Source organism: Athalia rosae, chromosome 2 (assembly GCF_917208135.1).
Source record: "Athalia rosae chromosome 2, iyAthRosa1.1, whole genome shotgun sequence".
Taxonomy (NCBI): Eukaryota; Metazoa; Arthropoda; class Insecta; order Hymenoptera; family Athaliidae; genus Athalia; species Athalia rosae.
This window is the reverse complement of record NC_064027.1, coordinates 14,074,175-14,143,630: the sequence shown is the minus strand read 5'-3', so window position 1 is coordinate 14,143,630 and position 69,456 is coordinate 14,074,175. Positions and strand designations below refer to the sequence as shown.

The following is a 69,456-nucleotide window of genomic DNA, read 5'->3' as shown; positions in this document are numbered from 1 at the left end:
ATTACAGGGGTCTGCGTGTCTTAGGGTGATTGGAAGTTACGAGTCCTAAACTGTGCGCGAGCTGAGGGTGGTTAGGAGTTGAGGGGGGGGTGGGGGGGTGGGGGGTGGGGATTTGACACCGGTCAGATACCGCCTCGTAAAATGTTATGAGAAATAATGTCCCTTCCCCGTTCCTCTGTTTCTCTCGCTCCACTCTCCCTCCCCCTCCCCCCCCTCCATCCCTCCTCCGTTTTGCCGCCCCTCGTCTCTCTCGTCGTACCAACCAACGACCAATTTTGCCGTTACGGTACCCGCAACCTTTGTGGCTAATGGAAAAGTCGATGGCTGATTGCGGAGGTGCCGTACCTAACGTGGACGTTTGAATGTTCCGCAGTTCAGCGGTTCGACGGTTTCGGAGATTTTAACTTCTCTCGATCCAACTATTGTTCGTTGCAATTATCGCACAAGACGACGGACTCGTGAGTCGGTCAACCGTGAAATAAAACTCTCAGACCTATACGTTCGTCGTACGATAATATCGACGAAGGCAAATGATCGCGTGGGGATTGTTATTCGAAAGGTGGAATTCTCGGTTAGAATTCGTGGATGGAGGGAGGGAGAGGGTATTCGAACGGTATCATGCATATAATGGCTATGAAAACATCTCGCGGTAGATGAATGATAAGTGTTTGTCATGTGTGTACGCATGTAGGTTCGTGTCAGAGGTTCATAAAGATGCCATACATCGGCAATCGCTGGATGAGTGGCCTCTTCCGGTCGCCCACTATACATACACGCTTATGGAACCTGCGATGCGTACTGTCGTAGCCGTCAGTTTAGACGATGATTTAGTGTATGCATTGATTGGGTCGATCAGAGGCCACATCATCTCGTTTGCTGCGTTTCATCATCGGCCCTATTTATAGACTCTTACCGAGGATGATCGAATCAATTTGATTCGCTCTTCCTTCTGTTCCAACGACGACTGGCTCCGCGCTAAGGTAACGATCATTGGAAGATTGCGCATAATATTTCAACCGACAACTTTTGATGCCTCGTCATTTGTACGAATCGCGGGGCGATAAATTTTCTATCAATTTTCCGACTCCCTTGAGGTTGGGAAATATTTATACGATGACGACAGAATCGACGACAACGAAACGCGAGTGAAATAAATTTTTGGGGAGAGGTAAAAATATTATTTCGGTTGAAACTAGGAAGATTGAGTCGTGCGGCGTATAGGTGACGCTCGAGCACATACACGTAAATTGAGAAATGAATTGGAAGTAAACGCGACGTTGGCTGGTTTGGAGCTGCCTCGCGGGGGACGAAATAAGATTGTATCAATATAGTGAAATTGAATGGCGTCAAAAAGTAACGGTTTGAATGGGATAGCGGCGAGGCAAGAAGAACACGGCGAGGGTTAATACGGCAGAAGTGTGCAAAACGTGTTTCGAAAGCCCCGAAGAAATTTCCTACGTCGGTCCCTCCTACCCTCCGAAGAGAGAAAACCGGGAGCCAAAGATTGCTTCCGGAAAAACGGAGAGACGGTTGATTCGGTAACGTCGCTTCATTTGTTTCTCGGAAATTGGCGCGGAAGCAGAAACCTGCTTCAAAAACACGATACTTGAATGGCGACAAAAAAAAAAAAAAAAAAACAAAAACAAAAAAAATAAGGCCGCGATCCAATTGTGAATTGCAAGAATATCCTACACCTCGCGAGATGAGACGGAATTTGGATGCGGAATACTCTTATTTCAGACGAAGAGGAAAAATTCATCGGGACGACAGCTGTGTCGCATCACGCGATTTCAAATTTTGACAATAATTGAAGAAACGGTCACGAAACCGAATTCCGCTTCGGCAGAAACTCCGAAAAGCTCGGTCTACGTGGGATCCCGCAAAAATCATACGATACCCGATACTTCCGGCGGTAGGTACAGGAGACTGTTTTCATCTTCCCGTATAATTAAGAGGACGACGATCGAGTGAGGCGACCAGAGACCCAATCAACTGATATCGCGACTAAAGCCCTTAAGACCCGCAACTCCTGATACCGCGGCAGTTCGGCTTCGGTCCAGCGGCGGTCCAACGGTGGTTAAGCGGTCTGATCACAAGTTAGTGTTTTCGCGGTATACGATATGTGGCAAACGAGGGCGAAAGCACCGAAGGAAGGAAGAAGGAAGAGGTACGGAAGGGGGCAAGGGGAAGCCGGTTTATGGGTCCGGCTTAAGCCAGTTATAGGTACTGCCGATGTTATTTGATGGGCGAATGCACTTCGCCACCGCCGGACTTTCCCTCATCTCCGTTAGAGTTGGTGTATCGAAATATCAATACCGTACGATTTTATACGCCGCACGGACGTCGAATCGGATACAGCCGGAGTGCGAGAAGCTCGGAAAAGTTGGATAAAGAATTCCGCGAACATTGGCTCCAAAACTCGGAGGGAATTTCCTGCGGAGAAAAGCGCTTAAACGGGGTCATACCTGTATACGATACGCGGGGGATATCGGAAATCCATCGGAAGTTCCACAAAGGTTGTAATTAAAACAATTGAAGTCGAGAGCGTTTTCATCAGTACTTCGGACAACGAGGACCCTCGAGGGAGTTCAATTCAACCCATTTTCCACTCTTGTTCGCGTTATTCCCTTGCGACGTGTGTGCGTTACGAATGAATATATACATATATATATATATATAAGCGAGAATAATTTTACACGCGTATTTGCACCCGCCTTTGGATAAGACCTCGTGTACGAATGTTACGCACGGTGTGCCGTGGTACAGGTTTCGCAGGTATATAATACATCGGATCGGTTAACCCCGCGAGTTCCGAGGCTCGACGATCGCGTAGTAATTCGAGGACGATTCGCGTTACGGTACTAATTGGATGCACTTGTGCCCGAACCTCTCGCCCCGTTCTATGGAACGGCACATTTCTCATTAGGCCTCGTCCGAGGCCTTTTATCATCAATGTCGGCGACGGCGACGGCGAAGGATGCGGAAGACGTGCGCGGGATGTGACGTCGGCGATGGGACGGGCGCCAATAACTCGCCAATATCGGTATTAGTGGAGCACTGAGCGCAATATAAACGTTTATGACCCAAATATGTGTGTACCCCATACCCACTCGACTTCCCTACTACCCGAGCAGACGAGTCCCAAACCGCGCCATCATCCGAGCTTTTCTCTTCCTTTCCCCATTTTATCTCCGATAGTGGTTGTCACCCCTGGAGCGTCGCGCCGCGTCAATATTCTAGTCGGATGGACGTCGTTCGATTCTTCCGGATCACGAGACCGGACGTCGATCTCGATTAGCGCGGAACCGCCTATCTGCCGATGAGACGAAGAAACGAATCGCGGATATTGTTTGTACGGATCAAACTTCGATCTGTGAGCTCAGATTGAGAACTACTGAGAGGATAACGGCGTCTGTGAGAGACGAAATGAAAGAAGGGTGGCCATCGGTAGCCGATGTGGTTACAACGCGAATGTCTACGGGTGTCCGTGTGTGGCGAGGAGGAGGAAGAGGATAAAGAGGAAGAGGGACGGGGGAGGGGGGGTGGGCACTTAATGTTTCTCTATCTATACCCGGCAGCGCGGCAGCACCGGAGGGATATTGTTATATACGATGTTACGAGGACGACACGGGGAGATGTCGGGGGTGGCGAGAGGGAGGGAAAAGGAATGAGGAAAGGGAGGTATAGAACTGGGGGAATATCGCTGCCCACCAATTACCAGAGACCGAGAGTTATTGAAAAACTCCCCGAGGACGGAAGCCCATTCGAGCCGAACTTCCATGTAGCTATCAAATCGCTAATTAACACTGATTACCACGTGTTCTATCGTCGACTATGATTTATGAAGGTGGTCATCGAGTTCGGCGAAAGTTTGCGCGAAGCGAATAAAAATCACCGTTGGGTCACTCGTGAATTCGGATCCCGCGATATCGCAGTGTGCGATATTCGCAGCTGAAATTCGCCGAAACAATTTATTACAGACAAACTTTAATGGACGAAATTGATCGTTTGACGAATATACTAACGATACGATATAGGACGGCTCGATATTACCGTGAAGAAATCACAGCGAAATATTGTACGAGTAGGAAAATCCGACGTCAAAGCAGACGTCGCTGTATATCGCTGTAAGCATTTTCCCCAAAGACCTGAAAGTCAAAGCTCAGACTGATCCCGATAACCAATAAGATTACTTAATCGAGACACATGCTATACGTGTACATTATTTATATATATATCTATATATCTATATACACCTGTATATACATTATGTAAGGAACCTTGAGCGCCTTTATAGCTGCGATCGCATCATCCATCTCCTCTCTTCGTTCTCCGTCACGTCGTTGCGCCCGCGCCATCCCAGCCTCTATCCGATAAACGACATAATTCGCTAACGCCTTTAACTTCTGATATAACGGCGTATTAGTTTTGATGCTCCTCTCAGGGTAGGCGAGTTGCGAGTTCCGAGCTCAAGACTCTCTTTGCCAATTTTCCTTCTCAAAGCTCCATCGTCTTTGATCAGCTCCGGCAACGCCCCTATAATGTCCCCGGTCCTTCGACGACAACCCCCCTAATGCCACCCGTCACCTCGAGATCTCGTGCATCTTCGCGCTACTTACATTCAGCCATTGGCGCCGAGTTTCCACTATTTTTAATTACCCTGAGAAAAAGAATCGTCTCAATGGGGTAAATCTGGATGAGAAACTAACTCCCCGTGAATTATTTTTCAATCATGCGGATACGGCTGTGTCTTCAAGGGTGAAATTCGGAGCGCCTTCTTTTTTCCTTCGAATCTCCGTCCGTTCCGTTCGTGTGTCTTTCAACGAGTTTTTCTCGCTGTTTTTTTCACAGGTAGCGCGGGAGACATAGAGAAGCCACCGAAAAATATTTTAATCTCGAGCCAATCAACGCCTCTACGCCACTGCGATCCGCATTAATTATTCCCTTTAGATTACGCGTTGCACGAACCGCCTTCCCCTCCCCTCCCACCCCATCGCCGAAACACCTTCCGCCATCAATTTCACCTCTGCTACACTATCGCGAAGAAATCTGCTTTGCCGCTTCATCGATGGTAATGCTTCTTTTTATGATTATCATATTTATAAATGCCCCGCCTCCGCCTCTCTAGCCCCTGCAGTCTCCTATCTCCGGACCCTCTCGTTTTCTTCCGTTCGTTCCCGCTCACTTTCTCTCCCAATTCGCTCGGATCTCAGCTGATGAAAGGATCTCGTTAATTGGGAATACTGACGACAGCCGAAAAGCGTATTGGCTCAATCTTACCAGGGCCGTAACGTACCCCGTCTCATCTCGTACCACCCCACCCCCTCCCCCCACCCCACTACGCGGATCTCTTCGTCAAAGGGATCTTATTTATGAGACTTTCTGCAAACAAATGGATAAATCTAATATCTCGATCTTTCTTCGAAATACCTTCCTTCGAGATCACCTAACGACGTTCCCTCCTACCGATTGAATCTCGGATTGAATCGTCGCTAATTTCGTGGAAAAAATTCTGCATAATCGTCGAATGCTTCTTGTCCGGTCCGTCGTACCCTACCAACTCGCCGGCTCTGATTCTGGACGAGCGGTCGACAATCTTTAGGAATCCTATCGATGCATCGACGGATAAGGGCTTCGGAATAAGAAGGACCTGCACGAGTCGAAAGGGTGGCTGGCGGGATGACATGGCTTCCTTGGTTACTACGTTGCACACGCGAGGCACGTGTATAGAACTATCGGTGACTCTTATCCCATTCAAATCTGGCTCGTGGCCGTTGCCCTAACAAGAGCTTAAATGGTTCCCAGTGGTTCTCAGATCGCGCGACCCGCGGCTACGCCGCGAGCTAAATCTACAAAAGCGGATGTTCAGTTAAAGCGCGAATCTAACGGTGAAATCGGCATCCGGAATCATTTCGGTTCGGCCATTCCGAGGGATGCGGATGCCCGAAGCGTGCAGTCAAACGGAGATCTTGAATCATCGGTACTTTCGAGCGTAAAGGAACCGGCCGCACCCGTAACCCTGATCGCATAAATAGTCGATTCGAAACGGAACGGTATCGCTTTTTTCATCGCATAGTATACAACCCGCGAGTACACGTACCTATTTCAATTCATGTATTAATGACGCCCGAATTATACGCCAATTAAGACGGGGCTGCAGCTGTATAGCTGCGGACAGATGATCGAAAAGCCCTTCATCATTCCAGTGACAGTTGGTTTCTTCAATCTCATTAGCCACGCGTAAAATACAACCCCTATAGGAGACCGGTACTCATTTCATTCCGACGAACGAAAATTAATCGTACCAATTTTTGACGACCAATATTTTTCTTCCGCCCAATGGAAATTTATCGGATCGTAGACCCCGGTACGCGGTGAGATGAATAACGTACAGAGACTGAATTTCGTGGAATACGCGACGGAGGAAAATTTCGTTTGAGTTCCACTTGTTCGTTCGTTCGGTCGTTTCGTTTCATCTTTCGAGTTGACAACATCGATGTCTTCGGGGCAGGAGACGAGGCGTCACGACGCGGTGAACGAGATACGGTTACACGCACGCCCCACCCGCATCCGTTATGAAATATCAGATCGGTGAACGTGGTTCGGACGCGTGGACGTTTTCTCCACATATTATAAGCGTGTATGCCTACACAGGCGCGCGTATACGTCGACATCGGTTTATTGTACGAATAGATGATGCAGCTAAATGCACAAGTTGAACCGATTGCGCGTGGGTATCTCGCGCGGATACGAGTAGAAAATCTATCTCGAGTTGGGATCAGTCTGGCCGGTTCGCCGTTAGTGCCGTTTACAACACGTCGTTATTATTTGAGTTGATTTGAAACACGCGTGGTACGTGTCTCCTCCTTTTGCCCCGTACCCCCCTCGCCCCTCGCCCCTCTCGGTTTCCCTCTTCCCCGCGCCCTCCGACACCCGGGCCCTCGTCGCCCTGTATGCGCCGATGAGTGGACAGATATTGGCAGCTGCTGCCGCAGCCTCCACTCGGCTTCTATTCCTATCGGAGTCGTTCCGAAATCAAAAATGAATACACAGAAATACGGTTGTTCGGTTCGGCGATGTCCGCGTCGTTTCTTCGACACCACGTCCATAGAGGGGTGGATCCACGTTCCGGTATCTTCGGTGCTTTCCTGAGGACCTTCGTTGAGAAAAATGATTCGCGATCGTTCGAATCCCGTGGAATGTATCAGGGGACTCGAAAGACCACCAACGAAGGTCACCGGTTTCCGATTCTCCGGAGATCTTTGAGGAACGGGTGCGCACATTTTACTACCGAAAGAGCTCCCTCGCGGCGAGCTTTGCGCGTGTGATGGAGCGATGCTAACAGCGGCACAGACCCAAAGCGAAGTATCTTACAAAAAAAAAAAAAAAACAGAACGGTAAAGGCAAAAGCGGGTCTGTCGATACAAGGAGCCGATTGTAACGCGAGATGAACAGCGAGGAACGGCGAAGGGAATACGGACCAAAGAGACAGAGCTCGCCTGTGTCCAATAGATTCCGATGCTCAGATACCCAACATCGCGAATCCCATCTGAAATAGCGGGAGAGCTATTAGCTCTAGCTTTGATTGGGTTCGTTTAATGGGCCGGCCGACGTGCATATAAATTGCTGTTTGCTTTGAGGATATTTTTGCTATTTCGAGATGCGACAAAATATACTCGTACACATATAGCCCTCGGTACAACGGAACTTTATTACAGGTGATGTAGCAAAGGGTCAGCGATGTTTTTACGTGGGCTTCATCGAGTGTTTCGCTTTTGTTCCGGTACGATGTGAGTGAAACGTTTGATTTTTTGATTCTATTTGTGAGAGGCCGCTGATTTCTTGAAATCTTTTCACCCTCGCTCTCCCCCCGAATCTCCGAACGGTTAAAGTTTCAGGCTTTAGGCTTCGGTTCGCTCGTCTTCTCTACTCGCAGCCGTTAAAGGAGCTATAAAAGAAGTGGCTACCGACGCGGTAAGGTGAGGGAATTTGTCAGTATTAAATAAATATCCCATAAAAGGTCGGCATCAATCCCCGTAGAAACATTAACGCCCGATACAGCCGAGACTGGGCTGTTATTTTTCATACCGTTGCGTCTTACGACTTCCAAGGCCGTTCCACGAGAGATACTCTTCGAGCTTTTTATGGTCTATAAGTCAGGTAGCATCGTATACGGGGCCACAGTAGATCAAAAGTGATGTCTCCGTTATAACGTAAATACTTAACGTCTACAAGCCTCCCATACAACGAGCCTATGGCTGTCGAGTTACTTTTCAACGCCATCTCGTACTTTGGAATTGAGAAATGAGAGGAGAAAAAATTTGTTCGAAAGATGGATGATCGCCCTCTCTGGACGATCATCCACTTCTATTTACGCGGATCGCATGTTTCATTGTTGCCGAAAATAGCGGAACGTGACTATCAGGGTAACGATGGAATGTCGCCTACGTTCATAACCTGAACTATATACATTGACATTTGTCATTATACGCGTTACCCACGGTCCTAGGCGATAACTTTTTCCAGTAATATGTGACGCTCAGCCCAAAATTGAATCAAAATTCATCCGAAGAACTTCGGGAGAACTGATCCCGAATAGTTATTAATACATAGAGTGATTCCTTTGTCGATTGTCAACAAATCAGTGAATTGAGAAATCAGATCATAATATTCTAACAAATAATGAACGTGCTCATTACTCGTCAGTGATTTCAAAGCAGTGTATTGAAGTTTCAAAAAATTGTGGCCTACGAAAGGGAAACAAAGAAAAAAAAAGGTAAAAAATACAGATTTTCATACATACTCACCCGTGCGATACCTGATCAGTCAACATGAAAGTCGAAGAGGTGAGCTCGGTTACAACGAGTCAAAAAAGGGAAAACGATTCCCAGGACCGAATCGACGAATCTTCACTTCCCACCGACCCCGATCCGGATACAATTCTGCCGGATGTAAAACACGAGGTCGAATACGCTGCGTCTGAAAAAAATTCCGCGCGGACGTTTACTTCGGTGTCGGTATCACCGTTACAGACGATGAAAGTCTACCTTAGATTAAAACCCTTTCCATCCAACATCGACCTGACAAGGGAACAAGAGTGTGCTTACACGATAGTGAATTCTACGACACTAATGACAAAATTACCTCCGACTGATACGACAACCAGATCCCCGAAGTTCCTCAAGACCAGCGAAGCTGTCTGCAGAACGTTTACTTTCACGAATACTTTCGGACCGGATACCTCACAAATTGATTTGTTCAACGAAGCCATCGTGCATCAAATCCAAGATTTCTTGGCGGGGCAAAGCTCGACTGTGATGAGCTACGGAACTTCCAATGCCGGGAAATCCTACACCTTACACGGAGAGCCGGTAGCACTGGGAATCATTCCCTTGAGCATAAACTTTATATTTCGAAAGGTGAATTCGACACTGACGGTACCTTGGTTCAAACCAATTTACCAAAATAACGTTATCAGTCTGAGCTCTAAGGAACGATTACGCGAATTGGAGATAAGAGACAAGCTGATGAGCTCGTTTGAATCTACGGAAAATACGGAATTTCTCAATGCTTTCAGAAAAATGCGAGAAGACGGACCACAAGATTCCGTATCAGGTGAAAAAATGGATGACGTTATTTATACAGTTTGGATTTCATTTGCCGAGATATACAACGACGCTATATACGATTTGCTATCGACGGAATGCCACAAGAAAAGGGTACCGTTAAAAATGGTGACGGACAAACGAGGCAAGATATTTATCAAAGACTTGAGAATGGTCTACGTCAGCTCGGAGGATGAGGCGTATCAGGTTTTATTGGCTGGACAGTACAGATCGAGAATCGCTGCAACGACGCTCAATTCCCGAAGCTCTCGTTCCCACTGTATTTTTACGATTAAACTACTCAAGTATTACGCAGAGACCGCACCCGATGAAGTTGAGGTGAGTTCGTTATCTTTCTGCGATCTGGCAGGCTCCGGACGTTTGAAGACGATGGCGAATATCGGAGATCGACTCAAAGAGACGCAGAATATAAACACCAGCTTATTGGTACTGGGCAGATGTTTGAAGTCCATCTGGGAAGGTCAAAGCATAAGACATCAGAAATCAGAACCGGTCGGTCCATTCCGGGAATCGAAATTGACGCGTTTATTTCAAAAGGCTCTTTCCGGAAAGGAACAGATGACTCTGATCGTCAACGTGAATCCGGTTCCGATTCTTTACGCCGAGACGCAAAACGTGCTTAACTCTTCGGCGATCGCCAAAAGAATCTTCGTCGAACCTCTCAGAGACGTGAGAAATAAAAAGTTCATGTCCAGATTTTCGAGGGTCGTTTCGCGAAGCGTGGAAACGGTCACCGATTGGGATCGTGCGGCTGCAGAGGATTTATCGCATGAAATCGACCACGAAAAGCTGAAAAAATCCGACTACGTATTGCGCGAGTGTTACGACGAATTGTTCGCAGAGTATGAAAAATTGACGGAAGATCACGCGAAACTGGAGGGGTCCGTGATGCAGAAGGACCTTGAAATTCGCGAAGAGATGGCCAATACCTACACCGGGTTGATAAACGATTTGGAGGCGAGCTGGAGGAGCCGTTCGAAGGACGCGGAGGAACAACAAGAACACCTTCTCGCCTGGTCGGTGAGCCAAGTAGAAAATTTCTACAAAGAAAAACTGAATCGCCTGAATAGCAGAAAGCGCAGGCGTTGGGATGACGGAGATGCCGTTGACGACAGGGAAGCCGATATCCGGAAAATGGAAGATGAAAATTCGAATTTGACTGCGAGAATTGTTGTAGCTAAGGAGACGATCAAAGAGCTGAGATCGGCGAGGGAGAATGCGATTGCAGAGAAGAATAAAGCTGTCTTCGAACTGTCACTTGTGAAGGAGGAAATGATAGGCGTTAAAAAAATGTTGGAGGCGGCTGAAACTGATTTTCGTTCGAAGGAGAACGGAGCGCATTTCACGGAGGAATTGAAAAGGCAACTAACTAGCCGGGAAGAACGCATTAAAAACCTCAAAGAATTTTTGAATGAAGCTAAAGAGGAGTACATCAGGATTACTTCGGACGCTGGACAGATGGAGGAGCAATTGAAAGAAGCTAATGCAACTTTGATAGAAAACGCGGAGAAAATCGAAGACCTCGAAGAGCAGCTCGACCAGTCTAGCATATGCTTGGCGGAACAAGCAAAGGAGATTGAACAATTGACCGAGAAGTTGGAACGGCAAAGTAAGCAATTAGTTGAGTTCGAAAAGAGAGCAGAAACTGCTGAGGCGGAATTAAAGGAATCTGAATTTATCAGGCTCAACTTGATGGGTGCGGTGGAAGATTTGAATAAATTGCATGAAATTCGTTGCACTCGTGCCCGTTACGATTCAAATGATCATTACCATCACCACGAAAACGTGAGTAAAAATGCTGCTCCAGAAATAACGAATGTCGAATCGGAGAATTCGCCGATTAAAGGTGAATCCCCGTTCGAAAATCGACGCGAAAATAGCGATTCGCAAAATCGCAGCAGTGTCCAAGTGCAAGACGCGACAAATGTGTTCGAAACCGAGCGATCCGTCAACGAAATTGATCACACTAGCATCAAAACCAATGACTCAAGTGCGATTAACGATTCGGGTATCGCTCTTACCGTCACTAGTCAAAATCAATCTTCGGATAATAATGGAGACTCGTTAAATCAAGGACCGGAAAATGAAAGTAAAAATTTCCTCACAAGTTCCAACGATGAACAGTTGGTGAATTCGGAGCCTGAGAATGAAAAATTGATGACTCGTAGTCTCTGTAAAAATATTCGTTATCAGCAACTCTTCACAGAAATGGAGAACGCCGAATCAGAAATCGCAGACGTTGCTGCTGATGATAGCGATGGTGACAGTGAGGTCCGGAATAAAAAATGCAACAGGGATCTCGAATCAACAGAAGCAGAACCTCGTTCAGCAGGTATGAACGAATTCGAAGGTGAGTCGCAATTTCCAAAAATTATCATGGACTCAAAGGTTGACGAGTACGATGGAAATTCAAAGACTTCACATGAAGCGTCAAAGATCAGGAATGACGACGAAAAGTTTGATTTGAAATCGTTGAGCGACAAAGTGTCGAGTCTCGAAAAGCAGTTGACAGATCCAAATCTAGCAGCAGTTATGAAATGGTTGATGGAGCACGAAATGGAGATTGAAAAATTGGAAACGGAAGTTTCCGAATCAAAGGAACAAAGTGACGAGTCTCAATGCGGAAAAACGAACGTGGGCAACACGCTGAAAATGCAGATGGAATCGTTGAACGAGTTGAAACTGAAAATAACCGACTTCGAAAAGACTTGGACGAAATGGCAGGAAAAAGAAGATAGTCATCATAGACAATTAAATGAGAACGTCGAAGAAATTTCTATCCTGGGGAGCCAAATAGAAAATTGGCCGATTAGAGAGCGAGAGAATATGAATTCGACTTCTAGTCCAAATGACAATTTAGGGGATGAATCAAAAATAGCTGCACTTGATAAAAGTCAGTCACTGATTGCCTTGGAATCCGATGACCAGAGTATGGAAAAATTAGAAAATCTACTTCGAGAAATTCATGATGAAGAAAAACTCGAAGATCATTCAGGATTTAGTGCTTCTCTGAATGCGCGATTGGAAAGCATTCACTCCCTAAGTGAAGTTACCTCGCCTTCGACGATTGATCTCCTCGCAGCATCGACTCCAACCTTACAAGAAGGAGACAAAAACTCGGACACCAAATCGACCCCACTAGGACCCCCTTGTCCAGATCCTACGTCTTCCTCTGACTCCCCGATTGCGAACAAAAAATCTCTGATGTCTAAAAAAAAATTGTTCGCCAATCCGGGCGGGGGTTGCGCGAATTCAGAGCCCGTACGTGAGGTACATAGTATTTTGAGTCCACATGAAATTTTGTTGATAATTTTTGTTGCCATTGCTTATGCGATTGGAAAAGTTTAGCGGCGTTACCAGTATGTTGAAGTGATTGTAAGTTATGTTATACAATTTGTTGCAATTTAAATAAACCAATTTGTGATTCATGTTCGATAATTTGTGAGCAGGCTTCAGATTTCGAAAACTTTCCAACGACAAAATGCAGCGATAATCTGGAGCTTGTTTGACTGTAAATGAAGTGGGAAACCGAGCAATACAGTTTTCTTTCTTCTTTGGAACACCATGCCACTTTTTTATTCGATCCGTTCATGCCGGAATCGTTGATGCAATCGAAAACGGCGTTAAGAAACACGAGATCACTGATCTGGAAAAACAAAGTCTGAATCGACGCGAAGCCGAAGAAAGAGACCGTAGTATGTAGCAAGAAACCCGTCAGCCTCTTAATCTCCTCCCCGTTCCAACGTCCACATTGAGTGTTTGAATTGTGACACTTGATATTCTTCAATCGGCTAAATTCCGGTGATAATAGAAACGAGAAACGATTCTTCATCGGTTTCAAATTCAAATCTAAAATTGCCATTCAATTTGTTAATTACCACAACTCCAAGTTGTATACCAAAATCTCATGATAAGCTTTCAATTATCGTTCACTTTCGACTGTGAAACACTTGTATTATTTTAAACTTGTCCCATTGATTCAAGTGTTTTATCGACAGTTTTTTGACAAAAAAAAAAAATCTTTTCTTTGTGTAAAAATAAATTGCAATCCCTACAAAATATTGCACGCTGCCGCGCTTGGATTCGTCGATTCTCCGACTACTCGATGTATCTATGTGTGATAAAATATCGCAGAGACATCTCCGTGGCAATACACTCAGCAGTAATTTTCGATCAGAAGTCATAAAGAGAGGGCCATGCACTCGTGTGCCGAAGATCACGTAGGACCATCGCGACGTAATGAGACTAAGAGCGTCACCGACCTCTAATATCAGAAATGATAGCATATTGCCAATAAAATCCCATCCCTGTTCGGCCCCCGCATCAGCTATCCGGTTAGCGAGGGGGTGCTACGAGCTGTTATTATAACAAACATCGAAACCACATTCGGCCTTGCAGTTATACGATCAGTGTCAGGAGGGGTAGTGGTCGGAAAACCAATAATATCGGTAATCGATAGGGGGAACTTCGTGTGCTGCAATCTAATACTCGCATTCGATGAAACCGTAGAAAAAAAAAAAAAAAAAAGGCAAGACAACAATTTGCTCGCCGACTGCAGCCGGAAACATTGTTTTCGGAATCGATGTAAAAACTACAATTCGGGGGGCTGTTAACGTCAGTCGGTAGATACAACGACAGTTTCTTTGGACCACCTTCGGACGCAATCAGCTTCTACTACGTGGATTCTTAGGTCAGTTGCAATTTCCTCGGTTTGTTTTTCTTCGCCATTCAATCGAGCAGCGCCACATGCTCATTATTGGGGTGGTAGCTAGCGGCTAGCGGTTTTCTCAAGGGTGGATCTCGAAGGGCATTTTCGCCGACTCACCTCTGGAGGCTGGTGATTCCGCGCGGCAAATGTACCGCGAACTTTCCTCTTTCAATTGGCAATAAGATTTGATCGTTGCGGGAAATATCATCCAATTTCCTTGCCTCACTTCCCGGCCAGAACTCCCGGGTATCGCCGGTTTCTGTGTGCGGCAGGGCGGCTGTTTTACCTCAATCGCCCACCGATGCCAGAAACCCATCCGCTGGGTGACCTTCGAGCCCCGGCTCGCCGCGTCAAGGCCGACGAAAGTTATCGCCGAGACACGGTTGACGAACCTTTACTTATTACGACGCGCGTCCGCTTCGTCGACGGATACGTCAATTGGACGCGAACATCGCGTTGCTCGTTTCACTACTACCGTGGAACGCGTTATATACGTGTAAACCACGCGAAGGGAGGGACCGCTTTCGGATTTTCCATCGCCGAATTATAATTTGACAGACATTGCGAAGTTGAGGACAACTAATAAGAGAAAGACGCTGAAGAGATATTCCGTTTTCCGGGCTATTCTATTAGAAGCGATTCGTCCCTAGGTTTCATAAGTGTTCTCCAGGTTTGAAGAGCGAAGGCCGTAAGAGAGTCGGGGCGATGGCGCGAGAAGGCAGGAAGGGGTGGCAGGGGTTCCATTCGGCAAAGTTTGCGCGAGACATTAGTTTATAATTTGGCAATCCCGGATCAGTATTTGTCACGATTAGCTGCTCCTCCCGCGACAATGGTGGAATCTACGTGGGGAGGCCCTCAGCCTTCAGTTCTCTCCGGCTTTCATTAATTCCTCCAATTCGACCGAACTATTGTCATAGTTACGCACAATTTGAACGCGACAAAGACGGGGGGTCCGTGAGATTGACGTAGACGGAGAGAACGTAAGGAGTTATATTATCAGAATAAAGGGGTCCAATGTACATTCAGGAGTTTGGGCGAAGCTATGGATTATATTTCGCGTGTCATTTACCCCCTGATTTAGACCGGTGGCATTTTCTTGAAATTTCCCCTGGAATCTTCACGTCAAGTCAAATATTCTAGCCCTGTCTTTCCCCGATGCCGTTACCTATCCACTCAAACTCCGAATCTTCCCGTATTCCGTACACCCGCATTTTCCTCATTTGATACACCATTGGTAACTGATATTAGTTTTACCAGAAATTATCCCAATTATCATGAAATATAAATTTTCTTTACAGGCTAATGGTGTACGAGCTTACACTCGATTCGCAAAACGTTCGAGCGATGTGATTTCGTCACAAATACCGTTTAGCTTTAAGATCGATTTTGAATAGGTTGAAGGTTATTTTCTTCAGACTCAAATATATCTGAGAACCATATTCCATCGCGGAACTAGGATAGGTCAGTTGCAATTCCTGTTCCATTTTGCTGGAAGGGCTAGAAAATTAAGGTGACGTAATATAACGTCGCAGTGACGCTCAAGTTGGTTCGGTACGTATAAGATTATTTATCCTGAACCTCGTTCTGAACCGAGTCGCAAAAGAGTTCAATGACTCGGGAAAGATTGAGTAAAAATTCGTCTCCAATGAACGGAGATAACCTCGAGTTCCGATTTTCCTAATCCGTTATATCGAGAGCGTTATTGAAAGTGTGAGTGTCGCAGAGATATCGGATGAAAGTGACTCGGATTTGGCAACCACTGTGTAAATATCTGCAAGAATTAGCGAACAAGTTGCATTCGCTTGGAAAAGGGGATGGCGCGGTGGTGGAAAGTACGGCTGTAGATTGGGGTGCAACAGCCGAGCGACTGGCGAACAATAAGCAATAATACGTAATGCGATTCAAACGGAGATGCTGGCAGTATCTCCGAATCGCTCCGCAGTCTGGGTAAGGGATTCGCAAAGGACCGGAGGTCCCGCTGCACTACGGAATCTGACGGGATGCTGCATGTATTTCTTGTACGAGTGAGAAAACTGAAACAATCTCGGATTCAGACCGTTCATTCGGTCTATTCGGTCTTTGTGACTGTTCTCCGTTCTACAATCGTACCATTGCAACGGCGTTGACGTTATTCCACGAAACAATAAGAATCGTTACAGCTCGCAGTTGAGTAAACGAGATATCGGTTGCATTTGCCGATCGTATCGATTTCCATCGATTTTTTTTTTCCACGCTTCCGCATCCGTCGAATTTCAGAATTTGTTGATTCAGAAAATTCTAGGGGTGTAGTCGGACTGGCGTCAGGCCAGGTAAATAATCATCCCATAGTTTCGAACTGACGCAGTTTCAGGTGATTCGAAACGTGACGGAACGAACTTTTCGCAGAATTAAACTAATTCCGGTAACTTCGAGCAGATACGTTCGTCTCGAGTTACAGACGCGTCATAAACCGTAGGTAATAATTTCCAAGAACGGAGAGCGTATCATTTCAAATGGGATTCTGAAAGCTAGACCAACGGGGTGGGTGAAAATAAGTAGAAATCCCGGTCAATAAAATGGTACGGAAGGAAGCTAGGCGCGCGCTGCCGCTCGAGGCTACTTATTTCGCATATCAGTCGCATACGTGAAATCCCTATAGTTGATATTCCCAGCCGGGAAGAGCAGCTGGCCAACACCTCAAGGCATAACGGTCGTATAAAAAGGTAAAATATCGCGGGTATTTTCTTATCGTATTCCGTGCCATACGTAAAAACGAATAAAATCGTAGTAAGTTGTGTCGAGGGAACGCGCGTTGGTCGCCCGGGGCCACCGCGGATACCTATACCTATATATGTATAACCGTACGTCCTGCACACCTCCCCGCGGTCGGGAAATCCGTTTCTTTAACGGAGTATGCGGGATCGACCCTTGCACGGTCCGAGAAGTCTTTCCATTCGCTATTTGTTTCCTTTTATTTTTTCGGAAATATGAATCATTCCCCGCCACAAATTTCCCGATCGATAGATTAGGAAGGCGTAAGCTTTTACCGCACTTATCTCCCTACATTCGACTGTAAAAATAAGTACATACATGTACGTATTATATCCTCGTGTAACGAATGATATCCAGAGTCAAAGAACCGCGAAGAGGGGCGCCAGGATATGCAACCATCAAACTCATCGTATAACGAGTGTATGTATATGTATAGGTATGTACAGGGGTAGGTGGTTTTTTATTCGGTTGACAAGCTGTGGGCCAGAAAGCTTGTCTCGTTTGTAAATTGGGATCAGTGACGTCACGGGGAACCGTAGGGGTGGTTCGTAATAATTTTATAGGATTCTATAACAACGGAACATCGGGGATATCGGGCGGCTTGGAGTGGAGTCGTCTTGTTAAAAGTGGCCCGCCTCATTGCCTCCAATATCTATGCCGCACGCCGAGCTTCAGGGCTGAGCATCTCAATAGCCACTCAACGAGAAGCCACTTCGCGGCGTCGTGTGTCTTGTTATGCACACGTTTTCCCGGTAGACGAACCATCCGTGCAACATCCACCTTCTACGTTTCTAAATATACATATATATATATACATACGTATCTATGTAGATTATCGTACGTAGGTATATGCGAGGAGAAACCAAGAATCCGGCCTCGTCTTCATAAGTGAGCGATTTTCAATAGCCTTCGTTTGATTCACCGACATTTCTTCGGCTGCCTGCGAAAAGCCCGAGGGAGTTTTTCCCGACCTTCTCGAGTTAACCTCGTCGATGGCCGTTTCCTTCTCCTCTTTGTAGCCAAAAAAAAAAAAAAAAAAGAAAAGAGGAAAACTTCAACCTTTTTGTTCTGAAATTTATTCTTTTACAAGCATCGAATGACGTTTTAGCATTTTCTCGATAGCCTTTTTTTTCCTTTTTTTTTTCCTTCTTCTTTCAAACATTTCACGTTTGATTTCGTCAGGTCAATTTGCTCGATCGAATGAATAATTTCAATCAGGTGGCGTCGCGGTATAATATTAATAAAAGTATTCCGGGACGTCGTGCTTATAGATTTCCATAAAATCGCGCGAGCTTCATAACCGTGACATTTACGATTCAGGTAATAAAAATGGTTGCATCGAAGGATAAAAACTTCATGAATTATTCACCGAAGAACCGCAGCTGGCGTGGTTAATAACGAGCAAGTGACGACGAGCGAGTAAACTAGCCCGTAAAAATGGTTGAAAATTGGTAGAAATAAGTATCGATGTGTTACACTCGGTTGGGGAAATACAAACACATTTGTAAGAGACTCGCGAATCTGCGTGACTAATTATTCACTTCCCACTGTTCGTCGCTCCGGTTGGCTAGCGGCGAAGTGTATATTATATCTCAGTCGCAAGCCGCATCAATTGCACTTCTTCTGAGTTTAACCGCCTTACCGGGATAAAGTACGATAAAGTAAAAAACAGTTGAAGAAATGAGGAGAAAAATAAGAAAAAAAAAAAAGTATTGCTCACGATCTTACGATTGTGAGGGCATAAAGCGCCGACAGGCTCGTAATAAGTTCCCGGTGCAACGAAGCGGCAATGTAGAATATGCGAACGAAAATACCGAATGATCCGTCCCGTACAAAAACCGACTCGCACTCGTTTTATTCGCTTCAAACTATTTCCCATGCAGCCTGCCGTGCCCGTAGCTCCGAAGCGATTTTCGTGCACAGTTTTCAAGACTCGACTCCGATGCCCGATCGCGTCTCGGAATTACGAGGAGAAAAATAAAGAGGGAAATAATCCACCGAACGAAGAGTCGAGTCGAATCGACTTCGTACCGCGCTTACTCGCTGATATCGCGCACGCGATCGTACGCACCAGTCCGGAAATGAATAGCACGGAGTGCAATGACAGGAGTATAAAAGAGTGAGGGATGAGCGTTACGAGTGAACGAGATGTGCATCGGAGGGCGACAGGCTCGACGTGTTTAGAAATCCGCTGGAAAACGTCGATTAATTTCACCGGTATTACGCGTGGGACGCGGCGTTGAATTGCTACCGTCCATAATTACGACGGAATTTCCTGGCCAATTGTTAAATTGATCGACGATTTTCATTCCACGAATTGAAATCTTTCATCTTAATCGCGGTACGCGGGTCGTTGTCCGGTGGTCTCAAGCGAGACAATTTAGTGAACAAAAAAGGGAATTATTATTGGTAATATAATCTGACATGTTATTACAGACGCGACGTTCGGTCGTTAAATGTACTTTAGATCGCTTGAGATACACGACGCATCCGATAGCTGGAACCCGTCATGAAACCAGAGGGTTTATCGCGCACACCAATTGATAAATTAATTGATTTCGTGAAAAGAAAGGTTTCAAGTTGACGTAAAGTAGCCAACAATTGGCGGTTCGCGACGTAGGTAGAAATCTGCGGTGTTTGGCGTGGGAATCGTACGGCGAACGATACGGTGTTGATAGAAGAGATGAGGAGGGGCGGGGGGGGTTCGGGTGATAGACACGGCGCGGCATGGATGGTACCAAATTAGAGGGAGTTTCGGATAAGTGGGACGAGGAGGAGGAAGAGCGGGGCGAGAGATGGGGTGGTAGGGGGTAAAATTCGAGGGATGAACAAATGAAATGAAACTTCGTTGCCGTTGAGAGAGAAATTGTTTGTCGTTATGCCCTTTCCTGCACCCCACTTTCCATTCCGACGGAGCATCCTTTCCGTTTCTATTCCGTTGGCCTGCTTATTTGCCTAATTGCGAGCAGCGGCTGATAAATTTCAACAAATCGTCGATTCAAACGCGCCTTTGCTTTGTTTTGCGAATAAATTCGCTACTCCTCTTCTCTTATCCTTGATTAGCTGAAAATCCGAATATCTCATCGCGAGATACGCCGAAGGTTCGGTGCAGACGAACGTCGAATGCGCGATTTCTATTCGCGTCGATCCTACGGAATCAAATCTTTGAAACTCCGTCGATCGAATGATTCGTTGAAAAGGTTCTTCTCTCGAGTTCCGTCGATCCTCTTTCCGTCGATCCTTCACGCCTGGAATTCCACACCGAGAGTCAAAAATTTTTGGCCCCATCTGTACAAGCCTCCGGAGTGCACGCAAATTTGTTTGGTGTCACTTGCCGGCTCGCGGGTTAGCCGAGTGCCTCGATTCGGTTGTCTCGCTTACTCCGGTGTCAACGGGATCGTCGACCCTCTCGCTCATTCGCCGTCAGCTCGTTCTCCGCATGCGGGTTCGCTATGTTCAAATTCACTCGAAATATTATGATACCGGTGGCAGCGGTGTTTACACGTTGTTGTCCGTTCCGAACCTGCTATTGGCAGTTCCGAGGCCGGGGGTTATTTATTTATTCGTCCCTTGTTTCCTCGTTCATTTGCGTCCCGCGCTCACAATCGCTAGGTGGATAAAGCTTCCTCATAAAAAATTAGTACCGAATAAAAAGTGCCCGAATTATCGTTCGGTTATTTATTCAGTCGCTTCGTTTTTTCGATCGAATCCACCCACCGGGTTCTGTATACGCGATCTCATTTCGGTCCTCGTTACCGTTGCGTCTTGCAGATGTGTATAATACGCCGAACAATCGCGTCGTCCCGAATCCTGGAATAGAAATTCGAATACATTTATGACGGAGAATTATCACGTGGAAAATAACAGCAAGGGAATTTATGCGACCGGTGTAGAGGTATAGTGGAGGACGATGGTCCTTGTCGAGTGAAATTATTTAGTAGTAATTACAGCCGACACCTAACGCACGATGTGCACCGTTGTTCAGTCGGTACGACTAGAAATGGTATGAAATTCAAGGGGTATCCAGATCCGCCGCTCCAGGTTTCGGATACAACGAGACGCGAGGAATGATTGAAAACGACTAAAGACCAGTGAATAGCGTGAAAAGAAGAAAAACAAGACGCGTGATCAGCTTCATCCCGGATTCCGAGGGTGTGAGAGAAATTCGGATACACCGTGTCACCTGTGCGTTGGGAGTTTGGACGGGAGCGCTGCCCGCGGTCCTCTGGATTTTTGTTCGAAAATTATAATGCGGCGGTGCAGAGAGGGTGGCGCGAACGAGCGTAATGTGACCGAGTGTTATGATAACATCGGCACTTATGATGCAAATTACCTGGTGACACTCGTAACGGTATAACGGAGCGATGTAACGTGCGAATAAATAGCAACAACTGGTCACCGCGGCGCTGTCAAACCCGCCCCGAAATATCATAAAGCATCGTCGCGGGTATCGTGGGCGTAACCGTGGACGAGTCCTAGGTATGCTTCTGATGGAAATATCGACTATTACGCTACCGTGAATACTGTGTATCGCTGAATTGTTGAGCATAAATATGCCAAAATTGTGTCCCGTGCACTTTATACTTTTGATTTATCTGTCACGTCTCCCGGCGAGGATATGGGATATTAAAAAATTTGAATAAAACAAACCGTTCAACACCTGTACGGGAGAGTACGCTGAGCGCCGATCATTCGGTATGGCGACCGCGAATTAAACTCGCGAATCTCCATCAAAACTCGCTCTTTTTTATTAACTTTACGATAACCCGGGCGGGACCGCGTCGCCTCGCCAACTCTTCGTCGCGTGGGACGGATTTTGACCCGCGGTTACGAACCCCCCTTGCACATAAATACGTATACCTATATATATATATATATATATAGAAATAAAAAAAAGAGTATAGGAGAAAAAAAAAAAAAATTCACAATAGCCGAAATAAAACTTATTTACAGAGGTACGTGCACCGTTGTGCGCATATTTTCTTCTTCGTCTATGCACACCGGAGTGCAATCACCTATTATTTCTAGGTAGGTAGGTAATATTTTCCCTATTGAAACATCGTTTCATTATGCGGACGTTGAATGCGTCAACGCTCGGTTGATAGAGTAAATTTTAATGAACCACGGTCGCATACACAGGACGAGGACTCAAAACGGTAAATACATCATTAGTCACGACGGCGGGTGGTGGCAAGCTGTTTTGTATTTAATAATTCAGGCATAGGATTGAACGTATCATTTATATGGCTGGTGAATCGGTAATGCTCGCGACTCACCGCTCACTGAAACTTGAAACGCGGAGGGGTGGGTGGGTGGGTGGGTATAGGTATGCGGCGACGTTCAGGGTGCTGCTCCGATTCGATATACGTTGATGCGAACGCGTGTTTTTCACCGGTGTTAAGCGTCGCGACGTCCGCGAGATGATCGTTGCCGCCGCGGCGTTGGCGCACCCACCGCTTCAAAACCGTTGCGGTACACATACGGGGAGCGTCGAGTGACTAACCCGTCGGTTGTCAGGAGTACCTATATGTGCCTTTGCAGTGCCAATGTGTCATCACTGACACCGTCGAATGCAATTAAAAGGGGGCTCTAGAGCCTCGACTAATTGGTAACAGATTAATTCGCAACGATTTACCCGCGGCAATAACTGAAAATGCAACCCCGACTGAAAACCGCATTTGTATCTTTCACGAATGAACGTATTCATCGTATTATTCGCGCACTCCCCGTCGTATTGCCCGATGGAAAAACAGCGCCGAACGCCGCCCGATGAGAAATTGATCCGACAAAAAGGATTTTTCAACCGCGGAGAGAGCGAGAGAGTGAGAGAGAGACGGAGAGTTCGCGTTCTATGACGCGCGAGAATTATTCACAATAATTGCGGTATAACAGCCATAATTTAGTCGATCCTCAAAAACAACAAGCTACACGGGTACAACACGCTATACGTGTATACAGGTATATAGGTATATATAGGTGGACCGATAATTTATGTTACTGCAGCGGGATGGCAACGATGCGAATTGCATCGATCGAGTATGAAGAGGGGGGAACTGAGGGTGCGGAGAGCGGAGTCGCTACGGCTTCCTCTCGCGCTCTCCACCGGTGACATGTGCCACGCGATCAATTACGCTCCGCTACGCCGAGTGATATCGGGATTTGTCCGATATAATTCGAGCTCACGGAGCCGTCGATGATTTCATCCGGTCGATTATTACTTCACACCTCACGGAGTGGCAAGCGAATCCAGAACGGCGAAAACTAATTATAATTTTCTACCCGTTCGTACGATATTCACGGCCCGCGTATATGAACAAGTTTTTATACTTTCGTACGCGTAGAAGTAGTTACCGTTGCCCGCGTGCGGCGGATATTCGTTTCATTTCACGAAAGATACTCGCGTACTCCTCGACCCGATTATACGAGACCGAAAAAATAACCAGAACTCGAGGGAGCGGGGCTCGAGTGCAGCGCGCATACCAACCGGGATAAAATACAATGGGAAAGACGCGAGGTGCACATGGCGCGCTTGGCCTACCCCAACTTAAACGCGCGTACGTACGCACGTAGGTATACATACGTATATGTATATCTCCGCTGCGTACGTACGCTGCTAGTTTTATCCAGCGGGAAGCGGCGGCTCTGTACCGGCGTATATTAGCCGAGTGGTCCAGTGGCCTACTGTCCCCGTAGCGGCGCCCCAAACCCAATTTCCCGTGGCAACCAGACTGGCAAGCAGACTGGCGCCCAGACTCCGACGCCCTTCCCTTTCGTCTCTCGTCTTCCTCCTCCTCCTCCTCCTCCTCCCATCTACCGTTCGCGTAGATGTCTACCGGCTCCGTAGAACGCCGTATAGTTAAGCCGGCTTTCCCTCCGTATACGCTATACCCCGTTCGAACTGTGTAGAACAACTGTACAGCCATCAAGTGCACCCCTCCGAGTTCCTCGGAAACGCTGGATGGATGACGACAATGAGTCTATTGACCGCGGCGTCAAACCCGATACGTAACCAACGCTCTCGGTTTAGCTGCCGTCTTCCACGTTTCGTTCTCGAAGACCCCGCGGAACGCCATGGGAACCGTGTGAGGGAAATACGGGACACGTCGACGTCGACGCATGCGATCCCACTTCTACGCGCTATCCCTTTCACCTTGTCATTTACAGTACAACTCGTATGGCAGAAGGTTTGACAGAGCTTTGAGTGTGGATTCAAAATTTCTATGTATTATAGGTGAATCCGTAGGTGGGACACCTCCACCTCCAAGCCCGAGAACGACGACCCTGGGGTGTACGGTGTGACTAATTTACAAGGTAGCGCGTAAACACTACTCGAATCTCCTCGTCAGCCATCAACTCGAGTTTTGGGGAGTTCTAACGAGTTTAAACAAATCCCGTATAATTTTCTCGTGCGTGTCGCGGACCACCGCCACTTCTCCTCTAGCCGGTGGAGCGCAGACGACATCGAAAGCAACAGCAACAGCAGCAGCAGCAGCAACGCGATTGCTGACAATGCGTAAACATTGTGTTACGAGGAAAGGACGGGACACTTGAAACCCCTGAAGGGCCGACCGTCCAGGAGCCCTGCAGCCCACACGACAGACAGTTCCTCGAGATATTTTACGTTTCAAAGACCGAAATTGTTCGTTTGAGTCAGGTTAGGGACCCACTTGACATTGATTTATCCTGTGCCGCGCACCGATCTTTTCTCTAGCATTTTCACTACGGTGCGTCGTCTAGACGTCCCCTTTCCCTTGTACTCTCACGATGTACTTGATACGGCCCACCAACGCCAAGGAAAACAATCCCAGGATCTCAAGGGGCGCTGAAACAATAAAAATATTCGTTTCGTCCCGCCTCCGAAATATCGAGTACGAATCGATCCGTCTACGGTCGATCGAACGGTATTTCGAAGTATGCTGGATCTCAAATTTTTCAGCGTTTCAATACGTAACGTGGATCTGCTGAAAGCGCTCGCGAAATGAGAATCAATTTTTTCAGCGCTATCGCAAAGCCCAGTTTCCGCTACAGAGAGAACTTGCACACGAGGCCACAAAACAATATCCTGTAATTCGGTGGTGTTTATACTACTTGTGCTCGAACGGGCGGCGCATAGGAGATCGTGTGGGCGGCTCGGATCGTTGGAGGTCCGGTTGTAGAAAAAAACAAAAGAAAAAAAAGATTCCGGATAATAAACTAAACACGGCATCGGAAACGGCACCACATATTATTTATATATATATACACACGCGTTAACGCGGGTGGCGGAATTGCAGCCAGTCGTATGTATAACTCGGCGGTGGTTTTCACCGAACGACCCGGTCCTACCTCTATACCTACCGTTTGCGCTTATGCAACGCAATGGCGTTATTAGGTGGCCAACATCCGGTATAAATTTCACCAAGCATTTCGCCTCCGCGCTACACGTCGGTGGTGTTCGCCGCGATATCACCGACATGCTCACGTATGTATACATATTCGCGCGTCGACCGCGAACGAACCGTCGTATGAGGCGCGATAACGAAACAGGGATGATAAATCTCGTATCAACTTTGAGAAATTATAACTCGCGTCGAGCGACGGTCTCCGCTTTTCTTCATTCGGGGGATCAGGATCATCGACGATCGTGTACACGACGAGTACACGAGATTAAAGGAACGACGAATTCGATAAAAAAACTTTTCCCTTTGTCCCGCTACGCTTTCGGGCGGCGAGCACAGGTTTGTCGTATTTGTTAATTAGAGTATCGTTCGAGCGCGCGTGGTGGGCATTCCGAGCGGTTGATTCGGCTTCGGGAACAGCAATTATCGAGGATCGTGAAATTCTTGAATCGGGGAGCACCGGGGACGCGGGATACGGGGACAACACATTGTCGGCGAAAATACAATAGCAGTCAATAACGCGTGTGATTTGTGCAATACGCGTCCACGTTGCACACAATCGTCGACACGCACTCGGCGCCACGTACGGTAGCCGGCGTCGAATCGTTACACCAATACCTGAACAAGCGACTTGCACCTTTGACCGCACGCATATTACACCTCGACTATCTACACACATACGCCGAACACTACGTGTGTACCGAGTGTTGCAGATTGCTACCATAAAATGTCTAGCTCATGTTGCAGCTCTTGTCATTCTCAATTGTTTCGGTGCCCCCGATACAAATGCGGATTCGCGCTGCTACGATGTTCCGTCGTATTATACGCAAAATTTATATGCCCGCGCGGTATGATCGCGTCGTACACACAGTAGCGTAGGTATTACTCGTAGCGATCGAGTCGCCGTAACTCTTATCGAAACGAGCTCGAAGGCTGATTTCGCATCCCGAACGAATTCGAACGAAAGAACGAGTCGCGGGAAAAACTTGAAAAAGTTTCCTCCGTTTCTCCTTGTTTTGTTTTTTTTTTTTTTTCTGTTATCCGATCACCTCGTCTCCGTGTGTACAACGTCGCCCCGCAGCATACGTCTCGTGTGTCAACCGGAGGCGCGACAACAATTCGTCACCGTTCGCGAAGCCGCGGCAACATATAATGCGGTGGTAATCGAGAGAGCGAAAAAAACCGGAAGAGTTGTAAGAAAGCAGCGTAGAGAAGGGAAATGAATTTTATTTATACTCGGGGGCCGTAAGACTTCCATCGTACGCGAAATGGCATCCGGCACTCGAAATGTGCGACGGCAATAAAAACCGGCGGAATGTTAACGAGAGTAATTCTTGAAAACGAATAATTCTAAAAGAGTCCCTCGGAGCGTTCCACCGGTCGGACCGGACGGCGGCCACAAGTCCCGCGCGATAATCCAAAATTTTCAAATGAAATCCGGCGGTTCAGGGTTTCGCGTTTCATTCGGTCTTCGCGTTTCTTTGGAAATCATCTTAGCGTGGCGAGTGGATTTCACTGGATTTAATTTCTATGGAAACAGGAACTAGTTTAAACGTAGCCCGAAGACATGCGAGAGCGTTGCGTACAGTTTCGCCGTATAATGAATTTTGTAATCGGAGCACCTGTGATAGAAATAAGAATAATGGATACTTTGCATACGGCGGCGCGGCGCGGCGCGGCGCGGGCGGTCGTAGCGAAGAGTCGAGCCTCGCCCGATTTGCAAACGGTTGGTATAACCGGTGCAGTCGGAAGTTTAACGGAAGGGGATATTCCGTCGAGAGAATCGCTACGAGACAACGCGATATTCTAGTCAACGAAACCCAATGCGACGCGATACGAGGTACGTAGCGTCGAGTCGGCGCTCTGAGGGACAACAATATAACGCTGCACAACGTTCCGCAATGCACACGTGGGGGGCCAGCGCGAGTCACGCACGAAGTATCATCCCCCGGCTAGTGTGGGACGTGCGAACCGTTGCGTGGAATCATTTGGTTGCTCCGGGCGTGATAGCTACGGTCCAACCTGCCTCCGACTCCTAGGGACAGTCTAGATACGGGATGGCGTGTGTACGTATACCACGTATACAGAGCGGACGACAAGCAACGGATGGAACGGAATGGTATAGGGCGAGATGAGATACACATAATTACCAGAGACAGAACCGTGCTCCATTTCACATATCGTGTGCCGTATAATCGCGTCACACGGCTGACGCCTCGATGCCCCCGTTCCCCTCTCCCCTCTCCCTTTTCCCCGCTGCGCTCTCGCCCTCTCTCCCTCCAACGAATGGGGTTTACTACCGTCGCATCCACCCGCGGCTTCGTGCAACTCCGATGGTCCGTAAGAGCGAACGCATGTGTTCCACGAATCAGGGTAATCCTTGATCGGAGGTTTTTTTTTTTTTTTTTGCAAATTTTCGATAATTCGACGGGTGAAGTTTTACGAACAGTTTTCACTCGTTCTCGACGACGAGACTTCTCGCCCTACGGCGCAACGCGAGGGTCATCCCGCGCGATTACCAGAAGACAGGCGTTTTATGCATGCTATACTCGGCACGCGGTGATTGCTTTATTCCCGGTTATGTCACTATCCAGGAATGGCGTATTCTCGATTGATCGCGCGATACCAGCGTACAATTCGCAATCAGTCCAAGTTACGATTTCCTACGTAATGCGAATCTATGCGGGAGCCTACGTACGTGTACTCGTAGTCGCGCGCTGTGCGTCGAAACGTTACACAATGTAGAAATCGACAGATACATACATATATATATATATGCATTATTATACCGCGCACAGAATAGGCTTCGACATATTGACGCCGTCCCGGTCTACTGTGAGACACGCATTGATAGTTGTATACCGTTTTACCACCACTGGTGTACATCTTTGTATACATAGGTGTGTACAAACAAATCAATGGCGAGAGATTCGCCGCGTATAGGTATCTCGATATAATGGTGTACTGGATATAGCGAAGCAATTGAACGGCGAATGATTCAATTTATCAGACCAATGAGTTTGTCAGGTGGTACTCCATACACACCCTTGTCGTATTGAATGCGAATTGAATTTGATTTAATGTTGCACGTACTTCCGCGCATTACGCACTAGAAATATACGCTGGGATCATTTTTTTTGCAAGGGAGCTATTTCTGCGATTGTTTCCTCGTGCGGAAAATTATTCCAAACGTCATCGAATCAATTTCCAAATTCATCATCCCTTATTTCTCGCGAATAAGACTTTTTTTTTTCATACAATCGCACGAAGCGTATCGGCTATTCTAGTCCGAAAGATTCGAGTGCCAATTACCGTCCAGTCCGATCGCCGTTCACGTCCGTAACGTGTGCGAATACCTTCTGATAATTGGAGAACGCGTTCCGCAAGTACGGGGACATGTCCTCAAAAAATATCCGAAGTACGAGTGGGAAAGTTCGTACGAATTCCCGAACTTTGTTGGTACAGGACTTCCAATATCGCGGGAGTACGCCCGCTACGTTTCGGAGTTTCGGTCGGTTTTTCAGAAGGAATTAACTCGCTCGTAATTTTCCAAGTGAGAGCGAGCGAGAGCGAGAGAGAGAGAGAGAGAGGAAGGGGGGGGGGGGTATTCCTCCCCGCACCGATACACGCGACGGGTCGAGGAAGTGGCGGTCGGTCGTAGCTCAGGGGTAAGGGAATGCCCGGAACACATGGCCAGCGCCGCGCTATCTTCGACATTTTGATCCTTTGACGAGCCGCCGACAATTTGCTGGGTACCGAGCGAAGCTCTCGACAGTCGTCCATGCTTCCTGCATTGCAGTTTACATTTCTTATCGTCTGGATGGAACCGAAGCCGATCCTTTTTCCCTCCCCCCTCCCCCTCCCCATCAACGAGTTCTGTACTGAACACGAGTGTAGTAGGTACGAGACGACGACGTCTTCCCGCCTTCGTGATTCTTTCCATGGGAACCTTTTGCCCGGTTTAACAAATATTTATAGCTAATGAGACCGAGCGGAGGCGGTTTACGGTAGCGTCGAGTGACACAACTTTTATATTCAACGTAGGTCGACGCGCGTGTAAGTTACAACGAAAGTAGCGGGATCTTCGCCCAGACGACGCGCGATCCAGAAACTTATATTGTGGGTAATGGAAGGGGGTAAGGTGGGGGAGGGGTGAGGGGTGAGGGGTGGGGGGGAGTTGCGGTCAAGGGATGCGGGAGAGCTGCCTAAAAACACCTTTGTCCGTGCGGAGGTTATGGCGATAAGTGGACGTTTTCAACCCCTCTTTTTGTCAACCCACATAAATAATGATCCTCGCTAATTTGGTCTCGGCTGCGTATTCCCGTTCCACCGGTGCAACAGCCCTCGGCCATATTCATACGCCGCGGAACAGGCACACAATTATAATACGCTACCATATTAGAATTTATACTCACCTCCGTCGCACCCTTTTTCTAACGCTTATATTCTTAATCCTGTACCCACCCGCCCCCCCCGCCCCCGACCGTAGGGGACAAAATTTATTTTTCTCCGGGTATAAGTCGCCGCGCTGCAACGCCCTATGTACGTCCTCTATGTACGTACGTACGTGTACACGTATCCGCGGTGGGGCGAGCCTCTGGGATTTCGTGCTAATACCTAATTTGCCTAGCGGACTTACATTAACAAGACGATAATATGCGACCCTGTTAAAATCGCCTCACGTACGCGAGTTTCGTTCGTTTTAATCGCGAGAGCGGAGGCCCCGCCCGATCCGAAATTAAAAGAAACCAAATAACGTGAAACAGCAGACCAGAAAGCCGTTCGAGGATGGAAGTCGATCGGCCGAGGCAACGGTTTTTCACGCCACGCTTCTTCCGAGGGATGTTTGGGATACCCATAAAATTAAAAACACGTGTCACCCTTTGCGTGGTCCTGGAGTCCCGGTGATACGGAGCAGGCCTTGCGTGCCTCGATGGAGAAAAAGATCCTTGGTTCAGGACTCCAGACGAAAAGAGACGACCTGATAAAAGGATGTGAACGTCATAACATAGGGTGGATTGCGCCCACCCGTACCGCATCGCTCTTAAATACCCCCCACCACCCTCCCCCCCGTTCGAGCGTTATGATTTCCATCAGCTCCCCTGTTTCTGGGCGATGAGAGAAGTATTGGTATAGAAAAAGCGTTTGTTTAATTAAAGAACGTCTATTTTCAAATACGCGCCACCGTCTGGCGGCGCGAAACAAGCGCGATTAGGCTTGAGAAATTCGTTTCTTTTCAAATTTTATGTTTCTTTTTTCTCGTGCGTTGATTTATCATTTAGGACCGTGCGCGCGAGTGAAATTGCGAGTCCGTGGTTTGAAATTGGTAGGAGAAATTCGGTGATATGCCAACACGACGTTGGAAGTTTATGGTTTGCTTGTTCAACAAACGTGAAGTTAAACAAGCGACGGTAGGATGGAAAGAAGTTTATTAAATCCGATGCGTACGAGGTAATACCGTATTTAAAAGCACCCATCAGAGTTTCTTTATCGCCGCGATAAGAAGAAACGTTTCTTAAATATGCATTTCTAATAAGAGCACCATAATTTAAAAAAAAAAACAAAAAAAAAAAAACAAAACAACAAAATCACCATGAAGTTCTGTCTGCCGTTTATAACTAACTTTATGGTGTAACGCAAACAACTCGAGTTGATAGGAGCTATCTACCCATGTTAAACATATTATGCTAACGTGTTACTGACATGTCTACACTAAAATACAAGATAAGAAACGAATCTCCACCACTTGAACGCACTTTCAAACCCGACTGCTTGTCCTTTGATATCAACTGACTCGATTGTTCCAAATTCTCGACGATCGCGCTCTCCTTCGTTCCCCGAGACTATGTTCTGGGGACCGGTCGCTAATTTTCAACCATTATACCATAACCGATCGCCGCTCAACCATTACGTGTCCTCGGATAGAGATCAGTTAAAATAAATAAGGGATGTGTAGACGAGTAGTTGCCATGCATCGCTTACTATAAACCGAAGGCCCTTGACTAAATGTTATTATGAATAGGGATATAACCTGTATACACAATCTGTGACACTGTTTAGTCTAGGACGGACGTTTCCAGACGACCCGAAGCGCGGTCTATAGCCCAAAATTTTGAAAAAAAAAAAAAAAAAGATCGCTCCGCATTGTTCGTCCGAGCGAAAAGTTTTCATCGGATCGATCGTCCGATTCTCCCCGTTGGTCGAATCGAATTCGAGTCGAGTTCAGTCGGGGCAACTCGAGTCGAGATTTTTTTTTTAGAAGTCCACAGCGACGGATTTATTCGTGGTGGCTACTTGAGGAGAGTTACCGTTTTTGATTAGGAGAAGGAGACAAACAAATTCAACTCAAGTATTCTTCCGAGGCAAGTTAACCAGACGTGCTATAACGGCTATGGCTACTCAACGCCGCTGATACATTACTGGCGAACGTCTGCGCCGTGTGAACCATTAGGCAGAGAATTTTAAGAAAAAACTGAACAGTCAATGCCTGTGACTCTGAGGCGACAGAATTCCTCATAATTTGAGGATTTATTTGAAAGATCGTAAAGTTGAAATTGATACCGGATTTTGATCACCCAGCTCGTGCCATCGGATGACCTTTGTTGGCAAATTCCTCGAAGCCACGATCGGATGTTTGGACAATAATGATCACCCATATAGTCAAAGCCTTCGAAGACGGTATATCAAGAAAATAGCCGATGAACTCTCCTTATGGCCAACAAATATAATATAATAAAGTAGGGTTCATATTTCCACGCTTATGGGTTGTAGCAGAGGCACGAACGAAGGAGCCAGCGGTAAGAAAAAGCGAGTAGCGCCGTTCATATGAGAAAGAAAGGAAAATAAGAAGGCAGGGGGAGACATAGGGAAGAAAAGGGAAGCCAGGCCGTGCCGTCATATTTTCTGATTTTCCGCCAATAAACTCCATTACTATTTATCAGACTAATGCGTTCTTATAACGCCCATTAACAACGATCTATACCTACGTTATAACACATCAGAGCAGCCCTCTACCGCGAGAAAGAAAGAAAAAAATAAAATAAAATAAATAAATTAAATAAATAACGTACAACTGAAAATGATATATAAATATATACCACGATATCCCGTAGACGCGCGCGACGGCGTACAATTTCAATTATTTAATATTTGAATCCTCGTTGTGTTTGGAAAGTGAAATGTGCACCTGATTAGGTGCAACAGGGCGGTTGTGTTGATAACATTGTAACGCACGTGCATTTTTATCTCAGGGAATCACAAGATTCTTTATACACTCTTCGACAAACATTGAGACAGGTTGTTCAGATTTGTGTACTCAATGTTCTGATAGCTTATCGAGTAGCCGGGCGCTTATACCAGAAGAAATCTGTAACCGAGGTAAATATTAAAGTCTTCTGATAGCGCACGGTCGACGCGGGCGGTTAAGTCACAATATTATCTTCGTTTCTAGCCGCCATAAAGTTTTATAGTCGGGGATGTTTGGAGTTTATTATTGGGGACACGGCTTCGCGCACCCCTTTCGAGACGAGGGACTCTTTTCCCCGAAGAAAAGCAACCCGACGCATGCGGTCTGTCCTTGAAATCGGATGCCTACCGAGGAATGGAAATAAAAATCATCGGTAAAGGAAGTCCCTCGGGTTCCAGGTTCTGAAATTTTTACGCCATTAATTTTCACACGCTGCGAATGATGAATCGTTTCGTAGGAAAAATTTCTTTATTCGGAACGATCGTCGCGCGTGGTCAGTGAAACTTTGGTGCTTGTTTTCTTTATCTGGCAATGAGATCGGTGGAGCAATAAGACTGTTCCGAAAAGTAACGTCAAAAGGCCAGCCGCCAAGTGGTCGAGTAGCCAACGGGCTCCGCAGTGTCTTTCTGTAATATGAGCATCATAAAATAGGAACAGGTGAATCACATAATTTGGGGACCGAGTTGGAAGTTGTCGTTCGTCTATCTCGCTTCCTCAATTTACCGTCGAGTCGTTGACCGAAAGAAATAAACTCGCGAGGATACGCTTTCAACGGACATTTATTCCAGAAATATTTCAACGATTTGGGAGTCTATACGACACGATCGTAGAATAAAAGGAGAGCGGGGGTTTATCCGTTACGTCGGCTTCAAGTGCTTGAATCGATTTCATCGGAAGACTGGTGTACCGGTCAATACGTACGTCAGAAATCGTTTAGGAAACAATATCCGACGGAGGGATAATAGGCCGACACGTACGCTCGCGAGCAAACAAGTTAGCCGCTTACTGATTTTGCGGAGTGGCAAGCTAGTAATTGTTACGGCACAGCCCGGCAGATAATCGCGTCTAAAGTTTCAGACGTTTCGCCGAGTTGGTTAACGGGTCGGAAGAGCCGAGAGCCATTTAGCCCGTATTGTCGCGCGAGCGCAGCTACAGATACAGATGTACTCGCATCCGCGAGGGCTACGCCGCGACGTTTCCTCGCATAATCCTTCCGCCGCGCGATCGGGACGCCAGCCGCGCTGGAGAATTTCAATTTTTCCGCTCGTTTTTCATTCGCCGATCGAAGAATACTTCGGTCGTCCTCCCCCCCTCCCGCGGCTACGCTCTGCGAAAGGGTTGTTAAAACAGGGAGGGGGGGGCGAGATGTTATGCGAGAAATGAGGATAGAAATTAACGCTCGCACGAAATGGCCTTGCGTGCGAGCGACAATTCTTGAACGCGCTGTCTGCCGCAGAGCAACGGCATCCCCGTAGCCCGCCCTTGCCCGGCCGCAACAACCACGTTAAACGTTGGTAATGTTAACGTAAATAGATTATAACACTCTGTTAAACAGGGCGCTTTCTGGTTCGCGAGCGAGTACGCGTTACTCACGCGTCGGGAGGCACGACCCCCTCCTCCCCTCCGTTCACCGCTCGGCAACGTCCTCCTGCACCGTCCCAACCCTCCTCCGCGCCCGCTTCTCTTCTTTCCTCTCATCCTCGTTCTCTCGTCTCGTCTCCACGTCCTGCCAACCGCCGACGCTTTCGGCGGTTCGCCTTCTCCGCAATGTTCTCGTCACCCGGTGCGTCGTCCCGTCGTGCCCTTCTCCCGTAGACCTCGACGTCCTGTTTTCCGTCCTCTTCCACCGATTTCGCCACCCCCCGCCGCCACCCCCCTGAAGAACAAACGAATAGAACGTATACGACTCGACGCACACGCGGTGTGAAACCGCACGGATTGTTCCGTTTGAAAATCGTTCTACGCAATTATACTTATTAGTCGGTTGAAAATGTCGGAGCGAGTGAAATATAATAACAAATGCAGGGAACGGATCACACTTTTTTCCATCCAATTTTTTCCCCTCACGTATCCACAGCGTACAGCGGCAACGGAAGCGACGTAAGTGTAAGGCGCATCCACGTGGAAGATGAGCCGCGTTAATATCTTGGACGGTGAAATGAAAAATCGTACGGTTTTCGTATGTACCAGAAGGTGTGTGTGTGTAGCGCGAACGTCTAGCGACTCCGGTACGGCGCGCGGTTGCAGCGGAACAGCAACAAGCAGCAGCGGCGGCGGCGGCGGCGGCGGCGGCGGCAGACTGTTGGTGCAGTAATAATCACAATGCCAATGATGTACAATAGCTGCATTTACTGAAGGGATGTTGACTCTGCGTCGAGTTCTCCCATGCTTTTAGCGACGTTCCGTTATATTGCATAGCCGAAAAGAGAAACGGAAATCCATCGTAAAATCTTATCTCGCCATACGTCAGACATCAACAACCGATTTCCTGTGTTAAAAACACATATTGAAATCCTACCGAACGGACGATGGAACTTCCGGTTGACCTTCGATTATTCATACATTCGGCTTTACGGCTTTTCGAGCGATAATCGCGTCGCACTTTCGCTTCGCGACCAAATCAGAGGCAGGTTTTACAACCCTTTCCCAATTCACCACTTTGCGGACGTTCCCGCTACGCTGTACTTCCGTTTCCAAGTACTTTCACGTCTTACCGTATTACTCGCTACCGAACGCACATTCTCCCAGAGACACGACTCGACCTCTACGCGTCCCTTAGCCCTGTGCGCAATGTGTACACTACCTCGGTACGCAATAAGCCCCTCGTAACATTTTTACGATCGAACCAGCGTTGGATATGAACTTGCTTCTTCGGGATATCAGGGGCCGTCACTTTTTCTTTGCTAAAAAAATACTCTTCGTCTGAAAATCATCTTTGAGAGAGCGAAGTGAAAGAAAAAACAAATGAAATACAGCAGCGAGCGACGAATCATCGAAAACTGTAACAACGATAGCGATTGGTAAAAATTCCGAACACTCGGAATATTTATTTCGTTGCAGATACAGATGTATTTTTCCTCACGCCTAAAGTAGGTACGGCCTAGTTTTACTACTTCCTCTCCGCCCCGTCGCGAGTATAGGGTGCAAAGGTCGTCCCGTCCCTATCAACGTAGAAGCGGTGGCCACAAAAACAGCCAACTATTTTATAGTTCCTTAAAAGCGGGCGAATTCGTAGACGTGCCTTTGACCCCCGGGTGTTACTTAGTCGCGTGTACGTATACGGGAACGAGTATCCGAGTCCGTCCATACAAATGTGACGTGCTCGAGTATGTACGCCCTGGTAGTGTATAGGTGGAATAGGTACGGCGTACATGTGGCGTCAGCTTACGATCCGGAGGCTAATGCATTTTTACGGGGGTTAAAATCATTTATAAGCTATAAATGAGGATTATTGAGCCGTCAGGGTTGAGATGGCCCCCTTACGTCCCAATAAAAGTACACTTTGTCACCGCTAGACAACGCCACCTGGATCTCCCCCTCAGTACTCCCCCGCTTTGGTTCGCCGTTCTCGGCCTATTCTCTCCTTTATCTCTTATTTACAACTCTTTTATTTGCCGATTCCATTTCAATCAGACTCGGTAATGGGACGCCTAGAAAAGCCGAGAGGCATTTCTAGCGGTCTTCGGCTATTCTCGATGTACCGCGGGGACCTTCTCACTCGAGCGGCGCATCGCGATTCTAATTTATCTGGAGGAATTGCTATCAATTCCTCGCGGATAATTGAGTCCGTCATGTATTTTTGCCCAACGTTGATTAACTTTAATGCGATTTTCGTGCACGTGCCGTCTTCAAGTCGTAGGGATTTCGATTGAAGAAAAATTGAAAAATAAAATTGGCTCGCCGGACCGGTGCGTGGTCGACGGGGGTAACAACGTGGCTCCGGCGGAACGCCGGAAGTGATATATAAGTCTCGAGCGTCGAATGGAGCATGACCGGCAACCGCGAGTGGCAGCGCTAAAAACAGCCACCATAGTTTCCTATAACCCGGAAATAAAAATAGAACTGAAAGTCTACGACAATCGGCTTCCGCGAATGAGTTTTTCCCTATTTGCAGAGGCTATTTGGCTTTTAACTGTAATTGGAGATAATTGAAAGGGACGAACGGAGGCTGAGAGAAAATTCAAACGTAGGCTAGCGATTGCAACGATGGTTTTACGACAGGAAGTCTTTTATCAGATTGCCAGGAGAGAACGCTCTGTGAGTTTCTCATTTCGAACCATTATATCTTCGGATGGACGGAGGTATGCAGGTTGGCTTTTAGGCCACTCACGTTCGCAGATGAACGATGCGCTTCGACCTCCCGCTATAATAATTTTCTAAATTTTCAACCCTGTCCCGTTCGCCCTCGATATAATCCAAAGGAGTTTCATCTTCGGTAAAGCGTTCGAAAAATCATTAAGAACGAATTACTCAGACGTCTGGATTACTTAGCCATGAAACAATCTTTCCGTAAATATCCCTGGCGCGGGGTGGAGAGATTCATGTCAATCGCAGTAACTATCAGAGCCTGCAGCGATATAACCATGGCAATATTCAAATTCATCTTGTGACGGAGCGATGTCGGCTTGGTATAGATTGCTAGCCTCGGGGGCTGTAGCGGAGCTGAGAATCACAATAATTCCGGCACTGGCCCGAATCCTGTTTCTGTTTACACCGATCACTCGTCATATTATTCGCGCATATATACGACGCGCACGATATTCCGGTATATCGCGAGAATTTTTCTTCGCTGGTGCACACGACCTCGTTTTCGAAATTCCAGAAATCGAATCGAGTCGTGGGAGCATACGGAGGTACTTTGAATAATAAATGAACGTCGACTCTCCGACGTGTATTCGTCCAATTCTCATTATTTCAAATTCGATTCCATCTCTCCTTTTGTGGGGAAGTAACCGAATCGTTGAAAAAAACGAGGTGGCGCGGAAGGTTTTAAAGATTAGCAATTCCAATATGACCGTGGGCAGGTTTTCGTAAAACAATGTTGAAGATTACAAAACGTGCTCTTGTGGGGGAGGGGGGGGGGGGGGGGGGGGGCGGGGATCGCATTGAGGACGATCATTGTTCGACACAATAATATTTGTCACCGAAAATAACGCTCAAAAACCAGGACGGAATAGAGAGGTGGATGACGCTGGGTATACCCATTCAAACGCAGACAATGCGAGAGATTCATCTGGCTGCCCATTTCCATCCCATTCCATCTTATCCCATCCCATCCGCTCTGCCCCATCCCATTCCATCTAGTGTTCCATTCGCGTGACACGCGGTAAATTAAAAACTCGGTTTCTTCTTCGCTGCCCTTTTTCCCCCATGGCAAGTTACAGCGATCGGAAGGGATCGGCTCTACGAGAGTATATTGCCCCGTATTCTTCATCCGAGCATGTATACATGAAAAATCTCGGCTCGGTTGTACAACGTATTACCCAAGAGGCTTTCCGCTGTAATGCCAGCGCCTTCGATGATTCTTTCTTTTCCGAGGTACAATGCAGTCGGCATAATGATATTCATCCCATCGATTTGGGTATTCTTTTTTTTCTTCTAAATTCCGACGGATTGATCAAAGTTCTCACTCTCCGGCGCACGAGGATGATCGAGCCGCGGATTCGAGTCGCGGTGTACGGGGGACAAATTCATCGTCGAAGTATACCGAGGAGACGTTTTCGGTGTTCTATGTATAGCGAACAATTCCATCGGCAACGCCAGCTGCGGTGAGTTCGGTTCGGTTTGGCAGCAAGCCCCGGGGGCCCGTCGCGCCATTTCACCCGCAGTCTGCCGATATAACCCCCCCCCCCCCACATTCACTTCCACCCCGTGTACCCCAACCTCCAAAATATCTCATTCCCGAAGGCCCCGAAGGCCTCGATGGATTACAAACCTATCCATTACATCCGTCTTTCTTGAATAGTACTTCGAACGCCGATGACGTAACGTGCAAAAGCGCGGGGTGGTTTGGCGACGCGCAAGATTTTCAATTCGCTCGGGCTCGGCGTGATCGTTCGCCGCCAAACAAAGAGAGCCCTTCATAAAAGCAACGCGGATTATTCACGCCTTCGAATATTCGAATGTTTCACATATTTTTCATCATATCCGCTATGGAAATCGATAATCGGAGATGTACGTACCTACACTCCGAAGCGTTATATTTCGCCGCGGATATGAATACGCGGGATGAAAATTGGCGGCGCGGGGTACGAGGTAGACTGAAAATTTGATGACCGCCAAAAGTAGTCACTTGATTCGACAAACTTGACAAGCGTGACAATGACAAGCTAGATGTACGAGGTGCGTTGCACACGTCGCGCTTCATCGAGATTATCATTCACACCTGCAGAACGTACATTTGCGTATAAGAGACCGGTTGAAAAGGTGCTCGAGTTTAAGATTTTGCGTCGACGATTCAACACCTTTTCGAAAATCATTATTTTTTTCAACATCGATCATTTGCCGATCAGTGCTACTACCGTCTCAGAAATTTTCACCAATGAAATTAAAACGTGAGCCACAATATTTTTCAACCGAACATGAAAACGCGACGATCATTTCGGATGAAATTCACGAGTATGCGAATATTTTGTACGAATCTTTGTTGTTGATTTTGAACCCTTTCATTCGAATACACACCATTGCGCGGTAAAAGTATGGACGGATGAATTTTATACGCGATAAATAATTTCGCGTGCAATAATTCGTGTGTGTGGAACATAAACAAAAACAACGATGGTATATGAATTATAAGTCAAGTTCGCGTTTGCCGAATCATCCTTCGATACGTGGCAACACGATCGTAGATTAGCGACGTAGATGAAGGAACGTAACGAAATTTTAGAGCTTTTCTTTTTTTTTTTTGGCTCGACGAAAAAACTTCGAAGGGGAAAAACATATTCTCGGTTTCCGTACGTGTATTGTGTACACGGTTGTATAGGTGGGTATGTAATAGGGGTGTGCATTATGTGAGAGGTAGGTAGCGTACGCAGTCCGAGGGTTTCTCTTTTGGAAATATGAAGCTTGAAAAACGGCGCCAAGACATCGCTACGCTGGTACTATTTCATTTCGTCGTTCCGATTCACAGTAAGGGAGGAAGCTACCCTTAACAGCGATGTAGCCAACACCGGCAACACCTCTTAGTCTAATTGGAAAGCAGGTTCTGGTAGAAATTGAAAATTGCTATTGCAAATTGCAAGCTGCTTTAGATGCTGCTGCAGAATTCTCTCGTTGAGATTTTCGCGCGAACGACGTAATATAACTCGTTGTATATAAGGTAGCGCCGTTACAAGCGCGTATACATAGCGCGTAAAAAGATTCGGAGTTTTGTCTCGTTCGCACGCGGGAAACGTTGCAGCTGCAGCGCTTTCGAGTCGCGGTTATATACTTCGGTGACGGAGCTAAGGGGTATAATCGCGAGGATTCACCGCTCTACGTTCTTCATACCCTGGCCACCATTCTTTTCCGGAGTTGTTAATCGTGGCATTCTTCGGGAAATTCTATACCGAACCCGGCTGGAAACCGCGTCGCGGCTGCCACGGCTGGCTCCTATCGGTGTTCGTAAAAACTTCACCCCAACAGACGACTCCGGTCAATATCATCGAATGCGAACACCGCTCCGTTATACTTCGCGTTTGAAAGGAGGCGGGGGACGCCGTTGCCAACCCTCCCCTCGAATCGACGAAGTGAGAATCGGAGCTTCTTAAAACAGCATTAATTTCCTACGCGGCATTTGTCTTGCGGCGTTTATGCTTCATCAAGTATGAAAGCTTCGCGCGATGACGAGGAACCTCGCTTATTTAAGCGAGTGTGTGTGTGTATGCAAAACGTTGCACGGTATAGGTGCCTGCAGCGGGGTATGAAAATACCTAGCGCGGTAACGCGGGAGGGATCGGGATACGGAGGGATGTAAGCGCGAGACAATTTTGAAGCAAACGAAGGCAAACGGGAACACGGACGGTTGGGCGTCGACGAGCACGTAATCAAAAGTGGTGCGCTCGTTACCGAGATTAAGAATATTTTATCGCCGATATTTAATTAAATGATAAAATGTTACGGTCTGGAATTTATAAATTCATTTTGGGGCGATGAGGGGGGGGGAGGGGTGGTGGGGTAAGGCGCGTAGGGGGAAAAACATAGAGGCAGAGAAGGCGAATGAAAGCGGATGGAGAAAAAGGTGCGCCGTTATACGGAGTCGGGGGAGTACAGAGAGAGAGAGAGAGAAGGGGGTATTCCGCTTAATACGCCCCTGTTTACATAATATGCGCTCCTCTCGAGCCAGGACCGCTCCGGATCCTAACAGCTAAAAGAAAATGTACACTCGCTGATTATGATTACGATACTAGAGGCCATATTATCAGAGCCGAGTATATAGCGAGGCTTTTCGCGAAAGCAGATACGCCGTGGTATCTGTAAGCAATGCGGATGTACAACATGACAACACCCGCGTAACACCGCGTCGAGCTTTCAAGCTATATCGCGTGGATTACGCTTCGTGTATTCGCCGGCGATGCAACGAAGACGATCGAGCGTCTGGCGTTTCGCGGTGCGGAGACGACGAAACGGAAATCGAATAAAAGAACACAGACCTACCCCACCGGGAGCGGTGAATCGAAAGTGAGCCGTGTGTTTGGTAACGTAAAGTAACGTAAAGTTTGCGAAAGTCCAAATTGCAGAGACAGGGGTGCTGCAGAAAACTGAGCGAACTAACCAGCAAATAATTACAGTGCCCTACATATCGCACCCTCACCGCCTCCGAGGTACGTAATTGGACATTCTCGAAGTTAAACTGTCAAATAAATTCCAGCGCTACTCTTCAATTCCAAGCGAGCGAGGGGTAGGAGAAAGTGGGGGCAAATGCTAGCCTACAGTTTGCAGAATGGCTTCAGTCTTTACCGGTGGGTAACGTATGTTGCGCAATAATTATCTCGGTCGCGGGAGTTGGGGTGTGTTTTAATCACAGGAGACCGTAGTCGGTAGGCTCGGGTGCCCCCGCGCGGAACCCCCGGAACCCCCGGAACCGCCGGAACCCCCCGTGCGGCCCCCGCGAAGCCTACGGTGAGTAGTTTAAGCGTCGTCGACTCGCGGAATGCGAATTGAGAGATAAAACGGGAAAGTTGTGCGGAGCCGAGGAGCGCGCGGGTCCCTCTAATTTTCTTCGGAGTTCAGCTATGTGAACTACATTATGGAATAATTGCGTTGGTCGTTATACGTGAGCCGTTCGTGTGGATTTCAAGTTATACCCCCGCGGTTCCCGTCCCACTCCCCCCGTCCCTCTGCCTCTTTCTACAACCTTAACCACCCTTTCGCGGCCCCCGCCCGAAGGACATCGGGGTAAGCTCCGAGCCCACCTCCCCCGGCGGGTCTAATGCCGAAAGATGCGAGCAATTCTGAATAGCACTTTGAACAAGTTCGATGGCGTTCGAGGAAATTGAAATCCTAATGTCCTCCTTTACTTCACCGGCTGTACGGGCTGCCACGAGCGGAAACCCGTATCCCGGATTCCCGTCAAGGGCGAAAGGACGTTTGATCTTTGTTTACGGATAGAAGCAAGCCGCTCGATCGGTCCTCAAAAATATCCGCGGATGCAACCGAGATTCAAAATTTACGAGGATCCCAAAGAACGCACCTGACCGTCCGCCCGACGATCGGAAGTATTCGGTAATTGGGTGGATGTAATAAATAAGGTGAAAGTGACGGAGTTACGCGAGTTGGGAGATTCGAGAAATGCGCGTATACTTGAAGATTTTCAGCAGGAAATGTCCGTGTAATTGTGTCAGTTTAAACGTGGTGCGCAATTGCACTACCGAGAATCAGACCTATTCATAAGCTATCATTGCCACACTTCTTCCTGTACCCCCGGCCCGCGCGATGATCCCTCCACCTCGACCGGCGCTCGCGTGCCGCCCCTTCGCGAGATTACTGGGCTATTCTCAGAGCTGAATGTTTCATTAAGGCCACCCGGTATTGCTCTTAGATAACTCCGTAGAGTCAAATGAAATTTCTCTGCGATTTTACCGTACGCCGTTACCCTTACCAATATCCTACTCGGCTGAGATAGAAAAATGGAAGAAGTGAAAAGTTCGACTTCATTTTTCACCTCCGATGAGACGAGGTGTGATACACTTCGGCGAATCTTCACGTTTCCCGCGATATTCATTATCCTGATTCGTCCCAACTCGTCCCGTTGAAATACGTTAGCGCAAGGTGGTGGTGGTATAGGAATATCGAATCCGAACAAACGAAAAAGTAAGCAGGTGAAGTTACATCGCGTACAAGAGCGTCTTCGTAGTTATAAAATTCGGTGGATAGCGCGTGGCCTAGATCGAGACGAAGTTGAAGCTTGAAATAGTGAATCTTCATTCGCCGTTTTCCTATTCCTGTACGTACGAGTGTAGGAATACGGTGAGCGGTGTCTGCAGCCGTCTGCCGAGCTCATCCCTGCGATCTTCAATTAATGAAACTCGGGTGCAGTCGCGTCGCATGTCAAATAAATATGTCTCCTGCCCCTTTTACTCCGCTCCGAGAGGTGGATGGGACGCTCGGAGGTTTGATCCAGAGCGGAATCGTGTGTACTCGCTCGGCTGTGCTCGTGACGTCCCGACGTCCCCCGCTACGGTGTATACGTACGTACGTACCTACCTACGTACAACTGCAGCTACGCCGTTCGTACTATCGCTACCCTTACCACCTCTTAGCAGCCGAGTCTCCTACGATTTCTACGGGTTCTTGACTCCCCGAATGAGCGACGGTAATTTCTTCGTTTATCAGAACTTTCTTCCCTCGGTTACTTTGTTCATTCCCTGCACACCGCTAGATCCATGCGACGAATTTTCCTGTTTTTTTTTTTTTTTTTCTCTTCTCCTCTCGATAATAACGAAACCTTTGAACGAAGGTCGATAACGAGGGACGATCGCACGTCGTAACTCGGTAGGAAATCTGAAGAGTCGTCGCCGGGTGACGGTGAGAGCGTAGAGAAAGTTCGAGCGTATCGTACGCGTCTTTGATATAAGGTGGAAGGGTTGCGGGTGAGGAGGTCGCCGGAGGAGTAATAAAGATCTTGATTAACATTGCTCGGTAACGTCGTCGTCTCATCAACGAACACCGTGGGTTTTTTATTTTCTATATTTCTGAAAGGAACGTTGAAAGAAACAGAGTTGGCCAAAAGTAGTAGGATGTATAAGCCGAAACGTCGCTGTTGGCGGGTGTCTCCCGTCCTAGCGCGGCGGGGACCGGCGAGACTTCTTTATTCTTATTAGCCCAACAGTGATTTCTGAAAAATTAAAATTGCCTAAGGAGGTATCATTTGCCCCCTTCCTCCTTCCCTTTAGCCACCCACTCCTCCTCGTCTCCCCGCTCATCTCCGCCGCCTACCCTCAGCCTCTGGTGGATCTCCTACGCTCCACTTTGGTTATAGGCGTCCTTCTCATGCCAAGCACTTCTTCGCCTTCTGCCAACCAGCCAGCGAGCCCAACCAACCAACCAGCCGGGAGTTCTCCCTCTGATGTTGCTCCTCCAGATAAGTGGTCGGCTCTTGGGTTGCCCGCCCGCGGCACTATCGGATACCTCGTGCCGTCCTCCTTCCCGGTGAGCTCGCGTTCAGTCCTTCTCTTGTTTACATTTTATTTTATGTCGTGGGTTCTTCATTATCTTTTGTATATCTCTCGGAAAAAAATTTCGGAGTGGATGCGATATTCCGCCCGTCTACCCGCCCGCGCAAATAAACCCTTACAATTTCCACCCGCGCCGAACGGTAAAAGTTGCCGGAAATCGAGGTATACCTATACAGCCACATCCCGCGAACCAAGGTCTCGACGATCGCGCTTCCGCCTCTCGTCGATCTCTTCGTTCGGCTGCACCACTCGTTGTGATCGCTCACGTGTGCCTCCTACACCGCATGTATACACTGAAGGAAAAACTAAGCAAACTCCCCAAGTCGCCGCGTAAGAGCGCGCATTCTTTAATCCGACGCGAAAGCGGAAAGGCTCGAACCCTCGAAATATACCGGAGTGAGCAGGGAAGCGTCAAAAGCGTTCGTTGATGTTCCAACCCTCTCCCTCTCCCTCTCCCTCTCCCTCTCTCCCTCGGCCGTCGCCCCCCTCCGTCGTACGCCGAGATCGGCGTTAGAGTTTCACCCGACATTCCGCAGTCGATCGGAAGCTTTGACTTCGCGCAACAAGCCGAGGGAATGCCGGAGCCTAGGAGGGTGTTTCCTATCAAACGTTTCGGCTGCCTCGGAATGCGCTCGTTTCACCCATCGCTCGATCCTTTCCCTTATCCTCCGGTAAACCAAGGTAACGGCTCCCACCCCCGAACGGGGGCTCCTTTTCCGATAGACAAATTGATTTGAAATTTCGGTGGTCTCGCACCTAATCTGAACAGACCGCAAGACTTAATCAGACACCTCGGCCACCTATCCACTCGTGTAACACCGTCATTCCATCGAATTCACTTGGGAATTCAGCCGAGCTATGCCGTCGGGAATCCCGGCAACCGCCATTCACGTCAAATTGATAATTGAATAGATTCCGATACGGCACTACGCGTAGTTATTATTTACATATTCTCGACTTTCGTGAGATCGGCGCTTCGGATCGTTTTGGTCCAAAGATCGGCCATTATCATATCGCCGTTCAACAATGGTCGATAAATTTTCTATTCTATCTCGCTCGGAGATCGGTAATTATTTCCTTGAATAAAATGGGGGAAAATAAAATAACGAAAAAACTTTATTATTCCGTTCGGATTCGTACCGCCGATCTGTTAATTTGTAAGTAAAAAAAAAAGCGAACAGCTTGACTTCCTTCGCATTTTTCTTTTCTTTTATTCTATTTTGTTTTATTTTATTTTTTTTTGTTTTATTCCGCACCCGTTCAACGCACGTTGTACCTACGGTATGTTTAACATTAAAATACAATGGCTGACTCAGTGTGGGCACACAGAGATCATAAATAACTTTAATCGGGATCGCTAATTGCAGATCGTATATACGCTTACTAGCTATACACTCGTATACCTGGCAAAGCGTTGCTCTCATTGGAAAGCGGACGTTAATATGAACTGAAACAGCATAACTTGCGTCGGTGTGCAAACAACTGCGCGTCGCATCGTAAGAATATTTTTTCAAAAACTGATGGAAAACGCCGACGTTGATCGGAAATGATAGAGCGAAGACGACTCCTCGGATTGTTATTTATTCACATTCGCGGTTCGGTCGGACGGTGAATTTATATTCATCACTTGCGTTCTTTTCGCCGAATTTGAATCGAAAACGAAAAAACGGTAAAACAACGTATGGCGAAGCAACGAATGGGAAAATAATTAAAATTAATTCGCGAGTAAAGAGAGCGTGAAGATAATGTAATATCATGGATATGTCGTAGTTTGACATATCTATGGTAATACGATGTGATTGCCTACAAATACCAAAAATAAACTAAATCTTTCTAGCGACTTTACCATACACGTTACGTAACGCTGCGAATCGCGAGATCTTGAAATTTTTTGTCGCCACCAAGATTCCTCGTTGTGTATCTTCTTTTTTGGTTTTTGCACGAACAAATACGTCAATCTATTGATTTTCGGCAGTTGATCGATGAGCCAAAGACTCAAAGGTTTCAAATCCACGCACGAATTTCATTAACGAGAATTAATATTCAAACGAAGGTGGTCGCATCTGACACATGATTGAAGACTTATTAATAATAAAATTATTTTTATTATTTTTGTAGCTTTTGCCGAAGAACGATTGATTTTCTCTACATCGTGTGACAGCGTAAGTTGAAACTGTTTTTGCGAAAATAAATGAAGAAAAATCATAGCCTGTAATTTATATCGGTATATTGAGGCATTATAAAGTACTCGTGTACAAGTATGCGCAGAATGTTACGCCATCGAGGTAATGAACTCATCAGATATATAGGAATATGATTGACATGAATAGCTTGCGAGGAAAAACTAGGGATCCGGTTAGCATAATTAGCGAACCATAAATTACCGAGAAGTGTATTTTAAATAAAAATTATTCACATTTACGATGCAGATTGAAACGTTAAATCGTAAAAGCAATCAGCATCTATTTACGCGATTCTTCGAGTACTCAATACACCCAGTGCGGTGTGCTCTGCGCTTGATAATTTTTATATTTTCATGTTTTCTCCAACGAAATTATACGAAGAAAAATAATCATCGGCGGGTAATTATGCGAAATAAATCGAACGACGTACATCACGATTCCGGCACTTCCGCCAAATTTTCTAGTCCACATTTCGCGGATCATGGAGCACCCATCGAAGGGAACAACGCAGTCTACTTTTCGGATGGCGGAGGTCAATGAGAATCAATTATACATGTACCACCGCGTCTACTCGGCGCGTGTATGTAACGATATTATACGCTAAAATACACCGAAGACGTCGTACTCGTTCGAAATTTTTCGACGCTGCGAATCGCGTTAACGACAAAAATGAGAAATAAAGAATAACGAACGTTGATTCAAATGTGGAAACCGGTTGACGGAAAGGATGCATATCACGAATCGAGTGACGCGGCGCACCTGAGTTCAAACCTCTCACCGTTTGAAATACATGCAATGCGCGGCAGGTATTTCCCTGTAAAAGGTAATAAGATAAAGGTAGGGGAGGTTCCGTCCGTCCGTCCGTTCGTTCGTCCGTCCGTCCGTCCGTTCGTCACTGCGGTCTACCTACAACGCGGGTAGGATAAACATCAATTTATGCGAAATGGCATGAGTTTTTCCTTAGCGCTTACAGATAATGAATGCGTCCTATCGTACATAAGCTTGTAAGGAATATATGAGCCATAATGACCTTCTTATTATGGTTAACCAGCCACTAACTACGAAGGAGCAATAATTAAGTACACATTATGCGAGCTGCGTGTACGCACAAATGCGCACTCACGCGTCAAGTTTCCCAAGATATCCCTTATGGGCCATCCACATCGTACGCGGGGCCATATGCGGGGCCTGCTCGCTACTTCATATGTCCATCCGTAAAACGTAATTTCCTTTCCTTCGGGTGTACAGACGTACGTACACGCTAACGCTTACCCAACATCTTCGGTATAGGTATATAACGGTGGGCTTTGCCACGGTTCATATATACATGTACATATGTAATATCGGAGGTACGCATCTTTACGCATCTTCACGTGGCGACGCATAATTATTCAATGAGTTCATACGTTCCGATTAATATCGCTGATTACGACCATCGCAATTATCATTAGCATAGGACGGACACAACCGATGTAACAGCTATCGAATACGACGAACGCGACTGCGTTCGCTCACGAGCGGAGGTACGTTGAAGAAAGTCTGTTACGTTCGGAGTAATGCTCCGTGGCCAACGCACCACCCGAAAACGTAGTAACCGCGACAATGCACAACATATATTCATTACTCCCATTATCTAGCGTTCTACACAATCATTGTCGTTCGCCGTTGTACCTTTTTAAATGAGAAAAATCAGCGACTATCGCCATTTTCAGGTAGCTGATCGATTATATTCGAGTGTCCCAATAAAAAAAACCCACTCGAGAACGCTGAAAACGCTAATGTTTCGTCTACAAGAAGATGGGTATATTTCATCAAATTCCGAACAAGAATTGAAGATGATTCGAGGACTTCAAACCCTGATCTGACTTCCACGTCGGAATAAACAGACTTTTGCCGAATGTCTTTCGGAGATAAATTATTGTTGCGCGATATATTTATAGGCAAACACGTTGAGCGAACGGTTCGCGCCCTTTTCGTGTCGCGTTGTGCGGCGTGCGTATGGGTGTCCTCGTTCGGTTAGATACCGCGAGGAATCCCACCGCAACCGGTACACCATAAAACTTATCAATATTAATTAAAAACGTGATGCCGGAGTCTCGGTAACCCTTCCTTCCGCCGAAATCCACACCGCCCCCCGCTTTCCCCGACACTTCGGTAACGCTTATCGCCCGGCCACGGCCGCGTTAGCAAGGCAAACATTGTGAAAAAGCGAATGACTTCTGCGTCATTATCTGCTATCAATCTCTGCCCATAACCAGATCCCCCGTTGTACCCCTTGTCCCCCCCCCCCCCCCCCCCTCGTCCCACCGCCGGCGCAGCGTCAACGAAGGAAGGGCTTCTCCGAAAGGGACGCGGCGAGCCGAGTAGCTGGCTGCTCGGGGATGAATATTCATGCTCGCGCCACCGTCGGTCGGTCCGTCCGTCCGTACATCCCCCGATGGTGCGTCAGTGGTGATCAACCAATGACGTGAACGTGTATTAATGACAACGAGCGATGTTAAATGATACAACCCTTGCCTTCGCCTTGACGGTTAAGGCGACCGTGACGCGAGGCGTCGTTAACGAAAGCCGTACCGAGGAGTTCCTCAAACACTGTTGCAGAAATGAGACTGCCGGCTATAAGCGGGTGTGTTCCTCACTTTGGTATCACGCAGACGTGGGATAAATCATTCTCGCTCTGGTATATATCTATTATAAATGGTGTGTTATCCTCGTACTAGGAATCGTTCATCCTACCGACGCTAACTTAGGTATAAGCTCGGAGATTCTGAGATATTGTCGAATTAATTCATTCCTCGATTTATTTTTCACCCGCTCGTAATTACGTCGTTAAATCAGGTATTAATTGTAATAATTCCGGGTGAAAGGCGGCGAATCCCGTCGGATGAACAAATCTGAAATCGTAACTTTTGAGAAAGTCAGTTTGTCCATATTATAATTATTCAAAACCGTGAAACGTTTGAATAACACGCTCAAATTATCGCTGATTTCGTTACTCGAAGAGAAAATCCGTACAAAACGAGTCAAAAACTCGAACGTCGTCCCAAGTATATAGACTGTGAATTAAAATACCAACCCATACAGTCCTGGGAGGAAGAAGAGAATGAGCATCACTGCTTGTAAGACATCGCCCGATAAGGCTTGTAATGACCGGTCTTCCCAATCCCTGTACAGTCTCACTACGTTTAATGTCTTTTGATAAAATGATAAAGCGTGCTAATTATAAGAAGTAATAATAATGATAACTGTACGAGGTTATATCGCGAGTCCCCCTGCGCAGTTACATTCCGAATGGCAAGGATCTTCGCTACCGCGTTAAAAATCGTCATCGGCGGAGCGATCGTGGAGGGAAAGAGAAAAAATCCAATTTACACCGCTGCATTTTCAGAGAGGTACAATAACGTGCCTTGGTACATCGATTCTCCACGAGCAGCGCAACTTTGATTCGTAGATTTATGGAAAACACCGTACAGCCTCTTTCGACCGTACGGATTAATATCAAAAAATATTTGACATATCATTAGTGGTTCATTTCCGTTGTTCAAGTTTTTCCACATACGAGCGTTGCTACGCCGTTAGAATAAATGTGGGATGTGTACATTTACTTGATATACATGTATTTCCAACGTATGTAATATTATTTAGTACTGCAGCCAGCATTGAACGAGTCAGATTACATCCCACAGTCAAATATTCCGTTGAAAATTAAATCGGATATTACACTCGGTTTGGAAAAAAAGGGAAGCTGAAAAAAGTTAAAAAACGAAAAGAGAGGGAAGGAAAAAAAACAACTCGCATTTGCCGCGATATGAGCGAGGTTGCATCTGAGGAATTTCCCTCTTGAGGGATTTAATGAGTGCGCGACGAGAAAAGGGATACGAGTAGAAAGAGGCGGCGGTGGAGGAGAAAGAGGAAAAGGAAAACGAAGGATAGACGGTTGCCGCCCTGCTTGCTTGCTACTCGCTTGAGCTTCACGAATATTATATGCATTTTACTCGTTTCCCGATTTACGCTTGCTCGTATTACCACGAGTACGAATATTTCGTTATTTTATTTAGAGCATAACCAAATGGTGAACGAACTCGGATCGCAGAAAGCCCGTTCCACGAAAAAAGATTAGAGTAGGAAAAAATAAAAATCGAAGGAAATTAAAATGAAATAATATACGAATGTATAGATGAAGCTGCAGACGTACACCGACCGTGTTCATAAGTGAAATATGTAAACACGACGATATCTGATTTAGGTTCTCGCAAAATATCCCGAGTCGAATTTACAGCAGCGCCACAGCAGAGGTGGGGGGATCGCATCGACCGGCCACGATCTGTCATGATCCACGGCGTGTTTACCGAAAATATTGAAATCTATATGTCGATAATATCGTAAAAACCACGAGTGATGTTGTTATTTTGGTGCAAGGAATGATATGGTGAATTAAATAGGATAGGATGATCTCCGTCGATGACAGAGTAAACACTTGCCATTAATGCATTCGAAAGCTGGGGTTGCTGGCCGACGGCGGGCATTCCCAGATCATCAAGAAAAGAAAGAACATTTTAATCTATATTTTTTTATTTAGGAACGGTCATTTTTATTACACGAACAAGGTGTAATATTAAAAACACAATGACTGAAAGTATAATTTACAAAAGATGAAATCCGATCAATATTGGAATGTAGATTATTGAAAGTCCTTGAGGTTATGGTCTCAGATCGTCGGTCATGGTCTAACAATAAGGTCTTCATTTTCTTTGCTGGTGTTTCCGAGTTTTCCAGATTGTAAAAAACTTTTACTGGAGGCTTGTCCATGAAACTCCGTTTCCGATTCAAAGCAATTTCACCGGCCGTTACAAAGTTTGGAGAAAGGATTCGATTACTGGAAGTAGATGGTTCTGAATTCCCTAAATCCTCTTTTTGGTTTTCATCCAAATCATCATCAAAATCATCGCATTGCAATATTGAATTTGATTGATTGGCTTTGGAGGAAGTAGCCGCATGGGTTATTCCTCCCATGGTTGCCCAGAATATTAAAAAATTGATCACATTGATTATGGGCGTCGGCTAGTCTAGCGAGTAGCGTCGCAGATCACTACTCAGACGTTCGAGGTTCGAGCCCGGGATGGGGAAAAGTTTTTATCTTCGCAAAATTAAAAACTTACGTCCTGGCTAATTAATATTTGCTCCCTGCCAAAAGATGGCGTGGTAGTAGGGAGAAAAAGTAGCACTTACGTCCCCCGAAAGCAGGGACGGACACGCACTCTCGAGCAGGGTAGAAAAAAAAAATCATAACAACGATGACAACAACATCAACAATAACAACAGCAACAGTTACTACAACAGAAATTACAACAACAACGACAACAATGACAACAACAACGATAATACAATAACAATAACAACAGCAACAGTTACTACACAGAAATACAACAGTAACGACAACGACGACAACAATGACAACAACAACGATAAAAACAATGACAACGTCATCAACAATAACAACACCAACACTACTGCAACAGCAACAATAACTACAACAGCAACGTCAACAATGACAATGACAACGTTACAACAATAACAATAACAACAGCAACAGTTACTACAACAAAAATACAACAGCAATGACAACGATATCAACAATATCAACACCAATACTAACTGCAACAACAACGATAACAACAATGACAACAACAATAACAAATACACAACTACAATAAACACAACGACAACGACAACGACAACAATAGTACACCGAACGTAGTCATAAGTGAAATATATAAGCACGACGCTATCCGATTTAGATTCTCGCAAAATTTCCCTAGTCGATTTTACAGCAGCGCCACAGCAGAGGTAGGGGGTTTGCATCGACCAGCCAGAATCTGCTATGATCCACGGCGTGTTTACCTCACAAAACTGACACGGCCATTCAACGATGACTTAACGATGAACAAGTCTTGTTAGCAGTCTGAAGGAGTTAGCATATAGAAGTTAGCATGCGTTTATCCTTGATGCGTCTTGTTTATTGTCCTTTTCTTAAAACACTCATTTCGAATGCATCAATAGCAAGTGTTTACTCTGTCATCGACGGAGATCATCCTATCCCATTTAATTCACCATATCATTCCTCCGACCAAAATAACAACATCACTCGTGGTTTCTACGATATTATCGACAGATAGATTCTGATATTTTCGGTAAACACGCCGTGGATCATAACAGATCGTGGCCGGTCGATGCGATCCCCCCCACCTCTGCTGTGGCGCTGCTGTGAATTCGACTAGGGATATTTTGCGAGAACCTGAATCAGATAGCGTCGTGTTTACATATTTCACTTGTAAACACGGTCGGTTTACGTACGTATACGTATATAGGCATCTTTCAAATGAAAACTCGACATTGTTTATTTTCTTTTTTTCAAATACCGTATCAACACGAACCAATGCGTTCTTTTCATTTGTGAACTTCTCAATAGATTTCCTACGTTATTTTGTTTCCTATTTCCAAAGAGCTTTGTATTCGCGGAAAGCTTCACCCACGAAGGTTGACATGATTCGACAGCGTTTCGTTAAAATTCGTTTTTCTGTTTTTCTCTTTTCCAATTATCCGATTGCGGGGGAACGATTTGACATCGTCGACGTCTCGTAAATACCGTTGAATTCAGCTGTACGTTCGGGGCGTCGATCCCTCGGCGCGGGTCGGTGTATCATTACAGGTGCGCGATAGCGAGCGATTTTGAGGGATAACTGCGTAAAAGCTGGAGAACCGATTACTCGGTGATTAGCATACAATGGGGATTACAATGCGCCAAGCGTGCACCCGGATAGCGGTGATGTTGGTGCCCTCGATGGCAGGCAGACATCACTCCGGGGCTTCTCTATCAATTGCCACCATCTCGCGCATCACCTACCGGGCGTCTACCGTGTCTAGTCGTTTAACTTAATCAGTAATCGCTAATTACTTACTCGATGCGAAGGCTCAACCGACGAGGAAACGTATGCAAATCGAATGAAATTATTGTTCTCTCACCAGCGGATAATGCGATAAGAATAAAATAAAATGGAGATTCGGAGTGGTACTCACGAGCAGCAGCAGCAACAGCAGAGGCAACAATATACCTTTACTCCGTGTGTCTAATGGAAGGAAACGTCGCTCAAGATCTTTTCCCATATTCACAATCCATTCAATTTCTCCACCGTTAATTCAACAAAGTCCTCGCAAATCTAAAATCATCGAGGATTCCGCAGGACGCGAGGTTTCAACTGCATTATTAACCGACGAGCTAAAGTTTCCACAGCTGCAGTTAACCCTCTGCTTATCGTTCAGGAGAAAATAAAAAAACAATGAAAGAAAAAAATCATTCCTAATAACGTACGTATACCCGGTTCACCTTTATTTCGTATCTCTTCGGAGCGAGTATTTCCCATGGAAGAATTATAATCCTACAACGTACGACGCGGTGTCTACGAAACCGTATGACGGACGCCCGCGTACACGTATAGAAATGTGTAGCGAATAGATGGTTTCCGTATCGGTACACACCTGTACGAGGGATAGTTGTATTTAGGTAGGTTTACCGTAGGTGAAAATAAGGCAGGTTGTATTGTTAGCTAAGTGCTCGGTCTATCCACTCGTGGCTAACGGTTAGCAATAGCGCAATGTTTCGCTAAAACAATAACGTTGATTTGAACGGTAGATACAGACCGAGTCTGGGCATCAGCGACTACGAGGGAAAGAAAAGATTGAAGAAGCGGTAGCAGGTACGTAGGTGTGTGCCACGTGTGTACCTATATCATACACGAGCGAAATAAGAGAGTTAAACAGTAAAACGGTTAATGATTACACTTTAGTGGTATACATATCCAGTATACATATATATTCCACAGTGAGCCACCGAGTGTATTCCGTCCATGTGTTTAGCATTAAATCAAGCTTTTACCGAGAAGTTTGCCTCTTCGACTCGGGTAGGAGAAACGTATTTTTCCATAATTAGCCAGTGAGAATTACTAACGAACGGTGCTGCCGCTAATGCTACTGGTTCTGTCGGCATATCGGAATAGGTATATATGTAACATATGTGTGTTGTACCTACGTGTACATTTGTTACGTTACGATCGCGAGAATATATAGCTGATGCCCTGGACTGGTTTACGGAAGGATGAATTAATGAAAATTATCACTCCGACGGAGTAACGAGAGACGAATTTCTTTAACTCCCGAAGAATATTCATCATCTCTCAGGAATCGGATCGCAGGCATTCGCTTTCCAAGAGCGATCGATCATTGTTTCGCCAAAATCTTTTACCTTTAGTTCGAAAAGAAATGATTACTACGGATTCGAGAATGAAAATTTTGGTCGATACGTGCGAGGCTGATGAAATGTAGTTTCAGCTGCAGTTTCTGACTTCGATTGATTTGTTTTTTTTTTCTCCATCATTCTCGACGAAGAGAAGATGAGTTTGAAATATAATGAATCGTTGAAATACCGAGACGCGATTGAGCAACTTTTTGGTTCGCACCGTATAATATCCCTATTGAAAGGTAAAATTTCCCACGTGCTGAAATATAATTTGCAATAAACCAAAGTGATAGTAGGTTAATTCTCTCCGATCGTATCACCCTCGAGTATAATTACTAACGCAACCAATTCTATAGTATTTGCAGGATGCGCGATTCTGTTGGAGTGTCGCAAAGCGACGCATTGTCTCCTCCAACAGTCACCGCGTTGGTTAATTCATAAATATATGAATACTAACAAGAACGTGAATGATGTATCAAGGTTTTTTTTTTTTCTAAACAAACATCGCACGATCGCTTATACAATAAACGCAGGTCTTTCGAAACGCGTGTGTAAGGAAACTTTTTTATTTTTTACCGCGCTCGAATCGACCAGCGAACGAATAAAATCGGAGAACAACAAGTATAAGCCTCGAACAAATTAATTAACTTTCGAAAACACTACGGGGATCATTCGATTAAATGTAAGGTTTTATTTCGAGGACGTTTAATTCTTCCACCTCATTGGTTTGGCCGAAGTAGATACAGCGTTAATCACTCGTATAATTCAGCTCCCGGTTTTTGTTTTCGGATTTCGGTAATGCGGTATAATACCGGGGCTTCCTGCTACCGGCGATTCTTAAAGCTGGAGCGAACCTTCGCTCTTTCCCAATATAACGAATAGCAGCGCGGTCGCGTATAATCAACAGATTAGCCGACGAATAGATCAGAGGCCTACGCCTCAGTTAGCTAAAAGCTTTGGCAATAGCCATTAGCAGCGAGTGGGGTTGGAGGTGGCAAATGCGATTATAAGTCACGAGGTGACAACCAGGAACTCGCGCGTACCGTTTCGCTTTTCTTCTAGCAAACCTTGCGGATTCGGGAGGAAAATTCACTTTTACCACCCTGATTGATTGGACGTACGAGGGTCAAACAGTGGAGATCAAAGACAAAGAGAATCTTTTGGGGAAAATGACCGCGGCGGCATCGAGACGCCTCGCCGGTGATAAAGTATAGAAAAATCAGTTTCCGTTTTCCCCGAAATATTTGTCGGAGTGAAGTAAAGGTTTTTTTACGCCCCTCAGATGTCGAAGAAGTTCCATCGAGTTCAAAAACCATTTTTGGACAAAGTGGCCCGTTCGACGTGAAATGCTCCGTGTGTATTATTCTCATGCTACTTACGAGTATGTACATACATACGTATGTTAGGTACATAAGGTGCAGCGCGGTGTCGTTATACGCGAAGTCGGAGCTCTTCTGCATCGGAGCTCTTTTCCGACTGCGTGAAAATTCCGTTGGTATACGTACAAGTTCAACTCTCAAAGATTATAGAAACGACCTTTCGGAAAGTCGCTTTTCGTTTCATGAAGTTTTGCTGTCGCCGCGTAGTATATGTATAATGAAAGCAGGTAGCTCTCTTTGAAAGATATATAGAGAGCTTTCACTGCTTCCACCCTTTACAAATCAAAGCCGTGGCCATAATAAGCAATGCGAGGCACGGAGGTGGGTAACGGGGGCGACGGCGGAGGGTCGGGGCAGCGGTCGGGGGTGAGTGGGGTGAGTAGGGTGAGTAGGGGGGGGGGGGGCGAAAAGGGAGAATCAGAGATGGAGGATGCAAGGAACTGGCGCCCCGGAGTGGTCATACGAGGAGCTCGCGGCAAGGGAGGAACCGGGAGATGGTCGCGGTGGTGATGCATTATTGAGTGGGGCCGTTGGGGTGTAATCGCACACATCCTCACCGTTGGCTAATGGACTCGACCCCCTCCCCCCCCCTCGTCCTCATCCCCGTTCCTATCCGCGCTATCCCCCGACCGGAGTAACTCTCGTCGGGGCGGACATCGCGATATTTTCACCACCTCAAGACCCCCCCTCCCCCAAGAATACGTGAGCGGTACGTGCTTACGTGCATACATGCATAAATATCGTATACATACCCACCTAGCCCGCCGCCCATTCGTGTTATACACGAGACCCTACGAGGAGCGTCATGATTGAAATACATTTTTAATTCTATTCCAGCTGAGCGAGATGACGCGCTGCGACGAGTGTCCCCACATATCCATTGAATTATCATTTCGAATGGACTCGGGTAGCGGAGCGTTGCGTTTCGTTTTTCATCGTCCCTCAATAACTAATCTTTTTGTTCTTCCTCGGTAATTTTTTTTATTCCATCGAAACCGATTCGACGATCTCACGTACGTACGCGTGTATATCCGCCTATACGTACGGTATAATCGAATTACGTTTTCTGCACAGGTCACGAGTTCGGACAACGACGATGTAACCCGACGTGCCCGTCCATGCGATCATTTTTTATCAATCTGGTGTACCGCTATCGTCACATTTATATCCTCCCCGCGCGTATACAGCTATCCGAGGGCTTAACCGAAACGCGAGCGAATATAACGTAACGCGGTGTAGAATCGCTACCGCCGACGTTACGGGATCCTCATGTATTCATCGACGAATAATGGGTATTTACCACTACGTATATCTCCGTACCTCTTTCGTTGCGGGGCAAAATATTATTCGCTGAAAAATACAAGCCTCGAATACGATAGAAATTAAATCGCGCTATCTCCGAGGGGATTGTTAATACTTGCGATACTTTCGTTGTTTTTTATTTTTCTTTTTTTCCGGTTTTGTCGCTTTTTTGGTTCAACGGTCGAGGGGGTCGTATCCCTCTGCGTAATTTATGACCGGGATCGATTTATGCGTTGAGCATTGAGCCGCTCTCGAGGAAACCGAGTCACGTATGATAACGTTATAGCATCAAAGGCTACACGGGGACGTGTGGCGAGTTCTCTCGCGTCAACGATGACTGGAAGATATTCATAATAGATATATATAGAAAAAAACCGCAGGAGAAGCTCATCCCAAGTAAAAAATATCACATGGAAGATGGTCCGAGGAGAAGGATAATAGGAGAAAAAAAATCATTATTATTCTTACTGTGAATAGCGTCGTAGAGAGTACTGTATCCGACCGTGAATGCGATTTTCCATCAGATTCGTATGAAACGGTGAATTATTGGCTGATTGTAGGGACTACAACAGCTGATTGGCACTTGCTACCGTAGACGGAAAGAAAAACCAGCTCATATTGTCCCCGGGTCACGTACTAGAAAAAGACTCGTCATGTTACGCGATCCTTGACAAAACATCGTGATTTTCTGTCAATTCACGCCATTAACTTTTAACATCTTCGCTGCAACGCGAACGTCAATTGTAGAAATGAATCACGAATTGACGGATGATTGAATGAATTTTGAAATGAATATTTGAAATACAAGTTTTGCGGGATATTATTTTTCTTTCTTCACAGTCGACGGAAGTATCGTGAAATCCGATGACGTTACGCGTGTATGTTTTTTTTGAGAAACTACACGATATATAATGTGGAATGTTTGTAATATTGTGCGCGGGCAGAGTCGCGATGCAACAAACAGATATAGACGACGTAGGTACAATGCACGTTAGTACATACAAGAGGAAGAATGTTAAACGGTGGGAGAAAAAAACAGACCGGCAAGCTAATTATACGCGGGGAGTGATTTAAATATTTAAATGAAAGTAATTACAACCGCACGATTCGCTGTTTCGATGTATTTAATTATAACGGAGCGTCTAATATGTGTGAGACCAATAAGAAATTGCCGGTTTCAGGCTCCGCAAGACCACATCCCGAAACTAATCTACTTCTATAAATAAAATTTCTTATGATAATAAGCGATTCCGATCCTCGAACAACGTATAATACGATTGCGTGGTGTCTCGGAACCTCGATAATTGGCTCCAAGTTCTACGTGAAACTCAGTTTGGATGAAATAATCTCGGTGCGGAACTTTGGCAGCGTACACGTTATATTGTGATACGTATCCGTAACAATAACTGGAACGCGTTTCCTGGGTCCCTTAGTATAATTAGACGCACCCAATTTACGCGAAATATTTTCCAACACTCGCCGCACGGAGACCGAAGCTCGTAAACTTGTACTAATATCTTACCGAGATATGTATCGCGGTTTTTTTTATATTGACCGAGAAAACTACCTTGTTCGAGTCGCTCGCGCGTTATTTTTCTCCAAGACTGAACCCGAATTATGTTATTTGTATCAACGACTTTCCAAATGGATAACAATCGACGAGTTCCTCTCATTTTCTCTCACATTCGACATTGTATACGAGCAAAAAATAAATGATTCATAAAAATTAGAGCACATCTACTGAGAGAATTTTTTCTTTTTACATTTCGTCGAAGTTAACGAGGAGTTTTCGCCCGATTGACGAAGACGAGTGAGAAAAGTATTTTTCGGCGTTGTCGAATGCGAAAAACGCAAACTCTACGTAGCGTCGTGCCGTTACCGGACAGGATATGACGTCCGTCTTTGTTCCTCTCCATTTCCCTCGCCTACCGCACACACTATGCCGAAATTACTCCCACTTTGACTGTTCAACCACTATTACAAACCCGCCTCTCACTCGACTGGGAAATTACTTCCGGCGTGACGTCACCCACGCGAGAGTTCACGGAATTTATTAATAAAATAACGAGAATCATCTCCGACTTTTCACACAAGCTGTATCGGTGGATATTTTCGATTTTGTCATTCGAATGTGGCGCGAGATGGTCACACGGAAGCGAATCTCATCCTTTTTCGAAGCGGTGCGCTAAAATTGGAGAAAAGGATTTGTCATCGTTTGTCCATCTCCGGGTGATTCTTCGAAAAAAATCGCCGCAAGTTCTGGTCGTTAGCACGCCCCGGTGATCAGCTGGGCTCACGGTGCTCTGGGAGGTACAAACCGCCCACCAAAGGCGGTCCCGAGTTCCGTTCGATCTTGGCTTGAACCGCGAAACCGGTTGTTATCCGCGGTTATTGATTGGACCTCGTTAACGAACGCTATTTGTTCAATGCGGAGTGTGAGAACCGGAACCACCTCCTCGCTCTGGACCGAGCCGATGATCCGCGCCGGTTCACCTTGGCTAAGTAGTGTTTCAACGAGGTCGACGAAACGCGCGTCGAATAGATACGAGTACAACGACGACGAGCGCGATCGAGTCGCGGGTGAAAGTTCACCGGCCGATATACTCGAGATACTCACTTTTGTTTTCTCTTTTCGAAAGGCGGCGGCGAATTTCATGTATTCGCGTTCATCGAACGTACATCGCTATGATAACGACACGCTCGTAACTCTTTTAAGCTCGACTACGATGATTCCGGTGAACAATGACCATGAAATGACATTAAACTAACCGTGATGAGTCGGACGACAAATTACGCGGAATGATCTTGAAAAAATATGGAATCCGGCGACACAGGACGATACCGACGTTTCCCCCATCGCTGACCCTGGGACCGGATGCCGAGCAATCATTTATTTTATATTAATCATACTTAAGCAGGAAGACCGGTTGCGGGTAAGGAGAGGGACGGTGTATGTAAAAGAAAGGATTCGTTCTTCGACTCCGCGATTGTTCGAAGTTAGATGTTGGAATTGTTGGAAAGCGAGGGGTGCGAGGGAAACGGGATAGGTGATGCATGTCATTAGCCACGATGTTCGCCTGACTAAGAACTCTGACGGAAGAAACCTTCCTCCTGGATGACGTTCGTGGATTGACAATTCCTGTACTCCACGTTGTTATTACAGTCATGCCCTGTGCTCCCTTCGAAATCGTTCCATGTACGTTTCAATCCTCTCTTTATTTTTCAACCGAACGTTACCTCGCTAACGATGAAAATGATTTCACGTTTTTTTATCCCGCCATCTCGTTCCATCCCATCAATTTTGCAAAACAATCGAAATATTTCTGTTCGAAGTTTCTCGAGATATTTATAACGTTGATAAAAAAGTTTACACGCCCATCAGACTCTTGATTGCAATTTTTCAAATTAGGAACTCGGGAGGCAAATCATATGGCGAAACGCGCGACGGCATCGGGAACACGCCGTAGGGATAATGGTAATGTCAGTCGGTAAAAGTCGTCGGTAGTCGTCACGGCGACCAGCTTGAATTATAGAATGAATCGAGTTTGTAGTTTGTCATGTAATAAATAAGTTATTAATTTTGAATAACAAACCGACGTGTCAAAATTGCCAACTGCGTGAGCAATAAATATTCTAATGGGACCCTCGCGGCAACGCTTTGGTATAAATGGTAATTCAACGTTCGGAAAAGTTTCCCTTTTTTTTTTTTTCCCACCCCAGAAATCAAACTCCGCGGTTCCTTCGCCCGGTTCTTCTCCATCCGGGTCGCTCTCAATATTGGCGAACATTCACTTTTATATTTACGAGGCATCGGGAACGACGTCTAGGTATTTTTGAGGGGGAAAAAAAGGGAGTTGTCGGATATTCTTTCAATATCGAGGGGAATCTTTAAGTGGGTTTCGCGCAACAGGTTGTAAATCCGTTTTTTTTCAAGGGATCCTGTACCACCGGTTTGGTTTGAGTTCGCGGGGCGAAAGGGGACTTCCTTGGGGAAAACCTCGGTCCACCTCCTCCCTTTCCCGTCTAGACGCAATCCAGCCAACCAGACTTTACACGTTTTCCGATCACCCCTGCAACTTCCCATTCTACGTTCCCCTCGCGCCACCGCCACTCCACCTTAGGGTCGCACAGCCGACGAAGGGGCGAGCCGGGAGATTTCCTTTTATTGGGAATTTGTAGCGTTCAAAGAAACCCCACCAACCTCCGAATGAATCCCTGCATTGAACAACATCTGCTATTCATCTCTACGGCCAATCGTGTCACTTCGATACGGTGAATTTGTAACTTATAGATCACAGATGTTACTCGTAATAACCGCAGGACGTCTTTCCAATTAGATGGTCGCCTACTCCGTTTTTGTTTTTTGCTGCCACCGTTATAGTGGTCGAAATTTTTTTCAATTCTCATTTGATACTCGTTATCCTCGACGCGCGACGCGATACTCCGCAAGCGTATTGTAATCTGAGTTTTAATAGATTTACGATTCATCAATGAACCGCGTACGATGGGAATTCGTATGCGTATGTTTACCCATTCACACAGTGCGTTTATTCTGTAACGCTGTGCGTACGCACACAGCGAAGCGTACGTACCGCTTAATTTTGCCATTCATTAGAGCCGTTGACGGATAAACAAACGTTGGGTATTTGTATGTAGATACGTGATTAACAGTAGCTCAACGTAACTACCTTGATCACGGAGTGCGTTTTGTGGTGTACGCGTTCAAACCCATCGCGGCTTTGCCACCTCCTCGCTTCGTCGCTCGAATCAAGGACATCGATTGGTCGATCCGACAAACGGTTAGCGAAGGATTCGAACCATGTCTATGTCCGAGCAATTATTCTTCGATTCCCAACCACCGAACTTTCGATTCGCCGTTTTTATTTTGCTACACAAAATCGTCTCTGTCATTATCTTTAAAACATGATGATATTTCAAATGAACCGAGTCAAATTCGAAACTCAACAAACTGCAGATAAAGAATTGAGTTACTCAAAACGAGTCAAAATCTGTGTCAAGTTTCTGGTCGACTTGATTCCAGATATCTCTGTGGCTAGACCGAGTGAAGTCTTTGGGTAATTCGTTGGATTGACGAGAGACCGAGATGAACTTTTCTCGAGATTCTTAATTGCGAAGATCGATCGGCTGCGTCTACAGTTGTGTCGATTGTGCACGAATAATTCCACACCGTACAAAGCGCGGCGTACTCGGTGGGTTGAGTTTCAGTTTCGGTCTTGTTTGAAATGGAAAAACGGAAAGGGTTCGCAGCGATCACTGAGGGAGGCTACTCTATCGGCTTCGGGTATCGAGAGGTGGAGAGCGAACGTTCGGGATCCGTTGGCGTACCCTCTGGGGGGGTAAATCGGGGAGAGGGCATGCAACAAGTAGTTCGGTTTTCAAAGCCCATTCAAATTGATGGCTTTCCCATACCATGACAAACCCCTACCCATGGATACCGTTGGAAAACGGAGGCTCCGGCTCCGTTCGCGAGGGCCCCCGCTTACACCGAACACGGTACAACGAGGAGCTTTTATCGATATTGTGACCAGGCCACGAGGTTTTATTACTCGTATTTTCACCTCATCGCCTTGTCGCCTCGTCCCGTTCCAACCTCGCATCGCCTCGCTTTTTGCACGCGGTATCAAACACCGATACTCCGACCGGAAAGCGATAGAGCATGATATTCATCAACGAGTCATTTCAATAATATAACAGAGGCTCGTATTCGTTATACCGTTTTATCATCCCGTTCGGATTTCCGATAGCGAGCGCTGTTGAAAATCCCTCGGAATATCGCTGAATGCGAAGTTGAAACACTCGCACGCGGTAGATCGTATACGTACGAATCAGCCATCGAGTCCCGATTCGCCGTGTGGCTTTTCGAAGCAATAAGTGACCGACTACTATACATCTGTAGATAGTCGTGCCTCCTCCGAGAGACGGATAATACGTTTATAATGATCAGTTGTCATTACGCTGACGACGAAAGGAGAATCGCTGGCCGGCCGGCGTGGAGGCGGAATAAAGGGATGATGATGATCTCGCTCTGGGCCTATTCAAGGTCCGAGTCCAGGTCCAGGCACTCACGATTATTGATTAGTTCGGAGGGCCCGATCGGAGCCAGCAATCCATCAAGGAACGGGGCAACTTCCCGTAGCTCCGCTCTCGAGAAAAGGACGGTCTTTAAAAACGCATTACCCAGCCCAACTCTGTCCCTACCCGCGGCCAGCCAATAAGACCGATACGAGGCGCCGATCCAACTGATCGTTACACCGTTCAATTATTTTGCAATCAGCACGAGATCGAATACAGCGTGGCTAGGTTTCTTGCCGTATTCCCTTCGATCTATACTTACGTATGCGTGTACCCTGCCACCTGTTTCTCGAAAAACGCGATGCTGCCGGAGATGGACTTCTTTTTTTTTTTGCTCTCCCTCGCGTTCGCATCGCCGCCGTTTTCCAGCCGATGACGCATCTTGCATCTTCGCTTCATATTTTTTTTTTTCTCAAAGTCCTCGATAAACGGATTACATCAGGGCCCGTTTTAGAGACTAATCAAATCAGCCTCTCGATGTAACGATCTTTCGTACCTCGTCCCCCCGACGAAACGATATCAAAATGGCATTCTTTAACTGATTGCCCCCTCCGGCTGAACTGGGCCACCCCATACCACGCGGAACTTTTACGATAACGAACTAGAAATAAGTTCGTAACTTTATTACAGACGGCGAAATCAAGACGGGAGGCTCCTCCTTGGCGCGACTATAAAGTAACGAAAAAAAAAAAATGAAAAAAAGAAAAAATGGAAACAACAAAAAAGAAATATAGAACACACATGGGTGTATGTGAAAATAAAATGATCAAAATATAAAAAGCCACCCCTCACTTATTGCTAATTTCCGTTTAGGGTCAGAAAAGGTATAAATGTTTCGTTACGTTCTCCGTATATAGGTAGGCCTAATATAGATGAACATGGAAAATACCGTCCGAGGAGTCTATCATTTACCAGTAAATCTCTAGAATTATAATTTCATTAAGTGTGGCCAAGTCCGAACTATGGAGTATAACAAGTTTCGGATTTGGTGCATGATCTCGATTTGAACTACGCCGTTATTGCCCGCCGAGTTTTGGAAAAGACATTAATTATAAATTCTTCCTCTCCGCGTGTCTCATACCGTGGCCGTTTATGTGGTTGGTTATCTCTTTGCCGACAAGAAAAGAGTCGCGACTCGGCAGCGTGAGAAAGACACAGGTAGGTAAAGGTATTCCGCGGTGCGAGCGATCATTCGAATAAAACAAGTGACTGCTTCTCCGTTCCCGTCCGAAACCTCCTCTCAGCTGCGTTATTACGTAAATTCTTTGTCGCGGTGAACCACTCGTAAAGAGACTGCAATTTCATACTGATATTTCTTACCAATTATAGAACAACGCGAAAAATCCGTTTTATATCTCGTCAATCTCTCCGCAGTCAAGATGCTCAAGAAGAACCCAACTTTGTCCATCTTTCAGCCATATCTTATACATATATCTTATGTAATTTTCCCTACTCGCTACTTTGACATTATGCGCAACGACGGACGCGCTTTCAGCCAGACTCCCGGATGACATGGCCAATAACACTTCGACCTTTGATTCGGTGATTCAATCAGCCCACAGAAAAAGGTTCGTCCCTTTTTCCGAAGCCCAATTAATTCACTACGCGCAGTCTTCCAGAAATCCTTGAGAGTATACAAAGATCATCATCAGTTAATTTCGTTTGATGGTCCCAAAACATCGGTTACACCTCACCCTTTAAACCCTTACGATACCGTTGGACTGTATAATGAAAGTTGAAAAAAAATTAACCGATCCTCTCAAACGACTGCGGATGAGACTAATGTGAAAATAATTATTGCATTTACGTGTATGTATATTGTATACCTGTGAATACGACGGTGGCAAAAATGATTTAGAAAATAAGTTATAATACTCATTAAGAATTCATGCGTGCGATAGGCATCTGGTCAATTTTAATTTTGACGTAATTACGTCCATTAAAAAATCGTGGTATGTATGACGAATAAGCTATCTGAGAAATTGGATCGTGTTTTAATTGGTGAATTCGTCATACCATCAGAAATGATATTAGAGAAATTGAGCAAAAATTGTCGTATCATGCGTGCGTGATCTGAAATGAGTCATACTTTGAATTAGAGTATGTGCGGGGCAGCGAGGGGGAAAGGGGGCCGAATAATCGATTATACAATTAACGAGTCGGAGCAGGGTTCGAAGGTGGATTAAATGGTTTCCTCAGCGACTTCCTCAAAGCTGTGATTTACTCTATTTATCCTACGAGGACGTCGAAGCTCGATTCGTGGCTACACACATACAACGATATCCATACCTTGCCAGATATAAGGAGATATAATACGTTAATACGAATTTCAATTTCAATACCGGTGGTCCTGCCGGATATATGATACCATACAGTCGTTACGAACATCAGGTTCGTACGTTCCAACGTATTCTTAGTTTCCAATCAAAGAAATTTATGCGCATGATAATAGAGCATTAAAGCACAAGGTGTAAAGAATGTAAATCCGATCCTCAGTTTCGTAGAAAAATTAATTCCGGTGCGTACGATGTACCGATACATTTATCGGGACCCCCCCCCTAAACCGGCGTACCGTGTTATAATTAAAACCGTAAAATTTTTATTACATTATAAAGAATAAAATAGGCGGGAGCATCGTCGTTCGTAGCCAAAAACAAAAGAATAAGAGAGAGAAATAGATGAAAAAAAAAAATGAATAGAAAAAAGTTGGGCAAAATGAATCATTAAAACACCCGACTCGATTCGTCGAACGGGATAGAACGAAGCGTATAACGTGTAGCGGACTGCACGTCTGCCTCGATTAAAGTATGAAATAATCAAACTGCAGCTTAATGATCGCCGGATTAGTGACAGCTAGGATAGATTGATCGAAGGAGGACCGCGTTGTGTGCCAGGAGGCAAAAAGGACAGCCGGTGTGCTTACGCCCCGAAATAGCCGGCAAACTGATTGATGATCGCCAGCCGATAATTAAAAATATAAAACAACCCGCCACCATCGTCACCACCGTAACCATAACCATAACAACAACCACCCGTTCAAATTCGACCGAGTCCCAAAGCTTCGTACGGCCTTGGTTTATCCTCCTACAGGTTGCCCAAGGCTATGTAATTAAAGCACTCTTTCGAATTCCCGACTTCTCGCTCTCGCTGCGAAACTTTATCCAAAAGTGACCGGAGGGAAACGAAACGAAACGTCGATGCTTCGCGAGTTCGTTCGCGGATTAGAACTTTGCATTACGCGCGCTGGAAAAAAAGAAAAAAAGAAAAGAAAAAACAATGAGCGGATAAATTCAGGGAAATTGTTGTAATCGGGATAATGAGTGGCGTAAGTTTTTATAATGCGGGTTCATCGCCCGTTTCGTACATCGGGGATCATCTTTCGAGGCGTTCGTGTGCGTGCGCGTCGCGACGAGATGTACTGAATGAACGAACGTACATACGAAACACGGTGAGAGAGTGACGTAATCGAGCCTTCTAGTTTCGGTATACATATAGACATACACAATACACGAACGCATAACGCGCATAGACACGACTCACAGGCGTACGTTTTTGTCGGTGTAGTTACTACGATTCTCTCACTATGCAGGACCGTGTCATCCCTATTGCGTATGTTACGTCGTTATATCGTGCGCTCGCCTTCTCTCCGTCTTTCACTCTCATTTTCGCTCTCTCTCTCTCTTTCGCTTTCTATCCGCGTGCCTAAGTGCGTAGGAGAGACCGCGTCGCGTGATACGATATACTCAACACGTTTACGCTAGCGTAGTACGCGGGAGAGTCGAGTGTTGCGCCGAGACAAGGTTGACCTAAGTTTCGCGTAAGGCCGTTGACTAAGTGGCTGCATCAAGGATGAGACGAGGAGTTTGTTGCTTTCGGTGCTGCTGAACTCTGGCTGCAGACATTCGCCGTCCGCACCGTAGCCTGGTAAGTGGCGCCGCGGACCGCTCGGCGGCAACACCAAACAGATCTGCATCGAATGAGACGCGAGGATGCTGTGCGAAAGGAATCGACGCACCCGCGGATTGGTGGATTCGAATATCGAACGACGCGAATCGGCAACTATCGGTCGGACTCGTTCGATCGTTCTTCGAACGCGCTTTTCCCCCGTAAATTTCATAAACTGCTGCTCACGATTAGCCGTGAGAATGAATTGAAAATTGTCTACTATAAATAGGCATGGGCATGTAAGTTTAATAGTCCAACGTTATGGTCTAGCGCGCATAACGGAGGCGGTTGCTCCGGCGTGTTTTATTGGACGTCGGTTTCCACAAGAAGAACGTTAGTCGGTAGGTTAAACAACGATAAGGTTTTGCGAGAACAGGTGGTGCAGGTGTCCACCTCGCTCGAATACCGAGCCGAGCGCAAAACTAATGGGTCGGGTCCTACGGATCAGGTGTTGCGCTACGTGTGTTTAGACGCACACTCGTAATACCATATTCGTCCCTGCGAAGGTTTTGCGGGGCGAGGCGCGAAAATTGTCGCAGACTCGCGCGTGCCCCGCCAACGACGATATCCCGTGGGTTTCCGATGTGGTCGAAGTTAAGGTCGAATCTGTGAGGTGATTTTTGGTCGGTCACTCGACGGGTTTGCTTTTATTTCTGTATTAGGACAATACGGTCAGAGGGACGGGGTGGCATGCCGACTGAATTCGTTGAAATTCGAAATTATGGCCAATCATACGGGAGAGAAGAGAAATAGGGGAATAGATTTGAGAGAATCGTTATTGGACAATGGATGAACTCCGATCGTTAGGAGCGCGGACTGGTTAAAGTGTTTTATTGTATAATTACAAGATCGAGGAAAGTTTATGCTTTATAAATTGTTCTTCTACGGAATCATTAATATACGATATAGGTATAGCGGGCACCGGCAACCAGACGTTGACTATAATTCGTTGGTCAGGCCTCCGGGCTGTAATGATTTTTAACACGAAAAACCACCATCGTTTTTGTTCGTTAGGCCTTGCGCTTCGATTAGGCTAAATTATAGGTTCTTGATTACCCGAACGGATGACTCCCAGTCAAGGTTGTAAGAAAGTCCCAACCAACCGAGCGGCATAAGACCCGCGTGTCGTAAAAGTCCGATAATGTAACCGGATCAGCCTTCCGAACCTTCTTATTACCCACACACGTCACATATATGTATCATCTGTCCATAGCACCTCCGTAACATACATTTGAATATACGTATATGTAATTCTATACCGAGCAACATCGAATCTATTGTGAATTGAGATAATTAGTTCGCGATATCCGAGAGTCCATTTTCGACGCTATCTCCAATTATTTTCCTCCGCTCCATCTTCGGACGATACTCTGTCCATGAGCCCATAAAACGGACGGCGGCAAGAGGATGCGGACGGGTGGCGTACGTAAGAGCTCCGCGTGTGAAATAGTATAACACACCGCTGGAATAGGTATCTCCCACTTGGATGCAAAACCCCCGCCAGGAAGATCCTTTTTTATCGCAAGGATCCGAGAGCCACCGCCCGCGGTGTCCCTCTCCGACTGCGCTATCTATTTCTATATTTTATGTATTCCGGACGGTACGTGTACACGTAGAATCGGTGGTGCGCATTTCATATAACACTTTCATCCCTGCGTATGCATAGGTATATCTCTGAACGCAAAATTTCCGAGATATCACAAATCAAATAGACGCATGACCTGGCGAAAGGAAACTGAACGAAGTACAATGACTCCGGAGGAAAGACTGGGAGAAGAAGAGAAATCAAAGGAATTCGAGTCCGCGACCGGAAGTCGATGAACGAAATTCGTCAGAGTTGCGAAACACTGTAAGTCGTACTTGAGTAGAAGGGACGAAAGTGGGTAGGTTTTTATATG

At 46.3% G+C, this 69,456-nt stretch overlaps 1 protein-coding gene across 1 annotated transcript; it reads left to right on the top strand.

Annotated features, from left to right (window-relative positions):
• Positions 1–8,831: 8,831 nt before the first annotated feature.
• Positions 8,832–52,304, top strand: LOC105684749 (kinesin-like protein KIF20B). The gene is made up of 3 exons (XM_048650885.1): positions 8,832–12,891; positions 51,949–52,082; positions 52,134–52,304. Exons 1-3 carry the CDS (start codon positions 8,832–8,834, stop codon positions 52,302–52,304), a joined length of 4,365 nt encoding a protein of 1,454 aa, XP_048506842.1.
• The last annotated feature ends 17,152 nt before the right edge of the window (positions 52,305–69,456 follow it).

Bases quoted from the DNA above. Each gene is read 5' to 3' on its own strand.
- LOC105684749 (XM_048650885.1), top strand. From the start codon at position 8,832: ATGAAAGTCGAAGAGGTGAGCTCGGTTACAACGAGTCAAAAAAGGGAA. The intron at 12,892-51,948 runs GTGAGGTACATA...CAATAACAACAG, and splicing joins CGCGAATTCAGAGCCCGTAC to CAACAGTTACTACACAGAAA. The intron at 52,083-52,133 runs GCAACGTCAACA...CAATAACAACAG, and splicing joins CAGCAACAATAACTACAACA to CAACAGTTACTACAACAAAA.